The following is a 72,089-nucleotide window of genomic DNA, read 5'->3' on the forward strand; positions in this document are numbered from 1 at the left end:
ATTAGGATTCAATCCAAGCTCCTTGATGAAGTTTACCTTTTCAATGTCATCTCAAGCAGACTCGTTTCACTCCTTTCCCACTCCAGAATGGCATATAATGTCTCCCCTCTTATTTTGTGACACTACCAGTGGTTGATGCTCAATAGGTTGATCTCTTAATTCATTAGAGACTGCAAAATGGTGACATTCTATATAATTCTTTGTTTATTACATGGAATACTCTTACAAAGAAAAATTCCTCTCATCTATTTGGTCACTCAATGGTACAGTTTCTTTAGAAAACTTACCATTTATTAATTTTGGTTTTCATATTTTAGAGCCATAGACTTTTTTTTTTTTCACATCTCAACATTGTCATAAGCAATGTGTTATAATGCTTAATGGCTAAAACATCTCTGCCTGCAGGGACTGGCAGTAGGAGAAAAAAGAGACAGGGCTAGTGTAGACTTGAAATCTGCACGCCAAGACCCAAGGCGTATATGTCTTCAGCTTTAACCGTGTTTCTCTCTTTTTCCTGCGTAACATGTAAGGTTCTTCTTACAAAAGAAAAAAATAATCCATCAGATCTAAGGACCTTGAAAAGTTTTTGTTTTCTTTGAGGAATTTAATATAAAACATCAATGAATAGTTTGTGTTTTCCCCTTTTGCATTGTGCCCAGTAAGTTGAAAGGCAAAATTTGTTTAATTTTGGAATAATCAGAATTCCTCATCTGCATATCTTCATCTTCCGTACCTGTTCCTGCCTTTTATTCAATTTTACATTTCCATTTGACTATAGACTATATATATTCTAAGCTGGTTAAAATTTTCTACTAGCAAAAAAGGAGTTGATCGAACAAATCATTTGCATAGCCATCAGTTTTCTATGAATGTACCTTTTCCTTGGCACTCTACACACTGCCGTGTGTTATTTGAAAAATCTTTACTAATTAGCTAGAAATAGTTTCTAGTTGGGGTTTCAATTTGTATTTCTAAGATTATTGGTGAGCCTGTTTGTTTGTTTGGGACGTGGCTTATAAAGGGAGTAATTCAGCCAATCTAATTAGGAGACAAATGAAACCCAGAAATGTCTTATTCTTACATTTAAGCTTTGACTCCGCCCCCGGGTCCCCGTCTCCTCTCCCAACCGATCCTTTTGTGTGTGTCAACCGTCAGGGAATGGGATCTTAGTCTGCAAAGGTGGCAGAACACTGTACTGCGCCCAAATGTGTGTATTATGGGCAAATCTTGCGTCTGACAGCAATGTTTATGGGAAAGCGCTCCAGGATCCTAACCTGCCTGCAGTACCAGGAGTCCTTCTGCAGGCGTGGCCTCTCTCGCTCGGCCTTCGATTGGCCCGCCTGGCCCCACTGCGGTTGATGCGAGCGATGAGTGGCTGCTTCTGCCTTTCTCTCCCCCCACTTTTTTTTTTTTAGCCATAGCTATGGTTACCACGTCTCTCTCCGCCTCCCTTCACCTACCAAGAAGACGACCGGCCATTGGCTGGTTGGCCAAGGCGATCAGTCATTGGCCTCTGGTGGGACCGGGCGCTCCCCCTTCCCCTGTCTCCCGGGTCTCTTGAGGAGCCCAGGAAGGAGACTCCGCTGGTGCCGCCGGGTCAGAGACTCCCGGGACCGGGCTGCGGCAGTCGTTAGCTGGTCATGTCGGCTGCACAGGGCTGGGACAGGAACCGCCGGAGGGGCGGAGGCGCCGCCGGCGGTGGTGGTGGAGGTAGCGGGGCCAGCGGGGGCAGTGGGGGCAGCGGGGGTCGGGGGACTGGCCAGCTCAACCGCTTCGTGCAACTCTCCGGGCGGCCGCACCTGCCAGGTGAGTTGTGGGACTGGACACTGACAGCTTTGCGGGCACGGCTTGCCTTTTCTCCCTGCCTTTCTTTTCCTTTGGAGAAGGAAAGGCAGGCCCCAGGCATAGCAGAAAGACTGGGGATCAGAGAAAAGGGAAGGTGTCTTTGAGGTCAGGAAGGAGGGGAACAGGAGCATCACGAAGAAAAGTAATTTTGCTCTGTTGAAAGCTCTGTGCTGAGAGTTGTGTTTTCTTTTCAAAGGAAAGGCTGTTGTCTCTTTGACATTCCCAAATGTTTCGCTTACTCGGTTCCCAAATCTCTTCCCCTTCCTCAGTTTGGTCTTGTAAAAGAAAGACATTGACGCCTACATGTGGGAAATTGTTTCAAAAAGGACGCCAAATTAAGGAGAGAAGAGGGAAGCACATTCCAAGGAGTGATTTTGTAAAATCCACCCCGAGTGTGTAAGAGTTAGGCATTCTGAAACGGGAGGGGGGGGGATGTGTTGACTGGGGAGTGTGTGGGCAAGAGAACCAAGAGGATTAGGGAAAATTAGTTGAATTATTAATATTTTGGAATGTCCAGAGACAGAATGGATAATGGTGTCTAGATTTTAAGGGGAGAAAAAAGAAGAGAAAGAATATACTCAGTGACAAAATTATTGTGTGTCCACCATATAAAAGCAAACAAGGATTGGGAGAATGTACCCAATACAATTGTTTCACATTTTGGCCTACAATACCCTATCCTTGAGTTCAGACGCCTTAAGAAACAAAATCAAATCGAGTCGATATGTATGTGTAGACAATTTTAAAGAGATACATTTGTGTGTAAATATTCAGTTTAGTAAAAGGAAGGTAGGGGGTTAAATAATGCACAGAATGTCAAATGTTATATTGGGCAAGCTGATTTTTACTAAGAAGAGAACTGTCAGGAATGATGTGTTAATGATTCACCATGTTTTTTGTGAATAATGTTGAAGTTGACTTTATCAGTGATATATTTGTTTAGCTGATGAGTTTTGAGAACATGATGAATTGTTTTTTTGATTCGTGTTTATGATGGTGCCTTGTACTTCTAAGTGGTCAAAAATTATTATTATTTGATTAATTTGGAAGTAACAAAGGGAATTTAGCAAATCAGTGAGGCAATTGCTTTAGTTTGTGGTGAGGTTATTGATGTGTGCTAGGAATATACATTAACCTATTTATATGCGCCATTAAAATTAAATTGAGGCATTTGTAAGTAGTCAAATATATAATATACCAAGAGTTGGGTTTGAGATAATATCAGACTGGCCATCCTAGAAATATTTTTAACATGAAGAAGACACAAGGAGAAATCTTTTTTCTTACCCCAAATTAATAACAGAAAGATTTTAGTGTATTGACAGCTTAGAAGATAAATCTCTTAGCAAGGACTATCACCAATTTTTCCTCTGCTACCACAATCTTTAGGTCTTTGATCATGGATTAATTATTATACCATGGGCTCCATGTAGGCATTTTCAGGCTCCTAGAACCTGGGTGGTGCACTTCCCCACTGCTACCACATGATGGCAGTGGAAGCCATGATTTCTGATGAGGGGCTTCGGTGTGGCGTTATCTCTGCATTCCCTTAGCACAAGGCCAAGAGCAGGCATTTGTCCGGAGGTAAAGATAAACGTGTCTAAACTGGGAAAATATTTGAAGTGGGGTCATGAGCCTCTCTTTTCTACTCTCTTTTCCTCTTGACTAATATTTCATACCTTCTTCCCTATGTAGGCATCTCTTTTCCTCACTCTCAAAATTGGGAAACATCTGATATCTCAATATATACTTTGAAATTCTGTCATACCAATTCTTTATTCTTCCAGGTATTGCCTTTTAAGCACTCCTCCTCCCCACCTTTTCTCTCTTGTATTTTGAGAGGTTTAAAAAGATTTTAGGTAATGGAGAGGAATAGGAATGTCTAGTCCCTTTTTATGGCTAACCGTGGAAGTAAAACAATTTTTTTTTTAGTATAAGATGGTTAACTTTTTCTGTCCTTTGACCTCTAATGCCATTTTCCATCTTTCTCTACCAAGACTTCCAGATACTGAGTACCCAGAACTCTTTCTTAGTTTTTGCATCTCTACCCTCCATCCAGCCCCAGATGAAACAAAACAACCTGGTCTTCCTGGAGTGTTCTCTCTCTCATTCAATGATAGCATTATCTTTGTCCATCCAGTTATGCGAACCTGAAATTTGAGCATCCTCCTTAACATTTTTCTCTCCCTTGCACTTTGTGTGTAATCAGTCACCATAAATAAATCAGTATTTGTTTTACTTCTTCCATAACTCTGATCCATGCTACCATCATTCCTCACTTAGGTCTCCTTCAGTAGCTTTCTAAGCACTATTCCTGCTACTCTTTACCTTCCAATTTATATAGCACACTAATCTCTTTTGCAAGCACAGCTCCATTCTCAGCCTTGCTTACAACCCTCAGCTGGCTTTCCATTGCTCTTAGGGTAAGGCAAAAATCCTTCATATGGCCAGGCGCCGTGGCTCATGCCTGTGATCCTAGCACTCTGGGAGGCCGAGACCGGCAGATCCTTTGAGCTCAGGAGTTCCAGACCTGACTGAGCAATAGCAAGACCCCGTCTCTACTAAAAAAAATAGAAAGAAATTAGCTGGAAAACTAGAAAAAAATATATATATATATAATTAGCCAGGCATGGTGGCACGTGCCTATAGTCCCAGCTACTCAGGAGGCTGAGGCAGTAGAATTGCTTGAGCCCAGGAGTTTGAGGTTTCTGTGAGCTAGGCTGACACCACAACACTCTATCCCAAGCAACAGAGTGAGACTCTGTCTCAAAAAAAAAAAAAAAATCCTTAATATGACCTAAAAGGGACCACATGGTTGGTGTCTCTCTAACAGTTAGTCCTGTATTATGTTCTTTTGCTTTTTGATCTTTTCCTACCTCCTTGAATATGTGACATGTCATGCCTCCTCCTGCCCCAGGGTCATTATACATGCTATTCCATCATCCAAGAGCCCTCATACTCTTCGCTCCATTCTCTTAACTCCTCTTCCATTGCATCTCAGCTTGATCACAGTTCAAGCTCAGTTCAGGGAATCCTTCCTTGACCCTTCTGACTATTAAGTCTCTTCTCCCTATACACATCCATAGCATCTTGTGGTTCTCCTTGGGCATACTTATTTGTGTGTGATTCTTTGATATGCATGATTTGATAATCTTGGGATAAATATATATTATATATAGTATATTTACATATATGCGTACGTATACCACACATATACATATCTATTTTAAAATTCTAAATTAATACATTGGCATTATGTGTAAAGACGTTAGTGTCTAGTGCATTTGATTAGTGTGGTTCAATCCCCTTTAGTCCCACTCACTCTGGACAAATAGATAAAATCAAAATCTTAAACATGTAAAGCAGTGAAGTAGACTCTGCTTTCATTGTGACAGCACAAATGATATTTTGTGAAACCTTGTTTGAGCAGCTTGCCTTTCTGCCGTTTTCTACAATATAGTAGTGATTATATGTTTGCCTTGTAGGCCAAGAAATTGGTAGATAGCTTCTTACTCTTGAATTTTTTTACTAACTCATAATCTCTGTACACCCACTAAAGAACAGGGAACTGTTCTTTTTGTAGAATAAGTACACAGAGATAGAGCTCAGGAGCAAGGGAGGCGTGGAGGTAGTGGAATTCAAATTACTGTTGTGATTTAACTGTGTGTATTTGGTTAAATACAATGTATTAGCTGGGAAAATAGCTAAACATTGTTGCGAACATAAGAACATGAACACAAACATAGGAACTGAAAAACTGACAAAGAGGAGGAAAAATGTAACAATCAGTAAAGCTCAGTAAAGGTAATCCTGAAGTCTTAACTTAAAATTTTTAAATAAGTAATATGTGTAAAAATCCAAATGGTACAAAAGAACATATGGTAAAAGGCAATTTTCCTTCTATCTGTGACCCCAACTAATTAGCTTCCTTCCCTAGAAGCAACCAATGATAAATTTCTTGTGTATTTTTTCCAGGCGTGTGGGAGTTGGAGTATTGCTTTGTTTGAATGAGAATTTAAAATGTTTACAGTCTTGCTAATACAGTGATACAATGAATATCCTTATACATATATAATTCGCATATGAGAATGAGCCTGTCTTTAGGATTAATCCCTAGAAGTATAATTTCTGAGTCAAAGGATATATGAGATTTAAACTTTGATAGATACTGTCAAATTGCCCTCTGTAGATGTTGTACCAGTTTATGTTGCACTGTCAGTTTTTATAGTGCTAGCTTCCTTGTTCCCTTGGTAACAGAGTGGGTTATCAACCTTTTTTTAAATTGTCAATTTAATAGGAATATTTTTCTTAAGCATCTTTTCAATAGGTATGAGAGCCATGTTTGCTTCCTTTATCTGTGGTATATTTATGCTTTTTGTTCATTTTTCTTATTTAACTAATTAATTAATGAATTATTTTAGACATGAGCATCTCACTTATTGCCCAGGCTAGCCTTGAACTCCTTGGCTGGGGAGAGCCGCCTCCCTCAGCATCCCGAATATCTGGGACTACAGGCATGCACCACTGCACTGGGCTTGTTCATTTTTGTATTGGGACGATTCATACTATTTATAGGAACTCTGTGCTTTAATGAAATTAGTTTTTAGCCTTTGACATGTTATGGATTTATTTTACACAATTTTTCACTTGTCTTTTGACCTTGTTTAATTTTTTCAGCAGAAATTAAAAATGTTTCGTAATTAAATTTGTCAATCTTTTTCAGAGCTTAGGTTTTGTGTCATAAGAAAGACCTTTCCTATTTCAATTATTTCTAATGAAAATTAAAATAATTATTCTTATTTTTTCACCTGGTAATTTTAAGAATTATATTTTTAAGTTAAAGGCACTTATCCATACAAAATATAAATTGAGTAAAGTATTGAGATGGGAATCCGACTTCTCTTCCAGGTGGTTACCCAGTTATCATAGTATCCTTTATTAAGTAGTCCAACTTTTCCCTACTGATTTGAAATATTGACTATAGGTGTACTTAGTTCCTACATATAATTTGGGGTTATTACTGGACTTTTTATTGTTTCATTGACCAGATTACCTATTATACCTAATAACCCCATTCTTTGGTTATTCTCTTCCCTCATTCTCCTTCCCAGTTTTCCTGGGAAATGTTCCTTGTTTATTTTCCCATAAAACTTAGAATTAGCTAATCAAGCTCCCCCTCCTCCATCCTGTTGGTATTTTTATTGGTGCTGCATTATATTTATAGATTGATTTAGTGATAATTGACATCTTTTTGAGGTTTAAGAACAGGATCTTTATTCATTTCTTCTGTTTAAGAACAGGATATATATTTATATATTGTTCTTCCAGTCTTCTTTTGCATCTCTCAATAACATTGCAAAGTTTTTTTCCATGTAGGCTTTCACATTTCTTGTTATATTTATTCCTTGTTATTATATCTTTTCTGTTGCTATTATAAATGGGGTTTCTACTTCTATTTTTTATCTGGTTGTTTGTGGGAATGCTATTCATTTTTTAGAATTAATTTTGTACCTAGCCACCTTTGGAATTCTAATGTTATCTGTAATAGTTTCTCAGTTATTTTTCCAGAGAATAGAAGTTACAGTTAAATAATATTACCAAATATTAATAATTTTGTCTTCTTTCCATTTTTAATACTTATTTCTTTCTTTTGTTAAATTGATTTGGCTAGTACTTTCCAAAAATATTAAGCAGTAAGATAGTATTGGATCTCTGTTTTATTCCTGACTTCCATAGGACGTTTTTAATGCTTTCCTGTTAAGATTAGATCTGGCTTTAGATTAAAATATGCATATTTTATCATGTTAAAGTGTCCAGCTGTTATCATTTAAAAATTTGTTTTTAATCAATGGAAATAAATTTTGCCAATGCCTTTTCAGCATCTGTGGGAATTATTATGTAATTTTTCTTCTTTGATCTACTATTGTGGTGAATTGTGCTAATAGATTTATTGTTACTGAACCATCCTCTGGGCTGCCGAATCAACTTGCTTTGTCTTTGTGTGTTATTTAAATGTGCTGCTGGGTTCTATTTACTAAACTTTGCTTAGAAATTTTTGTGTCACTTCTCATAAGCATTAAGGTTTCTTTTCTGTGTGTTATTTTTGTTGGATTATGCCAGCTTTCATTATTTCAAAGCTTGTTTGCGTTTTCTGTGCATTCCCACCCCCCTTCCCCCCACACCTTTCTGGTTAAATGACATTGAAGTTAAAGATTTAGTTGTATTTTCTATGAACTCATTTGGTCCTCACGTTTTTTTGGGGGGGGTAGCTCTTGGACAGTTATATCTACTTCTGTGATAATTTGGCTGCTTATAATTTGTATCTTTTGAGGGGAGCTTTGGTAATTTATATATCCTAGAAAATCATCCATTTCACCTAAATTTTCAAAATTATTTGTATGAATTGAGCAAGGTATTCTTTTATGATTAGAAAGAATAATTTCCTGTGTCTGAGACTATTTACTCCATTATCATGTCTCATTTTGTATATGCGAGGTCTTGCATTATTTTCTCATTTAGAACCAGCTCTTGGATTTTTAAATATTAGTTCTATTGTTTTCTCTTTTCTTATTTATTAATTTATTAGTTTCATTGTTTTAAATCCTTTCCTTAGCTTTCCATAGCTTTATTTTTTGGTGGTTTTTCCATCTTACACTGAATGCTTAATGTTTTCATTCTTCCCCTGTGCTTAAATAAGATTTCTTCTGAGCACTGCTTTAGTTGTATTCTATAGGTTATAGGTTTCTCATTGTTATTTTCTAAATATTTTGTCATTCCTTTTTTTTTTTTGGAGACAGAGTCTTGCTCTGTTGCCTGGGTTAGAGTGCCATAGTGTCAGCCTAGCTCACAGCAACCTCAAACTCCCGGGCTCAAGCAATCTTTCTGCCTCAGCCTCTGGAGTAGTTGGGACTACAGGCATGTGCCACCATGCCCGGCTAATTTTTTTTTTTTTTTGTATATATTTTTAGTTGTGCAGTTAATGTCTTTCTATTTTTAGTTGAGAGGGGGTTTTCACTCTTGCTCATACTGGTCTTGAACTCCTGACCTTGAGCAATCCTCCCACCAGTACTGTATGAGGGTTCTGATTTCTCCACATCCCTGCCAACACTTATCTGAGTTTTTTATTCTAACCATCCTAGTGGCTGTGAAGTAGCCTTTCATTGTGGTTTTTAATTTGTATTTCCCTGATGACTAATGATGTCAAACTTCTTTTCATGTGCTTTTTTTTTCCAGAATATTATGGAGGTACAAACATTTTGGTTACATGTTATGACTTTGCCACACAAAAACCATGATTTTTGACCATTTGTATGTGTTGGCCATTTTCTCTTTGGAGAAATGCCTATTCAGATCCTTTGCCCTATTTTTAATTGGGTTATTTGTCATTACATCATTGTTATAAAATTTGTATATATATTCTGGATACAAATTCCTTCTCAAATACATGATTAGCAGATATTTTCTCCCATTCTGTAGTTGTCTTTTCATTTTCTTGATTGTGTCCTTCGAAGTACAAAAGTTTTTGGTCTTGATGAAGTCTAATTTATCTATTTTTTTCTTGTTGCTTATGTTTTTGGTGTGATATCTAAGAATCTTTTGCCAAATCTAAGGTCATGAAGACTTATTCCTGTTTTTCTCTAAGAGTTTTATAGTTTTGCTCTTACATTTATGTCTTTGATCCATTTTGAGTTAGCTTTTGTATTTGGTGTGCAGTAAGGGTTATCTCAACTGCCTATCCAGTTGTCCCAGCACCATTTGTCGAAAAGACTGTTCTTTCCCCATTGAATGGTCATGGCACCCTTGTTGAAAATCAGTTGACCATATATTATGTGTTTATTTCTGGACCCTCATTTCTATTCCATTGATCTGTATGCCTGTTCATGTGCTATTACCACACTGCCTTAGTTATTGTTGCTTTGTAGTAAGTTTTGAAATCAGGAAGTGTGACTCCGCTTATTTTATTCTTCTTTTTTAGGATTAATTTGGCTATTCTGGGACCCCTGCAATTCCATGTAAATTTGAGAATTAACCTGTCAGTTTATACAAAGAAGTCAGCTGGGGTACTAATAGAGATTGGGTTGAATCTGTAGGTCATTTTGGAGATTATTGCCGTTTTGATAATGTTAAGTCTTCTAATACATGAACATGAAATGTTTTTCCATTTATTTAGATCTTTAATTTCTTTCAACAATGCTTTGTGGTTTTCAGAGTCCATTTATATGTTGCTTGTCTTTCTTAGTCCTGTCATCCATGTTCTTTACTATGTTTTCAGCTGTGTCTATATTCCTTTGTACTACTTCTAAGGAAGATTTCATTTCTGTTTTGGTTTTATTTTTCCCATCCATTTCTTTTCTGCTCACTGCTTATATTTCATTTCTTTCTGTTTTCTGTTTTTCTTGAGGTAGAATCTATTTTAAGTATCTTATACATTTGAGACATTACAAATTTTGGTAAAGCCTATTGTTTTCTATCTCCTACTACCACCACTATAAAAGGAATACAAGCTTATTTTTCAAGTTTGGAAAATACAGAAAAATTGAAACAAGGGGAAAATCATCCATAGTATTTCACTTAAAGACAACTATATCAACATTTTTGGTATTTTACTTTCCTTTTAGTTCTTTATCAGTGAATTGTGTTTTATTTAATATTATGTAAATAATTATTACATATCACCAGTAGGAACTTGGGATTCTCTTAAAAGTGTTCTGTATTTAAATGTTTTAGTCACAAGCCTTATTTATGTTTCTATTATTTTATCAGGAGGTGTAATCTGTTTCTCAGTTGACCGTATGTATTACCTATTAGGTTTTTCTTCTAGCTGGTGGCCTATTTTACTTCTCTCTTTCACTGCCAAGCTTTCAGAAAGAATGGACTCTGTTGTTTATTCTGATTTCTCTCTTCAATCTATTGCAGTGTTACTTCTGCCTCCATCTTCTACTCAAGTGTTCTTGCTAAGGTAATAACTTCCTAATTGCTATATCCAGTAGATATCTCTTAGTCTTCATCCTACCCAACTTCTCTAGAATTTTATTTTAACTACCTCCTATGCTAGACCATGGAAATACATAATAATTAGACAAAGTTCCTATTCCTGAAGAGCTCTTAGTTATTTTATCTCTTGAACATCTCATTAGTTTTCCTTTATCTGCACTTTAATATTGGTATCAGGAGTATATCTTTTTTTGTTTGTTTTCTCTTTTTACTCTTTTATTTTCCCTGAGTAATATCATTAATATCCTGACAACATCCAAATCTGTCTCCAGCTTAGACCTCTCTTTCTGGCCTGTTTACCAGTGGCCACTAGATGTTTCTACCAAGTGGCTGGTAAGTAAGTACCTTAAATAGAACATGTCTGAAAACCAGTTTCATCGACTTTCCTGCCAAACTTGTTCTTTATCCTGTGCTCCTTATCTTGATTATTTTAATGGCTACATCATCATTGTAGTGAATCAAGCCAGAAACATGGGAATCACATTAGATGCCTTCCCTTTATTCACCCCTTATCCATTTGGTCACACAGTCTTGTCAATTCTTCCTCCTCACCCGAACTCTTCTGTTTGTCCCTTTCTGCCTCTCCAGCCTCACCATTTATGTCTTTCATTTTATATTTCAGGTATATAGAAATATTTTGAGTTAGTTGCCTTAAATGATTCTTGGAACAAGGTAGGTTGGGAAAGAGAGATTAAAAAAAAAAACAAAACTTGCAGTTTCTTGCATTACACTGTTTCATGATTCTGTACATACATACTATTTCTTCTTCCTAGAGTGACATTCTCAAAATTGTCTCTAAGACCCACCCAAGTATACTTTGATCTATACAGCACTTTTTCTATTTTCTCTTAATAAATAGCTTACATTTATTGAGTAGTTACTATGTGTCTGGCTCCATTCAGGGTGTTTGACAGTATTAACATATTTCATCCTTATAACCTTGGGTTGTAAGTAACTTTTTCATACTCTTTAGTGATGAGGAAACTAAGGCTTAGAGAGAAGCTACATAATTTACCTGAAGTTTATACAGTCTGTAAATGTCAGAGTTAGGATTCAGACCCAGTCTGTGAGACTTTAAAGCCCATGCTATTCTTCCTCTTCTTTGTGCTACCACTTTCATTAGTATATACAAAAGACCACAATACTGCACTTACACTGAATTGCAATTATCTGTTTTTGAACTTACCTGCTTACTAGCTATGGGCTCCTAAAAGGCAAAAATAATGTCTTATTTCCCTATCATCTTCTACAGAGACTGCAATACTGCTTGGCTCATTGTAGGCTTTTAGTAAATGTTTATTGAATGAGTTAGTAATTGTCATTGTGTACATATTTGTTCTTGCAGGAGGGTCAAGTTTAGGTTATTTTTCATTTCATAAATATATTTTATTTTTTACCTAGGAATTTAGCACATATAGTTTTTGAATGGCTTTTCTAAATATTTTTAAAATACAATTTAATGTTGAATATTATGGTTAATAGTTGTAGCATCCTTCCACTTGTGCCTTGATTCCATCTCCTACCTTTTCAGAAAACTGACATTATTCTTTCTTTTCTGTCCTATATATTCTGTCTCTTTCTCCCCATTGAATACTTGGTATGCTTTTGTTTTTGTTTTTTTTTGAGACAGAGTCTCATTCTGTTGCCTGGGCTAGAGTGGCATGGCATCAGCCTAGCTCACAGCAAGCTCAAACTCCTGGGCTCAAGCAATCCTTCTGCCTCAGCCTCCTGAGTAGCTGGGACTATAGGCATGCACCACCATGCCCAGCTAATTTTTTCTATTTTTGGTAGAGATGGGGTCTTGCTCTTGCTCAGGCTGGTATCAACCTCCTGAGCTCAGACGATCTGCACGCCTTGGCCTCCCAGAGTGCTAGGATTATAGACACGAGCCACTTTACCAGGCCGAACTTGCTTAAGTTTTATCTCTTTCAATCTCCCCCCCCCCCTTTTCTTTGAGACCCAGACTCCCTCTGTCGCCCCAGCTCACTGCAACCTCAAACTCCTGGGCTCAACTGATCCTCCTGCCTTAGCCTCTTGAGTAGCTGGGACTGCAGGTGCACACCACGGCGCCTGGCTGACTTTGTTTATTCTCCCTAAACTATTTTAAGCCAATTCCCCACTTTTTTTTTTTAAGTCTTTAGTGGTTTTGAACTCTCAATATCATTAGACTTTTATCAGTGTCTATACTGGGCAAGCTTATAGACCACATAAATGTTATGCTCAGTTAAATATGTTTAAGTGTGACTTCCTATTATTGAACTCATTCTGCTTTCCCCCAAAAAGTTTTTTTCATTACTTTTTTAAACTGAAAAATATTACATATAATGGTAAAATCAAGTAGTATGCAAAAGGGGAAAACTTTCCCTTCTATTCAAGATCCTAGTTTTCCAGTCTGTCTCCCCAGAGGTATCATCTGTTAGAGTTTCTGGTGTATCCTCCCAGAAACAGAATTTACATATATATGCATATATGTTCTCTTTATTTTTAAACAAATTAGAGTATAAAAACACCTGTCTTTTTTTTTTTTAACTTAAAAATACATTTTGGGGATTGTTCTGTTAGCACACTTAGATTCATCTTATGTTTCTTCATGGCTGAAAGTATTGTGTTAAAGAATGTGCTGTAATTTACCAACCACCGGATTGATGAGTATTTAGATTATTTCTGGTTTCTGTTATTTAAAAACATTGCAGTACATAATGATAAATATTACCAACTTGCCTTTTAATATCTGTGTTTTAAAATTTTTCTTCAAGTTATACAACTTGCAACTTCACAGTTATATTTATCCCTTTATTTTACTTAACTTTCCCATTCAGCTAATCTTTTAGGTCCTTATTATGTCTTATCCCCATAATAATGTTAGCTAGGCACTTATATAAACACTTACTCATAACCCAATGAGGGATAGAAACTATCATTGTCTCCTTTTTTATAGATAAGGAAGCTGAGGCACAGAGGATAAGACCTTGTCCAAGGACATATAGCTAGCAAGGGACAGAGCCAGGATTTGACCCAGGCAGTGTGATTCTAAAGTGTCCACACTTTTAACCCCTATGCTGCACTCTTCTCTGCCCTCTGCCCTTCCCAGGTTTTTTGTTACTACTACCATAATTCTGGCCTTCACTGCCTTAAACTGGATTACGCTAATAATGTTTTTTTTGCCATTCCCAGTCTTCCTTTCCTAATCCATCCTATATATTGAGATAAGATTAATCTTCTTTATGCACAACAATGGTTATATTGCTTCCTAGATCAAAATCTTTCAGTGGCTTCCTGCTGCATTTAAAATTCAGCCCAATCTCATCATGTTCTTCCCTTTTATATCAGATATACATTAGTGATTTTGCTCCACACTTTATCTGAGATGTGAGCATTGAATTGTCTGTAAGACTAGATAGTGAAATTAGAAGTATGATGACTAGCAAGAAAATGAGATAAATGATCTTTGAAGTTGAATGCTACTTTTTCTTTGTTTCTTTTTTTATCCATAGTAGCTCCTGCCATATGGTTTCATCAACAAACTGTCTACTCAATTAATTTGAATCAGATGTGTAATTGATCAAATGCTAACCACAAATATCTTGGTGTCACATAAAACAAATTCCTTAAAACACACATATAAACAAACCTAATGCAGAAATATGAAATTTCTAATGTGCACTCCAAACTCAATACTTTAAAATATATTTAGCTTGAAATACATGCATACATATAAAACAAAACATTGAAAACCATTCAGAGAGATAAATAACTTCTTAAAGCTACATCAAAATTTTTTCTGCTGTTATGATTTTAAGTCCTAAATTTGTCTATGCATTTATAGAAAAAAATACTTTAATGCAAGTATTATTGTGAAATGTTATCTTTTGAAATTCTTATTTTGGAGTAAAGAATAGCTGTTATTTTTGATTATAATATTTATGCAGATATCTTACTAGAAATTATGTGTACTTTGGCAGTAATCATATCTGACTTTTTTAGTTTTATATTTAAGATATTCTCATTGTCTCTCTACTTTTTTGCATAACAGGAGTCTCATCAATTATTCAAAATAGCTTGTTTTTAAGTATTATGCTTTTTAAAAGTTTTAAAAATATCAGATGTTAAAAATTTGCTATTTAGTAACTATTATTTGCTTTTTGCCAGGTTTAGTCCAGTGTAAACTTTTACTGCCTTTGGTCAAGTCTAGGTATTTTCTTGGAAGGCATTGCATTTGCCAATAGAAAATGGTAGCCTGAGAGAAGAGAAAATGAGTTCATAAAGAACTGTTGTGTCTTCACTTTCAAAATTGATTACTTTTCTGGTTTTAATCAAGGAACAGAATGAGTAGCAAAAGTAATAAATGACATATATGGATATACCACTTAACTATTGGAAATTTGCAGATTTTCTTCTGCTTAGTTCCTCAGTTTCACTTGAAGAAATAGTGAAGGCTCTGTAACTCTAAGGATCTATGCCTCTTTGGTGTTCTTTAAAGGAGGTAGGTTGCAAAATTTTGGTTCATCAGATATTGTCAAAATGTATTAATTTAAAAAATCTGTTTTTCTTAGTTTCTTTCATTTATACTCCCCTAGCCCATAATCTTTCTGTCTCTCAAGGATGTTTTTAGGTAGGCTTCTATGACTTGGGATATGAACAAAAAGAATGTTTGGGGGAGAATGGTTATTCTTTGTATGCTTAAATTAAGTTGCAATAAATCCAGAAGCCAGAAAAGACTAAATAATGTGTTCTGATCTTGAGTGGGTTATTACTGTAAATTTTTATTTCATTAAAATTAGGATGCAAATATTTAGTTCTTAGTAAAGAAACTGGGTTATTTTTAGGGCTGTAGGTTGTACTCTATATTCATTTTATTTTTTTAAATGAAATTTTGCTGGAGATAAAAAGGAAGGAGATGATATTGAATTAAGAGAAACAGATTCTCTGGCATAGTTAATATTTCAAGGCCAGGCATGATGGATCACTCTTATAATCCCAGCACTTTGGGAGCCTGAGATGGGAGAATTGCTTGAGGCCTGGAGTTTGAGACCAGCCTGAGCAACATCTTGAGACTCCCTCTCACAAAAATATTTAAAAATTAGCCCAGGCTGGGTGTAGTGGCTCACGCCTGTAATCCTAGCACTCTGGGAGGCTGAGACAGGAGGATTGCTCAAGATCAGAAGTTCAAAACCAGCCTGAGCAAGAGCGAGATCCCGTCTGTACTAAAAATAGAAAGAAATTAGTTGGCCAACTAAAAATATATAAAAATATTAGCTAGACATGGTGGCGCATGCCTGTAGTTTCAGCTACTCGGCAGGCTGATGCAGGAGGATTGCTTGAGCCCAGGAATTTGAGGTTGCTGTGAGCTAGGCTGACACCATGGCACTCTTGCCCCAGCAACAGAGTGAGACTGTGTCTTGAAAAAAAAAAAAAAATTAGCCCAGTGTGGTGATGCTTGCCTGTAGTGTCAACTGCTCAGGAGGCTGAGGTGAGAAGATCTCTTAAGCCCAGGGATTCTAGACTATGGGGAGCTATGAATCATACCACTGCGTTCTAGCCTGGGTGATATAACAAGACCCCATCTCTGAGAAAAAAAAAAAAAATTCAAGATAGGCACATTAACACAGATATGTAAAGAGTACAAATGCAGGCATTTTTTTTAAATCATACACAGAAAACTACCTGTAAACAGTAAAAATAAGTTTTAAAATGAACTTTTTTCCCCTTTTTCATTTTTTTCTCATCTAAAACTTCTTAGAATTATAAAATGTTAAAATAGACAAAGATCTTAGATGTCATCCTGCCCTATGTGGCAAACTTTTGTACAACAGGTCTAATCTTTTTTTTTTTAAAACCTCTGTTTTAAAGAGATCTACTTATTTCAACCTTTCAATATACTTAGAGTAATGCACTGCCCATTACTCTGTAGAAAGAGTCAGGTTATTTGTAGGCTCTAATTATTACAAAGGGCTGCCTTAATTTCAGCTTCAACTTCTATGAGTTTCTCTTAGTTGTATCTTCTGGAAGAATATGGAATAAATCTGTTCCTTCTTCAACTGAACTGCCCCTTTGAAAAACAATTATAGCATTCTGAACCTAAAATTTTTTTTTCTTTTAACTTGGGGTCCATTAATTCATGAGTCTGTGAATGGTCTTCAGGGAATTATAACATATATAAATTTTGAATATATGTACATTTTTCTGAGAAGAAGACCAATCATTTTTATTTATTTATTTATTTTTTTAGTTTCAGTAGAATCCAATTTCCCTTCCCAAAGTTAATATGCCAGTCCTACTGGGGTGGGCCTGGTAATCTGCTTTTTGTGGGCATTTAAAAAATTATTATTATTTTTTAAAGGCAGTGTCTCACTATGTTGCCCAGGCCAGTCTCGAACTCCTGGCCTCAAGAGATCCTCCCACTTCAGCCTCCTAAAGTGCTGAGATCATAGGCGTGAGCCATTGTGCCTCGACTTATTTCAAAATCTTGGCAGCCATTCATTAACATTAAGAATTTAAATTAGAATGTTCCCAGGACTTTTATGTTTATTAGATTCAGATGTAATATTTTAATCTAATACAGGTTTATGAATTATAATACTTTTTGATTAATATTTGTGAATGTATAAAGTTTTAGCCTATTTTGTTTTTACTTTTCTAAAGGAGAGTCTAGCTGAGAATTCAGTCATAAATGAAGATGTATAGTTTAATATAACATCTCCCTTTGGAAAGTGTGAATCTGATACAACTCCTCCTGTGTTCCTTCTCTCCACCAAAGACAAAACTCCTCCACCAATGAGCCTGTTTGTTTCTTCAGTAAAGTGATACTTGAATAACTAGTAATGTGAACCAAAGTGACAAAGAGCATCTTAAGATCTGAAGATATCTCTCAATGTGCTATGATTGTTTCATTTTTATAGAAGGAAAGAAGTTCTATGATAGGTCCATCTTTTTCTAGGAAACCTGAGAGTAATGTCAGAGGAGATAACAGGATGAAGTGAAAGAAAACAGAAAAATGCAGCATGGGCAGGGGAAAGCAAACAGTGTAGATCGGTCATGACGGTGAGGTTTTTAATGTACAACAGAGATATCAAGCAACAAGAGAATGTGAGAACCAGCAATTTTCATTCATTTATCATTTATTCCTCTCTTAGTGCCAAAAATATTTGAAGCGGCTTATAAGCAGAGATCTATATGATAACAGAATGTTTACAATAAATATCTATGGGGTATGGTTAAAGACAGAAGATATAACATATCTGATGTCTGAGGGCAAATAGTTGTCTTAGCCTCAATATTTGTAACTCCCTAAAGATGTATGTCCTGTGTGTATGTTAGGGAAATACAGCAGAAGTTAGGAGTAATCAACAATTGTTCATACCCTAGCTTGAAGGCCCTTAAAGGCATCAGAATGCATGTTGAAGGTACTACTATAACGCTCCTTAAACTTTTTTTTTTTTTTTTTTTTGGTCTTTTCTGGAGATAAGGTCTTGCTCTGTTGTCTAACATGGAATGCAGTGGCATCATCATAGCTCACTGCAACCTCAAACTCCTGGGCTCAAGTGATCCTCCAGCCTCAGTCAAGTAGCTGAGACTGCAGGCATGTGGCACCACACACCACCACACCTGGCTAATTTTTTAATAATTTTTTATAGAGACAAGGTCTCACTGTGTTGCCCAGGTTGGTCTTCAACTCTTGGCCTCACGTGATCCTCATGCCTTGGTCTTCGAAAGTGCTGGGATTACAGGCATAAGCCCCCTTACCTGGCCCCCTCTTAAATCAATTTTTAACTCCTAAAAATGTAAGAGGTGGGAAATATTAATTTATTAGTTACAATGATTTACTGTAGTTTTGATTCTTAATGAGGCAGTAATATTATAGTGATGAGGATAAACCATAATCTTGGGAGAAGAGGGCAATTTCTTTGGAGGGAAAGCACCCCATTTTTATTGAGAATCATTGCCCTAGTATTCATTCATTCCTTCAGTTAACAAGTATTTATTAAGTACCTTTCTGAGGCATTAAGTGCCAAATTGAATTGTGACCAAGAGCATTATTGTATAGTTATGAGGAGTGATTTGGGGCTGGGCATGGTAGCTCACACCTGTAATCCTAGCACTCTGGGAAGCTAAGGTAGGAGGATCACTTGAGGCCAGGAGTTTAAGACCAGCCTGAGCAAGAGTGAGACCCTGTTTCCACAAAAACAATAGAAAAATGAGCTGGGCATGGTGGTATGCACCTGTAGTTCCAGCTACTGGTGAAGCTGAGGAAGGAGGATCTCTGGAGTCCAGGAGTTAGAGGTTACAGTGAGCTGTAATGATGCCACTGTACTCTAGCCCGGGCAACAGAGTAAGACCCTGTCTTAAAAAAAAAAGGTGATTTGGGTCTAAAATGTATGGGCTTGAAATCCAGATTTTTCCCTTGCTAGCTAAGTGAACATGTGCAAATTACTTAATCTCTCTGTGCCTTTGTTTTCTCATCTGCAAATTGTGAATCTTAACAGTATTATATCTTAAAAAGTTGTGGAAAGGATTATATGAGTTTTTTGTTTTTGAGGCAGGGTCTTATACAGCAGCAAATGGAACTTAGATATGGTTTCAGATTTTCTTGTTTTGAAAGGCAAAAAGCAGAAATTTAAAAATGAGTATGTATAATTGCTAAGTTTAGAGTAGATAATATATATTGGTTCTCCTAAATTAAATTTAACAAGTGACTCACTGTTAGTCCAAAGTACATTGTGAAATTTTAAAAAGATGCTTCTTTCAGGAAGACATAGTCCCATCGATACACTGGGGAGTAGAGTAAGGGTTGGATTTTAGCCCCTACTTAGATATTTGGCCTGGAGCTCTTGTGCAGTAAGCAATCTGTACAACAGTGCAGTGATTCCGAATCACTATACCACATGTCATAGCCACAAATTTTTTTTAAGAGACTGGATCTTGCTCTGTCACTCAGACTGGAATGCAGGTTCATGATCATAGCTCACTGTTACCTTGAACTCCTGGGCTCAAGCGATCCTCCTGCTTCAGCCTCCCGAGTAGTGGGACTCTAGGTGTGTGCCACTATGCCTGGCTAATTAAGAAAAGATTTTTTTGTAGAGATGAGGTCTCACTATGTTGCCCAGACTGGTCTTGAACTCTTGGCCTCGAGCAATCCTCCTTCCTTGGCCTCCCAAAGTGCTGGAATTACAGGCATGAGCCCTGTGGCTGGCCAAATCAGAATTTTTAGATCTTGTTCTTTATCAATAGTTCTAATTATTAAAATATTCATAATTATTTTACATATGTCATTTTTTAATGTACTCCATATCAGCATCATCATTTTTTTCATTTTGTTTTTTATTTAATTTTTATACTTTTAACTTTGAGAATTGTAGATTCACATGCAGTGTTAAGAAATAATAGTGAGAGATCCGTATACCTTTCATCCAACTTCCTGGAATGACATCTTGTTACTATTGTACAGTAACACAACTGGGAAATTGACATTGATACAATCTTCTGACCTTACTCAGATTTCATCAGTTTTACATCCACTCTTTTGTGTGTGTATTGAGTTCTGTACAATTTTATTATTAATACATGTGTAGATTCACATGACCACCACAGTCAAGGTATAAAACACTCCCTTTACAAGGCTCCCTTGTGTTACCCTTTTACAGCCACAGGTACCTTACCTGGCCTACCCCTGTGACCACTAATCTATTCTGTCTCTAAATTTTTGTCATTTCAAGAATGTTATATAAATAAAATCATATAACGTGTAACCTTCTGCCATTGGCATTTTTCATTTAGCATGATTACTTTGAGTCATCCAAGTTGGTACATGTATCTACTAGATCATGAAAGTTTTTTTTTTTTTTTTGAGACAGAGTCTCACTTTGTTGCCCAGGCTAGAGTGAGTGTCGTGGCATCAGCCTAGCTCACGGCAACCTCAACTCCTGGGCTCAAGCAATCCTGCTGCCTCAGCCTCCCAAGTAGCTGGGACTACAGGCATGCACCACTATGCCTGGCTAATTTTTTCTATATATATTAATTGGCCAATTAATTTCTTTCTATTTATAGTGGAGACGGGGTCTCGTTCTTGCTCAGGCTGGTTTCGAACTCCTAACCTCGAGCAATCCGCCCACCTCAGCCTCTCAGAGTGCTAGGATTACAGGCGTGAGCCACTGCGCCCAGCCTACTAGATCATGAAAGTACCATAATTGTTTAACCATTCATTCACTGACAGACATTTGGGTTGTTTCCATGTTTTGGCTATTATGAATAAACCTGTTAGGAACATTTGTGTACAGGTTTTGTGTGAATGTAAGTTTTCATTTCTCTGGGATAAATGCCCCAAGAATGTAGTTGTTAGAATTATATGGTAAGCAAATGTTTAATACTACAATACTACGGAGAGCCATCTGTACTCTCTTCCAGGGCAGCTATACTATTTTACATTCCTATCAGCAAAGTATAAGGGATCCAGTTTCTCTGCATCCTTGCCAACATTTGGTGTTATCACTGTTTTTAATTTTACGCATTCTGATAGGTACAGAGAGCATAATCAGGGCTTATTTGATAAAACTCAAATCTAGGGATTTTTTGGACAACAAGTTTAACTAGTCTTTCTCATTGTAAGAAAATCAGAACTGACTTCTTACATGTGTCTTCAGGTTCTCATAGAATGAGACCTTTGGTGACATATCAATTTGACTTAACAATTGGCCCCAAATAGTATTAGCCTTTTGAATATTAGCATCAATACTATTCACAAACCAGAGCCATCTTCATGTTATATTTCCAAAGGCACTGTTTTGTTTTGCACATAATAAGTACCCAATCTATGTTTGTAGAATGAATATATATTGAAGAATATATGGGCTCATCTGTGAACATAGACAGAAATTGTTGTAAGGATATCATTATAAAGTTCAACTATGTAGGAAGGATGGTTAGAGTCAACTAGAGGCTGAGAGAATGGGCCTTATAAGGCAAAAAGAGATTGATCTTTTTCCCTCTCTCTTTTTTTTTTTTTTTTTGAGACAGAGTCTCACTTTGTTGTCCAGGCTAGAGTGAGTGCCGTGGCGTCAGCCTAGCTCACAGCAACCTCAAACTCCTGGGCTCCAGCAATCCTTCTGCCTCAGCCTCCCGAGTAGCTGGGACTACAGGCACGCACCACCATGCCTGGCTAATTTTTTAAATATATATCAGTTGGCCAATTAATTTCTTTCTATTTGTAGTAGAGATGGGGTCTCGCTCTTGCTCAGGCTGGTTTTGAACTCCTGACCTTGAGCAATCCGCCCGCCTCGGCCTCCCAGAGAGCTAGGATTACAGGCGTGAGCCACCGCGCCCGGCCCTTTCCCTCTCTCTTGAGAGGAAATTTAGGTCTTTAAAGTTTCTCTGAACAGGTTTTGTAATTTTCAGCATAGAGGTCTTAAGCATTATTTGTTAGATTTATTCCTAGGTATTATATGATACTTTTTACTATTTGATGACTTTTGGTGGTATTGTATATGGCATGTTAAAATTTTAATTTAATAATTGTAGATAGTTTAGAGCAGTACAATTTTTTGTATATTGTTGTATTTAACACCCTTGATAAATTTACTTCTTAGTTCTAAATGTAGATTCTTTTGGATTTTCTACTTATGCAATTGTGTCATCAGTAGAGTTTTACTTTCTCCTTTCCAATCTGTCATTCTTTTATTTTCCTTTTCTTGCCTTATTACCCTAGCTTGAACTTCTAGTACAGTTTTGAGAAAAGTGGAGATAATGGGCCATCCTTGTCTCATTTTTGATCTCCAGGGAGAAGTGTTCAATATTTTCCTTTATGATGTTAACTGTTTATTAAAGATATCTCTTTAATAAGAAAAAAAGAAGTTTCTTTTTTTCCTAGTTTACTTGGTATTGAATTTTATCCCATGCTTTTTCTGCATTTATTGATATGATCATATGGTTTTTCTCATTATTCTGTTAATGCAGTGAATTATACTGATTTTTGAATGTTAAATCAGCCTTAATTTCTTGGAATAAATGTTACTTGGTTATGATATATCCTCTTCATATAACTTTGATTTGATTTACTAATATTTTATTTAGAATTTTGTGCCTGTGTTTATAAGGGATGTTAATCTATAATTATTTTTAATGTCCTTATCAAGATTATATTATACTAGTTTCTATAAATGAGTTTCTTTCTTCTCTGAAAGTGTTTGCGTAAGATAGGTATTATCTCTTTCTTAAATGTTTGGAGGAATTTACCAGTGAAACTGTCTAGTATTTTTACGTTTTTTTACACAATACTGAAATTTATATTTTTCTATCCATATCTATATTAATTACTTTCTTTATCCTTCTTCTGAACAAGACAGACTTTAACCTTCTTCTGCTTTTCCTTCTCCCAACCCCATTTCCTACCTAATCAACAATTATTCCTGTTGATATCAATATAGTTTTGAATGTTAGTGAGGTTTTGTGTTTTTTTTCTTCCCAGTTAGTGCTGATTTAGACTTAAAGGTTTTACTGGTTTTTCTTTTTCTGCTTATTCTTTTCTCGTGCTTTATTTGTTATTCTTGGATTAAATTTTATTTCAGATATATATCTTTGAGTAATTCTTGAGAAGTCTGAGGGAAACAAACTTTTTGGATCCTTGCACATCCAAGGATCTTGTTCACTCTCCTTCTTGGACAAGAGTTTGAGTAGGTATAAAATTCTATATTTAAAAGTATATCTAGTTGTCCCAGGACTATTTGTTGAAAAGACTGTTTATTCCCTACTGAATAGTCTTGTTACCCTTCTCAAAAATCAATAGACCGTAGATGTTTTTGGGTTTACTTCTGGACTCTGTATTCATTCCATTGATCTGCATGTCCTTCCTTATGCCAATACCACACTATTTTGAATACTGTATCTTTTTAGTAAGTTTTGAAATCAGGAAGTATGAGTCTTCCAACTTACACTTCTTTTTTAAGATTGTTTTGGTATTCTTGGTTCCTTGCATTTCTGTATGACGTTTAGGATTAAACTTGACCATTTCTGAAAAACAAACAAGATATTTGAAATTTTGATAGAGATTGCTTAATTCTCTTTTGGATCTCAGCTTTTTAAAAATATATGCTTTTTCCAACTGGCCACCGTGTAATAATGTTTAAAAAAAATGTAAAAAAAATAATATATATGCTTTTCTACTTTTTAATATTTGGGTCTTGATTTTATGCTCATTCGTGTTTATTTGAGTGTCCTCGTTAGCCTTCCTGTGAGTGTTACATCTATTTATTGCCGAGGGTCTCCACTGATTGCGGGTAGGGATGAAATGTGCACTGAGATGAAGTGTAGCAGTCGCTATTCTTCAGTGTGACTGTTCCCTCTTCTGTCTGAGTGTTAATATCCACATAGGTCTTTGTGCTGTCTCTCTGATACAACTGTTCATACTTATTGTTGCTAGGTGGAGAGTATTTGTTGCTACTGTTCCCATCTGGGAGCAAATACCTCTATTCTACAATGATTGACTTAGAGAGGGTGGGAGGAGTTGACCTTTGTAACTGTTGTGCTACCCGCCAATCAATCATGCTGTAAATTTTGTAAATTGTTTCATTTCTTCCAGCTGTATTCCACCTCTGGGCTTAGTTTACCCTGAGAGCTACTCTCACCATCTGCCCTAGTCCTCTACTCTTGGTGTATAGGACTGTGGTTTCCTCCTTTAGTCTGATTCTATCAGTTTATTATCTTTCAGTGATTCCTTATAGTGCTAGTCCACTAAGGGCATTTCTTGCTTTCTTTTGATTATGGATTTTTTTTTAATGGCTTTTGTGTCATTTGGGAGATTTGGGGGGAAGGTGAGCTTGCTTGCTGTGTGCTTAGCCTACCATGTTGATTCAGTTAACGACCATATTATATTTATAGTGAAGTAAACTTAGTAAAAAGGAAAACAAATTTAAAAACCTAGCAAAAAAATAAAATATTGATGAAACCATTGAAGAAATTATGGTTTTTGTTTTGAAGGATAGAAGCAATCACTAATGAAGATTGGCAGTTTGCATATATAAAAATTAAAACTTCAGTAAACAAAAGTTCAGACCAGGAATATACTTATATGAAATTGGAAAGGCATATATTTCTTTAAAAATAAAAATATAATAAAAACCATTTTTCTTGGTGTTACACTACTATATTGCTGGTTTCTCTTTTTTCCTGCTCTTTGAGTAAAAGAATGAAATGTGGGTTCTGAGGTCAGTGCCTACCTTGCTTGAAAAACCTGCATAGAGTCAACATTAGCCTCTGCCTGTATTGGTTGCTGAGAGAAAAACATGCCAAAGATGTTTCACAAAAGCTCTGAGAAAACATAAAAAAGGATTTCAGATTACAACTTTGGTTCAGTAATTTTTAATGCTACTCACTCAGTGTTATCAGTGTTATCTAAAGTAGTTTTATATTTTTGCATTATAATATGTCTTAGAATTTTTGGATAATGTAGAAGGGGTACTAACCCCAGCCCCAATCATAACCACTGTTAACACTGGTATGTTTCTTTCCATTTTTTCTTACTATTTTTTAAAATTAAAGTAATATGGTATTGTTTTCCTTCCAGCCTGAAATTAATACCTATTCAGAGAGCTTGGAAAATAAAGATCAGCATAAAGGGGAAAAAACAAAAATCACTCATAATGACCATCCAAAGATAATAACCATAATTAAAATTTGATATATATCTTTCATGTATTTTTCATGAATATATAAACACTTTTTTCTTTACTAAAATGGTATCATAATTTAATATTATTTTGTACCTTGCATTTTTCATTTGTAATATATTGTGAATGTTTTGTCATGTTAATAGTTTTGTATATACTTTTAGTGGTATGTAGAATATGAACATATTTAAGTATGTTTATTTAGCATACTTACTTAACCATCTCCTTGTCATTGGACATCGAAAGTGTTTCTCATTGTTTACCATTATAACTAATACCATAGTTAATATCTTTGTCCATACGTCTTTCTATGCATCTATGATTGTTTCTTTAGGAATAGATTCCTAGAAGTGGAATAGCTGGGTCAAAGGGTATGTACATTTTAATGCTTTTGATACAATAAAAATGTCAAATTTTAAGCTAATTACTTGTTATATTCTGTCTGGTATTGTTACCTAATTGTTTCATGTGTCTGTCTTGTCTTCCTAATTAGAATATAAGCTTCTTGAGGGCAAGGGAAGTTTCTTATACATCTTATGTATCCTTTGACAGTGTGGTTTACAGTGTTGAACTTGGAGTCATCAACACATACTATATTGATTTAAAGCAGTAGTTCTCCAGGCTTTTGAATGTCATAAACCTGTAAATTAAAAAAAAATGTACATATATATATATATATTTGGATAGATGCAGGCTTACAAATTTTCTATTTTTCCAAGAAAGGATATTAAAAAACAAAATCATTTCCTCATCACCATCATTTCATAAATTAAAGAATACTTAACAACAAAAAGGTTCTAATCTCTGAAAAAAGGATAGGCCTTTAAATAGAACATTTTAGCTTTTTGAAAAACTCAACTGCCTTGTCCATATTTTTCTCATTTTGTGTTTGACTGGTGAATCTTCACCTTAGCCTAGCCATGGACTGCAGACCAACATTTGGGAACCACTGATTTAAGAGACTTAGAGTATTAAAAGATAAACCTTTTTGCAAAATAAATAATTCTTCCCCTTGTTCATGAGTCTGTCTTCTCTACAATACTAAGTAAATGTGCCATACATTCTGTGTAATGCCATTTCATTACACATAATTTGTATGTCTCTATATACAGATTCTGTAGTAAGCAAACTAGACCTTGCTGATGAACATCTGAATATATTTTCAATTGCCAAAAATAAAAACCATTCTCTTTCTAGGGATTCTGAGACAGGGTAAGTGTGGTATAATGGAACAAGAGCAGGTTTTACAGTCAGAGGCCTGGGCTTGAATCCTGGCTCTGGTGTTAAAATCACTTAATTTTCCTTTAGTTTCCTTATTTATAAAATTATGATGATAATATCTTCTTCAGAGTGTTTTTATAGCCCCTGTTATAGCAGTTACTGCACTGTAATGTAATTATTAAGTAAGATATTTGCATATCTGCCTTCCTCATAAGACCATGGGCTCTTAAGAGTAGGAGTCATATCCTTCTTTTGCAACCCTAGGTTGCCTAGGACTCCACACATAGCAGATGCTTAATAAAATGACTGTTAAATCAATACAAGATTGTTGCGAGAGTTATATGAGGTAATATATGTGGAAGCTCTTTGTAAACTTTAAGCATTATACAAATGTTAATTGTTTTTATTGTCAGTAAGAGCTATTTTTGGTAGCTATCAAAACTTTAAGAAAAGAGAAAATTATCACATTTAACAGTTCCATAAATGCATTGAATTTTTCTATTTATAAGAAAACAGTTTTAGTTGGGGTTAACATGGAGCTTCCTGGGAAGGTAGATGAACTCTCCTCTCTTACTCCATGGAAGTGCCAAGATAGTAAATGTTTGTTTTATTTGGTTACTATCATGAAATTTAATTATAGTAGGATCACCTTATTTTATATTTAAAGAATGCTGCCCATTGCTTTATCTTCTTAACTATATAATTAATAAAAGAAGGATACCAAACCTTGAAGAGAACAGGAGCCTATGTTATGCCCAATTAGTTTTGGTCAGATCCCTTTTTTGACATAACTGACTTAAAAAAATGTCATTGTTTTTAATCTATTCGTAAAGCTCCTGGTAATTTTTGCCTACAAGATGGCATTGGTGATTACCGAGTGCACATACTATTGAACCACACTTCTGAAAAAAGGTGCACACAATTGTTTGTATTTATTTGGGGGTAAGAGTTAAAAACTTTTGTCACAGCTTATATATTAATATAATTTTGACTTCTAAAACAGGGTTAAATGCTACTTTACATCACTCTCTTTCTGCATTCAAGTATTGTTTTGTTTTCTGTTTTTCTGTCTTAATAACTACAGTAACTGTGTATTATTTGCCATGTGTTGTATGTGTCTGACTTATTGCTGATGATTGTGGTAACAGGTAAGAAGAAAATACGATGGGACCCAGTTAGGAGGCGCTTCATTCAGTCCTGTCCCATCATAAGGATCCCTAACAGGTTTTTGAGAGGTGGGTGATAACTAGCAAGAGATCTGTGCTTCATATGGTTTAAAAGGAACTTTGAATGAATTTTCTAAATTCAAAACTCTGGTTTTTAAAAATTGTCTAAATAGCCAATGAAACAATTGGAGTAAGAAAGATGTAGAGCTTAATTTTAAACCCATGTTTCATGTAGGCCACTGTTGGGACTGTAATTATAAGTTTTGGGGAGTTAGAATTACTTAATGTATGTTAGATGGTAGAAATAAATTATGCCACTGATATCAGTGGTGTTCTGCTATAACCACACTAGAAGGAACTTTGAGTGGATAATTTATAAAATATAGGTATGAGAAAGCATTTTCTAAATATGATTCTAAGGAAGAAATAAAAGATTAATTTATTTGATGATAGAAAATAAAAAACTCTTATGTCAAATATCATAAATAAAAAGATAAATAACAAGGGAGAAATATTTGTAACAAATGGGTTATATTATGAATATATAAAGAGTTCTTATAAATCAATAGGTTAAAAGCAGATGTCCACTAGAAAAATAGGTTAAAAGATATGAATAATCAATTTGTAAAAAAGAAATGTCAATAATTATGAACAAATATTTATTTTCACTATTATTATAAACATGACAATTAAAACAATAAAACATTTTCACTTATTAGGTTGACAAAGGCTAAAAATAAGAATACCCAGTGTTGGCAAGGGTATCGGAAAATGAAGCTCATATGTTGAAGGAAGTATAAAAGTTATATAGCCTTTCTGGATCCAATTTGGCCATATGTATCAAAAACCTTAAAAATGTTCATACCCTTTGACCTAGCAATTCTTACTTTTAGAAATGTTGCATTTCATTCCTTCTATTTTTTATTTTTTCCACTAAAACATACTCCATACTGAATAAAGAAAATCTCAAGAAGGTTGAAAATTCTGGTTCACACTGTTTTTCTAGATATAACAAATTGTCAGACAAGCATACTTAATGCTGTAATTTAGACTTTATTAAATTATTTATAAGCCAGTGTATCTAATTTTAACCTAAGAGATTTTAAAAATAACCTAGGAAAAAATCCTACAGCTGCATAGATGTTTCTATATCTAGTCCCTAACCGATTTTTAGCAGCCAAGCACTAGAGCAGGAAAAGGATAAAATCAAGCCTAAATGGGTGAAGATAAGATACTTAAGATAATGTGCTACCTTTTATCATAAATAACTTTATTGATAAAAATTAAAAGGTAATTTTAGTATTATGTGACAAAAAAAACCATTGTGCATATACACGTTGGCCAAGCAGGCATGTCTAATTCTATAACATTTTTTCTTTTTTCTATTTATAAATTAGAATGCTAATTTATTGATTTACAATGAGAACTCTAACTTGGGCTGAATAAATCATAAATTAAGCCTCATTATTTAATTATATTACTATTATTTTATTATATAAACATAATTAAGAAATTGTTTAATTGGTATATAGAATTCAGTATAATAATTATATAAAAATATAAACATAAAAACAAAGGATATGATAACATAACTGGTTATATCTATATGGTGGGATTTTATTTTCTTTTGTATATTTTCTGTTTGTCAAGTTTTTAATCATAAAAAAAGGATTGCACAGGTAAGTTTCATACCATTGGTTATTTGTAAGCTCTCAATTGCCTGAAACAATGGCTGAGAAAGATGATCTCTGACCGTGTTGAGAAGTGAGGTGGTAGTTAACTCAACATTAACAATATCAAGATCACTGGTGGCCTTATCTTAGTTCTCACCTTCTTTGACCTGTTTGTAGTATTTGATACTGTTGACTACCTGCCCTTTCTTAAATTTTTATCTTCTTTTGGGTTGCTTTACTGTACAATCCTAGATGTTTTCTTCCTGCCTCTTTGATTGTTCATTCTGTTTCCTTCGCTAGCTTCTTTCTTCTAACCCTCTAAAGGTGGGTTTTGCTCCAGTGTTCTATCCTTCTCTCCATTATCTCCTTTGGTTGTCTCATCAACTTTCATAGGCTTAACTATCTTCGTTTGTTCGTTCGTTCGTTCTTTCAGTATTTGATTGCTTCCTATGTACCAGGCACTGTGCTAGCTTGAGGATCTAGATAATAGAGAATCAGGCAAACAGATAATTACAGAATAATTTGAGTATAATTCTTTGTGGTGAGTATCCTGATAAGGTAGTATGGAATGGGAGCACACAGAAGAGGTATATGACTCAGCTTTGGGGGAGGAGGCTGAGAGAGGAGTGGCCATAGGATGACTTTTAGAAGGGATGTGCTTAAAGGCTGAGTACGTGTCAGCAAGGGAGGGTTAGAACCTCTCAACTCAAGAGGACCAAGCAGCTTGAGTAAAGGCACTTAGGCAAAACAGGACGTGGTGCTTTCAGAGCTGTGGAGGATATTCAGCATTGGGCGGGGGGGGGGGGGGGGGAATGGTGGACAGACGAAGCTGGAGAAGGCGCTGATCAAGTGGGGCATCACCCAAGTAGAGTTTTCAGGATGAAATTTGGTTTTTTAATGGGTGAAGAGATTTAATTAAAAGACCAGTTATGAGATTATTACAGTTACCAAGATGAGAAATGATGGATATAGATATTAAAGTAATTATAGTAGGAATGGAGAATAGGAATTGATTTGAAATATAAAGAAGTGGAATTAGATAAGACTTGATGGCTAATTAAAGAGGAGGAAGTGCTCTTCGTCAGCTGTTACATAGGTATATGGAGGGGCAGGTTTTAGGGAAAAGATGATAAATTCAGTTTAATCTCTCCAAACCAGTAATAGCATATCCTTTAAGACTCAATCTGAGAGTTATTCCAGGGAAACTTCCTTGGCAAGCCTGTCCCCTCTTTGTTCTGATGGCACCCTTTGTGAACCTGTTTGTATCCTAGCACTTACTGCATGGAATTGTAGTCGTTTGTTTACTTGTCTGTGCCTCCCATTAGACTGTAAGCTCTATAAGGGCAGGGACAGTAGGTTGGTGCCTTTCATTTCTTTATCTTCAATTTGTAGCACAGTGCATGTAGTAGGTTTATCATATGTATATGAGTCGAACTGAATTATTTAACCAGCTGCTGTCAGGAAGGAGGAGGAGACTAAAATTTTAATATGTTCTCAACTTCTTTCTGGTGGTGGTGACAATGAACTAATGAATTGTTGAGAACATGAAAATGCTATTGTTTAATAGCTCATTAGTTGTTGTTTTTTTTAACTTATCTATACTTTTGAAATAGTCACTTCCAAGCCTCTCATTTTGGGAATCCTTTGCATTACCTCTTTTGATTGTGATTGTAGACAGTTTCATGGGGCCCGTTTCTTGTCACTAGATTCCTTCACTAGATCCTGCATCTTCTCTAACAGATACCAATTAAAAAAATGTGTAGGCTGGGCACGGTGGCTCATGAGCGCCTGTAATCCTAGCACTCTGGGAGGCCAAGGCAGGTGAATGGTTTGAACTCAGGAGCTTGAGACCAGCCTGAGCAAGAGCGAGACCCTGTCTCTACCAAAAATGAAAGAAGTTAATTGGACAGCTAAAAATATATATAAAAAATTAGCCGGGCATGGTGGTGCATGCCTATAGTCCCAGCTACTTGGGAGGCTGAGGCAGGAGGATCACTTGAGCCCAGGAGTTTGAGGTTGCTGTGAGCTAGGCTGATGCCATGGCACTCTAGCCCAGGCAACAGAGTGAGACTGTCCAAACAAACAACAAAAAAAGTGTGGTATAATGAAAACAATACCTGTGTGGTGGAAACAGTGGGTTTCAATTATAAGATGATGGACTAAACATACCCATTTACCTTCCCCTGCTTCTCAGATATCATTGAAAATGACAAAACAGACATAAAACAGAGAATAAATCATCATTGTAAATAAAAAAACAGAAAAGGGAGACTTTGAAGCTAAATTACATGTGTCTGAATCCAGGCTCTGCCATTTACTGTTTGACCTTGGGCAAGTTGCTTATTCTTTTCTTGCCTCAGTTACCTCATCTGTAAAGTTAGGATGATGATAATAACCCTAGAGTTATTGTGAAGATCAAGAGAGACAATATGTGCAAAACACTTAGGAAAATTTTTTACATATGGCAAATGTTGAATTAATTTTAGGTGCTGTTATTTATTTATTTATTTATTTATTTTTGAGACAGAGTCTCGCTTTGTTGCCCAGGCTAGAGTGAGTGCCATGGCGTCAGCCTAGCTCACAGCAACCTCAAACTCCTGGGCTCAAGCGATCCTGCTGCCTCAGCCTTTCAAGTAGCTGGGACTACAGGCATGCGCCACCATGCCCGGCTAATTTTTTCTATATATATTAGTTGGTCAATTAATTTGTTTCTATTTATAGTAGAGATGGGGTCTCGCTCTTGCTCAGGCTGGTTTCGAACTCCTGACCTCGAGCAATCCGCCCACCTCGGCCTCCCAGAGTGCTAAGATTACAGGCGTGAGCCATCGCCCCCCGGCCTCGGTGCTGTTATTATTATTGTTATAATGCCAGAAATTTTAGGGTAATAGAAGGCAATTGGAATTATATTGATTTAAGAACCAGCACAGAATAAAATGCAACCCCAAATAGGTGCTCCTGCTGCATGACAGAAATTAGAGAATTTAATTTCTTAGTAGAGCTCTTTCCAGAAACTCTTAAGTTTAGAGACAGCAAGTATAAGAAGAGGGAGCAGGTTTTGGGAAAGTTGGAACATCAGAACAAAGAAAGAAATACTTTCAAAAGTTACTTTCCCTACTCCTTCTCTCCCTCCTTTCACATAAAGAGCTCTAGCAATGGCATTCATTCCCTGGATAAAGCCATGAATTCTTCAAGCAAAGTAGGGGATTTGCTTTCGTTAAGTTATTGTGAGCATGCACTGGGATTGGAGAGAGTGCACAAAGCAGAGCCTTAGGTAATGGACCTCCACAATAGACTGGATGAGGACGGTGGAGTGAGGGGAAGAAAAGAAAAGGAGCTCCATCAAGGATTGATGTACATTAAAAGATCATACCATCGAAATATAGCTTGCCTTGTTTTGGCAATAAGGTAAAACTTCTTTTTCCCCACTTCTAAAGGGAAACATGTCTATCACTTTACCACTTACTTGCAGAGACCTCCAGTCAGACAGACCTCCCATTTGGAGGTTTTAGAGATTGATTAATACAACTGTTGAGTAGACACATATTTCTTACCATAACTAACCAATGTGTTCATTTATTGGAATAATATGAATAGGTGATCAAGATTCACCAGACATTTGAGGGAAACTAGACTTAAAGAGGGTGGCTAAGATGAACAAATAAAACAGCTGCCCATGGTGGGAACAGAGATAATGAGAAAGCAGAATGGGATTTAGGAAGTTCAAATCACAGGAGGTAGCCTCACAGAGCCAAAAGTGAATTGGATCCATAAATAAAAAGCCAGCTGCCATCAATAAAAAGTAATAATTAACAAATTAGTTCTATGTTGAAGAATTGATTGCTGAAATAAAAACTAGTTGGAGGGCTAAATAATAGGCTTACAACCAGTTACTTTTCATGAAAATAAAGTAGAGGAAATATGCAGACCATAAAGTAAGGAGACCTACAGATAGAAAGTACATCAAGAAAATTTATATTGTGAGGACAGATCTAAATGATCCAGTATCCATTTCACAGGAGTCAGAGGAGGAAAGAAAGAGGAGACAATGGAAGGGAAAAATTAAAGAATATTTCCCTATACTGAAGAAAGACTCTTAGTTTTCAAGTATGAACAGTGCACCAAGGAGCAAGCAGGAAAAATGCAAAAACAAACCAACAAAAAGCACATTCCTATACATTGCTTAACGACTTATGATTCCAGAGGTAGCAAACGAGTTACATAGAAAGACTCAAGACTGAAAGTCAGACTGGCACACATGGAATTCTCAGTTGTAACATGGTTTGCTACAAGATAAGCAAGTGTTTTCAGTATTCTGAGGGGAAATTATTTTCAAGACAGAATTCTGTACGAAGCCTTCCTAATGTTTAAGTGAGGGGTCAAAATAAAAAAGATCTCCAATAGTTTATGACATACTCCCATTTTGAGAAAACTACTTGAAGAGGTACTCCCAGTAAAATGAAAAATCCAAAAATGAGGAGGATTTGGATACAAGAAGCAGTATTGTGCAAAGAACCCAGTAAAACTTGAAGTTGTATTTAAATAAAGGGACCATGAAGCTTAGTATAAATGTTGAGATTTCTAAAAATATAGAGAAACAAATATGTACATGTGTGTACAACTGCACACACAGTTGACCCTTGAACAACTCAAGGGTTAGTTAGGGACACTGACCCTCTGTGCAGTTATCTGCACATCACTTTTGACTCCCCCAGAACTTAACTACTAATGGCCTACTATTGACCAGAAGCCTTATTGATAACAAATAGTTCATTAACATATTTTTATATGTATTATTAAAATATATACTATATTCTTAAAGTAAGCTAGAGAAAAGAAGATATTAAGAAAATCATAAGGAAGGGAAAATATGTTGCTACTCATTAAGTAGAAGTGGATCATCATAAAAGTCTTCATCTTTGTCATCTTGACATTGAGTAGGCTGAGGAGGAAGAGGGGGAGTTGGTCTTCATGTCTCAGGGTGGCAGAGGCAGAAGAAAACCCTCATATAAGTAGACCCACTCACTGCAAACCTGTGTTGTTCAAGGGTCAACTATGTAACATTCAGTAACTAAAATTAAACAAATTTGGAGTAGTGCTTAACGTCCTATAATTTTTTGTTTTAAAATTTGCAGGTGTAATATCTACTTATTAAAAGAAAAATTAAAATAATATGGAAATATATAGGGTGAAAAGCGAAGGTCGTTATTGCAAGCATATATAACGAATTTGTAAAAATTGGTTAAAAGGTATCTCAATAAGAGTATGTATGAGAGTCTTGAACAGACATTTCCCAAAAGAAAAAATCCAAATGGCCCCTAGCACTCTGGTAGGCCGAGGCAGGTGGATTGCTCGAGGTCAGGAGTTCTAAACCAGCCTGAGCAAGAGCGAGACCCCGTCTCTACTATAAATAGAAACAAATTAATTGGCCAACTAATATATATAGAAAAAATTAGCTGGCCATGGTGGCGCATGCCTGTAGTCCCAGCTACTGAGGCAGTAGGATCGCTTGAACCCAGGAGTTTGAGGTTGCTGTGAGCTAGGCTGACGCCACAGCACTCACTCTAGCCTGGGCAACAAAGCAAGACTCTGTCTCAAAAAAAAAAAAAAATCCAAATGGCCAATAAACATGAAAAGGTGCTTAGCCTCATTAGTAATGAAAGAAATGCATATTCAAAACCACAAGATATGTCTATGAACACACAGGAATTTCTAAATTAAAAAGACTGATAATAGGTATTTAATAGAAGTGCTACCCAATTCCTGAAACAGAGCAATTAACACACTGACTACAATTTGAGTTGTCTTTAACTCAGGCTAGTTTTGAGCCTGGGGAATTGTGAAGCAAAACCCTACGGTTGGTTTGTGAAAATCTTACTTGTTGATATTCTTATTGTTACAATTAATATTGACAATTTAATTCTAAAAACGTGAATTGGATTGCATATAACTCATGCACAGAAAACAATAAAAAATAACAAATTAGAAAGGATCATTTTGTTTTAATAAAACACCATGGCCCCCGGGAAAAATTTTTTTCTAATGTGGCAGTCAATGTGGTAAAATAGGTTTACCAGTAATGATAATGGAATATTTAAAATATTAATCATTGATAAATAAAAACAGTTCAAAAAAATTTTTTTTTAAAAAAAAGAAGGCTGATAATGAGGCCAGGCACAGTGGCTCATTCATGCCTATAATCCTAGCACTTTGGGAGGCCAAGGTGGGAAGATCACTTGAGGCCAGGTGTTCAAGACCAGCCTGAGCAAGATGGCAAGATCCTGTCTCTACAAAAAAATAGAAAAATTAGCCTGGTGTTGTGGTATGCATCTATAGTCCCAGCTACTTGGGAGGCTGAGGCAAAAGGATCACTTGAGCTCAGGAGTTTGAGGTTGCTATGATGACACCACTGCACCTACCCAGGGTGACAGAGTGAGACCCTGTCTCAAAAAGAAAAGCAAAATTATTTGGCAATGGAAATGAACAGACCACCTTTACCAACAATAACATGGATGAATCTCAAAAACATAATTATGAATGAAAGAGCCCAGAAAGAATACATAGTATATCATTCTATTCAAATATACTTCAAAACTAGGCCAAAATAAACAATAAATACAAATAAAAACAAAAATAAAATATTGTTTAGGGATACATACCTAGTAAAGATATAAAAAGATATCAAATTTTATGATCACCATACAAATCAGGAAATAGGTTACCCCTAGAAGTGATGGGGGTGTGTGTTGGTGTGGTCAAGAAGAGCAGGCGGGGGCCTCTGGGTGCTGGCAATCTTCTGTTTCTTGACCTGGATGATGGCTCTTTGTTTCCTTTTAAATAATTTGTTAAACTCTTATTTTTATGTAATATTCTGTCTCTTGACCTGGATGATGGTTATATGTTTTCTTTTTAATAATTTGTTAAATTCTACATTTATATCTATGTACATTCCTATACATATGTTATATTTCACAATAAAAGGAGTTAAAATCAAAGATCCTGCTTCACATCTTCACTCAAATTATTCCGCTTTCCAGAGATAACCACCACATTCCACAGATAAAGCCCATTTGATCTTGATTTCTTATTTAGATTTAACCCTACCATCTTACATATTTTTACCATTCTTTTGTTTAATTTTAGTTTACTACTTTAGTAGGTTGAAGGGAAAAGAGTGTTTTTCCTGGCATCAAAAAATGCATTTAATAAAATTTGGTACTCTGTGTTCATTTTGTTAAAATGTATCCAGCTGCACCCTTATGACATATGTGCTTTTCTGTATGTTACATTTCAATGCAAACTTTATTTTTTTAAAAAAATCACATCCATTCCTGGTAATTAAAAAAATTCTTGAACAAAAAGAAATTCTTAGACATCCAGGGATAAAAGAAAATTTATTATTATTATTTATTGGTAGAATACAGGTATCTACAAGAAACCAATAGAAAACATAATATATAACGGTAAAACCTTACCATGTCCTCGTTAAAGTGAAATGAGACAAAGACGCCCATTATCCTCTCCATTATTCAGCCTTCTTCTGGAGGTTTCAGCCAATACAATTGAAGACCAGGAAAATAAAAAAGGTACACATTGGAAAGAAAGGGCTGAAAGTTGGAATTAATAGCAGATGATCTGATTGCCTATAAAATTCAAGATAATTAATGATATCTAATACTAGAGTTCAGAAAGCTGGCTGGATTACATTTAAACTTGCAAAAGTAAATCACTTTCCTACATATTAACAACAACTAATTAGAAAATAAAAGAGACATCTATTCACAATTATATGGAAATTTATAAAGTACTTTTTAAAAAACAAGAAAACAATGAAACTATATTGATGGACATCAAAAAAGACAGGAATAAATGGCTAGAGATTGTTACTTCATGGGTTGTCCCAAATAAAATCCCCAAGGGACTTTTAAAAAATTTAATCTTTATTTTGATATTATTTCAGACTTAACAGAACATTTCAAGAATAGTAAAAAATTCTTCTGGCTGAGTGGGGTGGCTCACACTTATAGTCCCAGCACTTTTGGAGGCCGAGGAAGGGGGATAGTTTGAGCCCAGGAGATTGAGACTAGCTTGGGCAACATAGTAAGACCCTGTCTTTACAAAATTTTTTTAAAAAAATTAGCCAAGCATGGTTGTGTGTGTCTTTAGTCCTAGCTACTTGGGAGGCTGAGGCAGGAGGATCGCTTGGGTCCAAGAGTGTGAGGTTACAATGAGCTATGATGATGCCACTGCACTCCAGACTGGGTGACAGAGTGATGCCCAGTCTCAAAAAAAGAAAAAAATCCTTCACCCAGATTCCCCAAATGTTAACATTGTATCTCATTTGTTTTGTCCTCCTCCCCCTCATCTCTCTTTCCCCTCAATGCATAATACATATATATGTAGATATATGTATATGCATATTGATTTTCTGTTTCAACCATTTGAGAGTAAGTTGCAGACATGATGGCTTTATGTCTGAAATACAAATACACCAATAACATGTGAACCAGTAAAATAAGGGAAATGCAAATTAACCTGACTCCAATTTGTACCCATCAGATTGGCACAAAAAAAAGGATAAAGACAGCATGAAGAAATAGAGACTTCCATACACAATTGCTGGGAGTATAAATTGGTCCATTCTTTTTGGAGAGCAATATGGTCCTTATAACACTAGTGTAACTATGACAATTTTAAATGCATATTCCTTTGACTCAGAAATTCTCCTTCCAGAAATACTCATGCCTTGCATATGAATATATGCGGAGGAAGCTTTGTTAACAGTATTATTTATAATAGTGAAAACATTGGGAACAACTTAATCATCTGTGACATTATCTCAGATATAGACACTTTTTCTGCCTTTGGGCTAGAAACTAAAACCCATTTCCCTGGTTTCTGTAAGCTCCTGCTTACTCCCTGAGGTAAAGAGCAAGTGCTTGTGGCATGGAAGAGAAGATGGGTCAGGCATCACAGGTACACATCCCTTAGCTGTATGTTCTCTTCTGGATATTATGAGAAATAACTTCTGCATACGTGTTCCGTTTTAATTTTTTACTTTTACATTCTCTAATAGAAGTTCCAGAATCAGGTAAACCAATTCTATGGAGATTTTATTAGCAGCAAGTAATTTTTAGGAAAATGGGATTTGCACATGGAGAATTTGGGGGAGGATTTAGAGAGCTACTTTATAGACTCTAAACCCAATTTCATTTTTGTCAAGGTTGAGGACCCTATAATGAAAGTTAATGCTTAGTCTCCATGGCATTAACAACTTCCCATAGTTATTCAAAATGAAATGGCTTTTTAATATTTAGTCACTCTTAGGCTATAAATATGAGAAAGAAATCTGTGGTTACCGACTAGAGAGAGGACTTGCCTCTTTACTTCCAGCTATAAGGATCCTTGACAGGATGTCTAATGTCTATCAAACATTGATTAGATGCTCTTTACCCAACAGTTTGATTTGCACAGATCTTTTTTTTTTTTTTTTCCTTTTGAGATAGGATTTCTCTCTGTTGCCCATGCTGGAGTACAATGGCATGATCATAGTTCACTGCAGCCTCAAACTCCTGGGCTCAAGTGATCCTTCCGAGTTGGCCTCCCAAAGTGCTGGGATTATAGGTGTGAGCCACTGTGCCCAGCAGATCTGGAAATTATTAACAGAAGCTCGTAATTAGGCTAGACCAGCAATGTCTGATAGAAATATTATGTGAGCCACAAAATTAAACATTCTCTATTACCCATGTTAAAAAAGTAAGAAAGGTGATATTAATTTTATTTTTATTTAACCCAGTATATAAAACATGTCATTTTAACATATAATCAATATAAAAACTAATAATTTTACATTCGTTTCGGGGTACTAAGTCTTTGAAATCCTGTGGGTATTTTACATTTAAAGCATGTATCAGTTTGGACCAGCCCTATTCACCTACTCAATGGCCATATGTTATGGCTAGTAGCCATCGTGTTGAACAGCGCAGAACTAGACTGCAAGCTACAGAAGACAGAGATAGTAATCGTCTTATCACTGTATCCCCAGCACCTACCACAGTACATGATACATATCTGGTGTCCAGTAAAGTTTTTGACTTAATGAATGATGTATAAACATAAAACCATCTTTTTACTGGCTCCTCGATGTATAATCTGTGTGAGTGAGTTATAATTGTCACAGAAATAGTTGGCAATAAACTTATAATGGAATACATTCTCTGCTGAACAGCCATTTAGAGAAAATCTAGAATATACTGCATTTCTTTTCATATTTTCCCAAAAGCAGCTTTAAAAATTATGTATTGGCTTCAGGTAATACAGCAAATGACATAGAATTCTTAGAGTTCCTATTTATTGACCATAGCAACTCCATTATGTTTTGTCTTTAAATTTGTCTCATTAATTCTTAGAGCATTTGTGTCTTGAGAAGACCATTGCATAATCTAATACCTGTCTCCTAAATCATATATCTCTTAAGCATAATAATATCAAAGTCCACTGAGGATTGGACACTGTTTTAATCATCCATGTCACTGTTTGCTTTGACCTGAAGCTAAAGTGAACAAAACTTGTAGTACCTGTTATGTATCTCCAATTGTTTTAGGTGTCATGGGTGATACAGGATAATTATTATACATGACCTTTGCCCTTAAGGAGCTTATGATCTGTTTGTATAAGAAAAATGAAGGACAAAATTAAATGCCAAATTAGCAGATTCCCAGCTGTTCAGTGTTTTCTTTGTGCCCTAGGTTTCATCATAGAAAGGTGAATACACATACATTCCTCTTCCCTCACCTCACAGCCTCCTAAAAGGATGCTATACAAACCAATAAACATCTTTTAACATAACACATGTAATCAATCTATGAGGTACGGTAATAACATCCCCACAGACAAATGAAGATGCTTAAACCTCAGTGAAAGTCAGTACCTTGCTCAAGGTAGCAGTTAGAAAGAACTTGGATTCCAATCTGGATTTCCATAGGAGGGAGCCCTTGCTCTTGTATCCATACCACACTTTCTGTGGTTTAGTACTAGAAAGAGAAATTGAGTTCTTCCTTTAAGATAAATCACAGCTCATTAGTAAATTTGCCAATTGATTATAGTTTGCCTAATATTTTTTTGGGTATTTACGTAGTTTTATTAATTGTACATGTATGCCCTAATATTTGAGTAGTATGGTACTGAACTAGGAGGCCCTAGGATTTGCCTGATGAGAAAGGGCTGCATGGGCTAGCCTTGGAGACATTTCCACAACTAGGGATTAAAGCATAGGGAGACCAGGCAAAGGTGTAAGAGAGGGAGTCTGTGCAGTAGTGAGCGTGAGAGAGAAGGCAGGACAAGGCTAGTGGGGGAGAGGCTCTAAAACTGCAGTCCTCAATATACTATGGTCCCCAATCCTTGGTCCGCAGACCAGTCTGTTAGGAACCAGGCTGCATCACCACCTAAGGTGTGCGCCACCCCCCTGCCAAAAATAATTGTCTTCCATGAAACTTAGGAACTGGATGCACAGCAGGAGGTGAGCAGCGGAGAGCAAGCCAGCAGATCTTCATCTGTATTTCCAGCTGCTCCCCATTGTTGGCATCACTGCCTGAGCTCTGCCTCCTCCCCATCCCCTACCCATGAAAAAATTATCTTCAGTGAAACCAGTCCCTGGTGCCAAAAAGATTGGGGACTGCTGCTCTAAAATGCAGGGCAGAGGACTTGGTACTTGAGGGTGAGGAACCATCAAAGATGCTCAAATAGGACTAACAGGTTGGACCTGACTGACTCAGTGATTCACTGATTTTTCTTTTGTTTTTTAATTGCTCTAGATATATGGAAAATTTCTTTTCAGTTCTTGTTTAAAAACCATGCCCTAGAAAGTGGAATTTTGACTTAAAAAAAAATAAGGCCTGTATTAGGTTGGTAATAATAAATGTTTATTTGTTTAACAGATGTTTATTAGGGGTCTAGCATTGTCCTAAAAATTAATGTTATATTATTAATAGTATCTATTACATATAAAAGTAGATGCATCTTTAGGGCAGTAAACAACTATAGTAGCTTCTTATTCCACCCAATATATATTTAAGCATTTTTGGTTCTGAAGCTATGTGAGGGTTTGCATACAGTATAAAAAATTATAAGGATAATATAATAGAACTAATAAAAAAATTTTGTTTTTACTCTAAAATAACCTTGAAATAATTTTTAGTGAACTAGTTGATGTAATTTAAACTTCAGAAAGCTTTCAAATATAAATTGTAGAAATAGCTTTTCTTAGTAAAACTCTTAATAGGATGAAAGATGTCCTCTGAGATAAATATAAGCATATTCTTTGTTAACCACCATGATATCTGGAATGGTATTTAAATTCTAAACTTTGCTATAACTCCTTGACAGCCAGTCTTCATTTTAAGTATATAATTATATCTTGTGGAAAAATCATAGGTTTTTTTGTGTGTATATTTTTATTTGTATATGACTCATTCACATTTGTGATTATATTTATGTAGTCCTCTAATATTCACAGTTTAATTCAGTTGGCCTGTGTTTTTTTCCTCCTCTAAGGACATAAGAAAATTTGTCCTGTTAGCTTTTGGATGATTATTTGAATCTTCTCTGATTCTCTTTTAAAGCTAAAATGGTTGTTACCTAATTTTGTTTGTGCTTTTAATCTGGTAGGCCACTGTGGGAAAATGTCCTTTTCTCTCCTAGGCCACAGACCTCCGCCAGCACGAAGTGGACATCGTTGTGTGGCAGACAATACCAATCTGTATGTGTTTGGAGGTTATAACCCAGATTATGATGAGTCGGGAGGGCCAGACAATGAAGACTACCCTCTCTTCAGGGAGCTCTGGAGGTACCATTTTGCTACAGGAGTGTGGCACCAGATGGGCACAGATGGCTACATGCCCCGGGAATTGGCATCTATGTCACGTGAGTGCAAGCATTTTTTAACTTCACTTTATGAAACATCTGAGAGGCCGGGTTCAATGTCACATGTTTCTTGTTAATAACTTCTAATACTATAATATGATTTAACCCTGTGGATGGATAAGCTTTTTACTATGATAATAATATAGCATGGTGATTCATAATCACTTGAGTCCTGAGTTTGAATCCAGCTGTATACCATTTAGTTGCCAGATGAGTTTTAGCTTTAATTTCCTTACCTGTAAAATGGGATCTTAGAGGGTTCACTATAAAGTATCATATATACTTGATCTTAGCCAAGAGGCCAAGAAGTAATATAAAGTATCATATATATGCTAGGCAAGATGTAGTAGAAAATCAACAAATGGGACTTATAACGATGATAATTAATAGCTATCAAGTGAAGTACAGGCATACCTCAGAGATATTGCAGGATCAGTTCCAGACCATTGCAAATAAAGCAAGTCACATAAATTTTTCTTTGGTCTCTCAGTACATATGAAAGTTATGTTTAGTTCGGGTGAGGTGACTCACGCCTGTAATCCTAGCACTCTGGGAGGCCGAGGTGGGAGGATTGCTTGAGCCCAGGAGTTTGAGGTTTCTGTGAGCTAGGCTGATGCCATGGCACTCTAGCCCGGGCAACAGAGTGAGACTCTGTCTCAAATAAATAAATAAATAAATAAAAATAAAAGTTACGTTTACACTGTACTTTGGTTGATTAAGTCTACAATAGCATTATGTTTTTTAAAAAAGTACATACCTTAATTAAAAATATTTTATTGCTAAAAAATTCTAATGGACATCTGAGCCTTCAGCAAGTCAGTCTTTTTACTGGTGTGGGGTCTTCCCTTGATGTTGATGGCAACTGACTGATCTGGGTAGTGGTTGCAGAAGATTGGAGTGGCTGTGGCCATTTCTTAAAGTAAGATAACATTGAAGTAGCAAACATTGATTGACTTTTCCTTCCATGAAAGATTTCTCTGTAGCACACAATGCTGTTTGATAGCATTTGACCCACAGTAGAACTTCTTTCAAAATTGGAGTGAGTCTTCTCAAATTCTCCCCCTGCTTTATCAACTCAGTTTATGTAATTTTCTAAATCCCTTGTCATTTCAACAATGTTCACAGCATTTTCACCAGGAGTAGATTGCATCTCAAGAAACTACTTTTTTTGCCTATCTGTAAGCAACAACTCCTTATCCATTCAAGATTGATTGTGAGATTGCAGCAATTCAGTCACATCTTCAGGCTTCATTTCTTTTTCTTTTTTTTTTTCTTCTTCTTTTTTTGGTTTGTTTTTGTGTTAGAGACAGAGTCTTGCTATATGGCCTGGGCTGGCCTCAAACTCCTGGGCTCAAGCGATCCTCTAGCCTCAGCCTCTCAAGTAGCTGGGACTACAGGCATGTGTCACTGTGCGCAGCTCAGGCTCCATTTCTGGTTCTAGTTCTCTTGCTATTTCCATCACATCCATAGTTAATTCCTCCACTGGAGTCTGAACGCTTCAAAGTCATCCATGAGAGTTGGAATCAGTTTCTTCCAAACTCCTGTTAATGTTAATATTTTGACCTCCCTGACTCACTAATGTTCTTCTTAATGGAATCTGGAATGGGGAATCCTTTCCAGAAGGTTTTCAATTTACTTTGTCCAGATCCATCAGAAAATCACTGTCTATGGCAGCTATAGTCTTACAAAATGTATTTCTTAAATAATAAGACTTGAAAATTGAAATTACTGTTTGTTACATGGGCTACAGAATGGATATTGTGTTAGCAGGCATGCAAACAATATTAATCTCCTTGTACATCTCCAAAGAGAGCTCTTGGGTGACCAGGTGCACTGTCAATGAGCTTCAGAATGGATCCATGGGCTACATAATTGATATTGTGTTAGCAGGCATGAAAACAATATTAATTTCCTTGTACATCTCCAAAGAGAGCTCTTGGGTGACCAGGTGCACTGTCAATGAGCAGTAATATTTTGAAAGGAATCTTTTTTTCCTGAGTACTAGGTCTCAACAGTGGGCTTAAAATATTCAGTAAACCTTACAGCTGTGCTGTTTTGCAGGTTTTATTATTCCACTTACACAGCACAGGCAGAGTAGATTTAGCATAATTCTTAAAGGTCCCAGGATTTTTGGAATGGTAAATGAATGCTGGCTTCCACTTAAAGTCACCAGCTGCACGGTTGCATTAGTGCTCCCTTTTGTGTTTCTTTGTTTTTTTTTTTTTTTTGAGACAGAGTCTCATTCTGTTGTCCAGGCTAGAGTGCCATGGTGTTGGCCTAGCTCACAGTAACCTCAAACTCCTGGACTCCAACGATCCTCCTGCCTCAGCCTCCCAAGTAGCTGGGACTACAGGCATGCGCCACCATGCCTGGCTAATTTTTTCTATTTTTAGTAGAGATGGGGTCTCGTTTTTGCTTAGGCTGGTCTTGAACTCCTGGCCTCAAGCAATCCATTATCTTAGTTAGATCTTCCAAATACCTTGCTACAGCTTCTATGTCAGCACTTGCTGCTTAACCTATAGAGACCGCTTCTTTCCTTAAACCTCATGGAACCAAATTCTGCTACCTTCCAACTTTTCTTCTGGAGCTTCCTCGCCTCTCTCAGCCTTCATAGAATTAAAGAGAGTCATGGCCTTGCTCTGGATTAGGCTTTGGCTTAAGGCTTGTGGCTGGTTTGATCTTCTGTCCAGACTACTGAAACTTTCTCCATATCAGCAATAAGGCTGTTTGCCTTTCTTACCATTTGTGTGTTCACCGGAATAGCACTTTTAATTTCCTTCAAGAACTTTTCCTTTACATTGACCACTGGCTAACTGTTTGGCACTAGAGTTCTAGGTTTTGGCCTATCTTGGCTTTAGACATGCCTTCCTCACTAAGCTTAATCATTTCTAGCTTTAAAGAGTCAATCTTGGCCGGGCGCAGTGGCTCACGCCTGTAATCCTAGCACTCTGGGAGGCCGAGGCGGGAGGATTGCTCAAGGTCAGGAGTTCGAAACCAGCCTGAGCAAGAGTGAGACCCCGTCTCTACTATAAATGGAAAGAAATTAATTGGCCAACAAATATATATAGAAAAAATTAGCCGGGCATGGTGGTGCATGCCTGTAGTCCCAGCTACTTGGGAGGCTGAGGCAGCAGGATTGCTTGAGCTCAGGAGTGTGAGGTTGCTGTGAGCGAGGCTGACGCCATGGCACTCACTCTAGCCTGGGCAACAAAGCGAGACTCTGTCTCAAAAAAAAAAAAATAAAAAAAAAAATAAAAAAAGGAGTCAATCTTATAGAAGTAAAAAGTAAGACAGAGGATACTAGAAGTTGGAAAGGGTAGGGCTAAGGGAGGGATAGGGAGAGAGAAAAAACGCAATATCTTGCAAAGTGTGATGAAGTAAATACAGTGAAGCAAAGCGCTATAAAACGAGGTAGGATTGTACTTCACACACAGTATCTACTGGATCTTGCGGCATCCCTGTGATGCAGGTACTGGAATGATTGCCACTGTACAAATGACAAAAGTGAGTCTTTAGAGAGGCCCTAAGGGTAATGGCTAAGAGTCCAGGCTCTGGAGCCAGACTGCCTGGGATGAATCCTAGATTGGCAAGGTTCTTTTTTTTTTTTTTTTTTTTTTTTTGAGACAGAGTCTCATTTTGTTGTCCAGGCTAGAGTGAGTGCCGTGGCGTCAGCCTAGCTCACAGCAACCTCAAACTCCTGGGCTTGAGTGATCCTTCTGCCTCAGCCTCCCGAGTAGCTGGGACTACAGGCATGCGCCACCATGCCCGGCTAATTTTTTATATATATATCAGTTGGCCAATTAATTTCTTTCTATTTATAGTAGAGACGGGGTCTCGCTCTTGCTCAGGCTGGTTTTGAACTCCTGACCTTGAGCAATCCGCCCGCCTCGGCCTCTCAAGAGCTAGGATTACAGGCGTGAGCCACAGCGCCCGGCCGGCAAGGTTCTTTTTAGGAAATCTTTAACAAGTTATTTATTTATTTTTTTGTAGAGATGTGGTCTTGCAATGTTGCCCAGGCTGGTCTTGAACCTCTGGGCTCAAGCCATCCCTCCACCCACCTTGGCCTCTCAAAGTGCTGGGTTTATAGGTATGAGCCACCGCTCCCAGCCAAACAAATTATTTAAATTGTTCTCTACCTCTGTTTTATCATTTATAAAAATTGAGAATATATTAATTGTTCCTACCTCGTAGCGTTATTATTGTAAAGATTCGTTTAGGGAGGTTAAATAAGTTTCCTGAGGTCACACTGTAATTTAAACCCAGCCCTTGCTGGCTCCAGAGCCCATGCTGTTGACTTCTGCACTGTATCAATTAAAGAAGTGGTTTAAAAAGAAAGCCACTGAAATAATACAAGAACACTATTTTGAGAGAGAGAGAAAGAGAGAGTGTGTGTGAGAGAGTAAGTGAATCAGTGTGTGCGTGTGCATGTGTGTAGTGGCAGGAACGTAAGAGATATAGAGAGGAAGAACACCAGAGTTGACTGTAGGATATTGGTGTGTTTCTTTTTATCTGGTAGAGGATTAAAATGACAGAAGTCATCATTTTATATGCAGAGATCATTTCCTGGCAAAAACAGAATGATCCTTTAATCCCTTCATCCTGAGTCCCACTGAGTCTTTGCTTCTTGGCTAAGGCAAAGATGATCTCTGCTTTGCGGCATACTTGAACTGTCTTGAGTAGCAGTGGTATAGTGTAGTTCACATAATTCAGTATTGTTATACATAGTATTGAGTGAATTCCACAAATATGTGTTGAGTACATGTCATACCTAATAGTGAACTATATTATACATTCTATATAGTGTGAATTAGACCTTTTTCTACATAACTTTATAGTACAGGTTATGTATCCCTCACCTGAAATGCCTGGGACCAGAAGTGTTTCACATTTCAGGTTTTTTTTGGACTTGGGGATATTTATATTATACTTAGCATCCCAAATCCAAGCATTTCCATTGAGCATGTCAGTGCTCAAAAAGTTTCAGATTTTGGTGCATTTTGAATTTCGGATTTTCAAATTTGGGATGCTCAACCTATAGTTAGGTGTTAGTGGTTCGGGCTATCTTATGAGAGCATTAAAGCAGATATTTCTGTGTTTCTCAGATATTCTGGGTTTATGCGGGAACACATTGCAGGTAGCCAGTATGTAAATGGAATTTGTGATTTTCCTTCCGCAGTTGTGCTGCATGGAAACAACCTGTTGGTGTTTGGAGGTACAGGCATCCCATTTGGTGAGAGCAACGGCAATGATGTCCATGTCTGTAATGTGAAGTACAAGAGATGGGCTTTGCTCAGCTGTCGAGGGAAGAAACCCAGTCGTATATATGGACAGGTACTAATTTGTGGCCAGATATGGTGGATTTATTTATTCATATTTTTCAAGTCTGAGGACGATGTCAGAATATTTATGTTGCTACCTTTTTTTTTTTAATGGAGAATGAGTTCCATGTGGTTAGTATTTGATTTTTCAGTTCTGATGTGAAATTATAATTTGTAAACCTAGTTGTTTGCCATTTCCTTTCCTTCCCCCTAGCCCCAACTGTTTGTTTCTAATTCAATTTAAGTTCATGACCTAGACCTGTATGGAAGTTTGTTTCAGTGTCAGAAACTTTCCTCCACCCTATGCCAAATGAGAAATTGGGTTCCACTATGGTCTGGGTCTTGTCATCTTTAGAGTGATAAGATTCTTTGAAAAGTTTTCTGATGTAAGTATTAGAGTAGATGATACTTGCACTTGGTCAAGAGACTTTTACATGGATCTGAGATAAAACATAAATTATGTAGAGATTAATTTAGGTTCCAGTGCTTTAAGCCTTAGGTCTGAAAAGTCATATCCAGAAAAGTGGGGAGCAACCCATTATACATCAGAAACTCTTTGAGAATAATTGGCTAAGTTCAAAACAACCTAGCTTTGGCTTCTTAACTAGCTAGCATAAGTACTGATAAACAGCTTTTAAGCTTTCACTTCAAAGTTATCCATATACTGGATAATTCTGCCTTCTACCATCGGAGGCATTTGAACTCTAAGAAGTGGCTGTAACAATAGCTGAACTTACATTGAAGAAGAGTCTGATGGAAAATATCAAGTTCCTTGGACTGCCAAATTTAGACTTCCTACTTAAGGCATTCTAATGACTTATTTTCATATCTCTTTCTTCTTCTTGAGAGCATTTTTCTTCAGACTGCTTATAAAGGGAAGCAGCTTTCAATGGAAATGCTCATACCCTAGGTCTATAAATTCTCTGATTGGCTAGGACTTAAGAGTCATCTTGCTTGTCTAGGTAGAACTTGCTTTCCGTTGAGTACAGCTTTACCTTTCTATAGATATTTTCCAGGTTCTAAAAATAATCTCTGTGTTCTCTAAAGTCTTTAGCCCTTTAAGGGTCTGATTTTTTTAAAGATTAAAAAGTAAAAGAGAATTTCATAAAACCTGATTTTGGGGTATTCTGGTAAGTTGACATTCTTTAATCATGTGTTAATAAGTCAGTCTTCTTCCCCTTTCCTTGTTGTCCAGGCCATGGCCATCATCAATGGATCCCTTTATGTCTTTGGAGGGACAACTGGCTATATTTACAGCACAGACCTGCACAAATTAGATCTCAATACCAGAGAGTGGACACAGCTGAAACCAAACAACCTGTCTTGTGATCTACCAGAAGAGAGGTGAGGTTCAAGAATTAAAACTTATTTATTCTTTCTTGCTAACATTTGACCTCTTTTAGAGTATTGGCAATATGAAGAAAACCCTTTGGCCCTAGTTAAAATAGCTAACTAGCTAGTAGATCCTGGTTCCGTAGTAAAGAAGGGTCTGTAGTACAGGCAGGTCTTCTGGTGAGGAAGTTGTATTTCCTTCTGAACTGTAGAATTTTTTTTTTTTTGTGGTTTTTCCTCCAGATTTATTGAGGTACACTTGACAAATAAAATTTACATATATTTAAGGTGTACAATGTGATTCTTGATATATGTATATAGTGTGAAATGATTCCCACAATCAAGCTGATGAACATATCCATCACCTCATATAGTTGCCATTGGAACTGTAGAATTTTTTCATGTCATTTCTTCTTATACTTTAGTCTTTCTGCATTAGGAAGATAGTAACACTTTGAAGAAGAAACCAGTGGTAGCAGTTGTAACTAAATTTCATATTATAGGCACAATAATTACTTTCCAGTTACTTTTTTATTTTCCTTCTTAACTTGTATATTAGAATTCTTTGACTCATTTGCTCACAGATATATCCCCAGTATAGGGCACAGTGCCAAGCCCACAGTGGTACCTAGTGAATGTTGATTGGATGGAAGAAAGGATAGATGGAAAGGTGGACAGATGGATAGATAGATGGAAAGGTCATCCATTTTAAGTGCTCTGTTAAAAACATTCAGATATCACATGGTTCTCTCTAGTTATATTTTCTAGTAATAGTTCTAGATCTTTCACTTTTCTTTCCAAATAACAATCACCTCTTCTTGGAATTAAACTCATTGAAACACTTGAAGAGATTTCCCCCCCCCCTCCAGTTTAAAAGCAAAGACAGTAAACAATTTTTTATTCACTCTATTTAGACTAATCCAATGTCTTTGTTGCATTTAAACAAAATGGCATATAGGTGCTAAGGAAGTACTTATCTTTATTTTAGTATGTGAGTGGGCTGATTCTTGCAAAACTACCATAAGAGGACTTGGGGAGATGGCCTGTTGCTAGAGTGATTTTAATATAATTTATTTCGTCAGCACCAGGGCTTTCAGGAAAAGGAAGAAATAGATGAAGTTTTCAAAGCATTTTCACATGGTTGCTTTCTTTGAGTCATTTTATGGACATATTATAAATTGTTTTAGCTTCTAGCTAGACTTCTGGATAAAAGTTCTGGTAGGTGTTTCATATTGTATTCACAGTTCTATGTAGTAGAATTTTCTGCTAAATAAGTATCTTAATTTGAAAACTCGTTGTCTGTAGTCTCTAATTAAATGTAGGCAGATCACTTTAACACTCTGTAATAATTTCCTCCCTTATACGAAGTTATCACAGAAGATTATAGAAAACACAAATAAGCAAAATGAAGAAAATAAAAAAACAATATCTATACTCAGAAGTAACCAGGGTTAACATTTTGGATTATATCCTTATAAAAGTCATTTTTCTGTGCATGTTTTGAGTATCTGTAAATTTTTAATGATACTATAACTTATCTGCTCTGATTTTTTCTTTTTTTAATTTTTATATTTTATTTTTCCTCTTTATTCTTTGTTTTTTCTTTTTTTTAGCATGCAGACCCAAAGTTACATCTGATTTTTTTACAATGACATGAAAAGAAGTTCTCAACATATTAACCATCGTATATGAATTATTATTATTGGTTGCATATTGATCCATTTTATACATATTCTATAATTCATGCAAACAATTCATTATTATTAAACACAGGTTGTTTCTAATGAATTTTTCTTTTTCTTTCTTTTTTTTGTTTTTTTTGAGAGAGTGTTTTGCTGTGTTACTCTAGGTAGAGTGCAATGGCATCATCGTAGCCCACTGCAACTTCAAACTCCTAGGCTCAAGCCATCCTCTTGCCTCAGTTTCCTGACTAGCTGAGACTACAGGCACACGCCACTGTGCCCTTCTGATTTTTCTATTTTCAGTAGAGATGGTCTCACTCTTGGTCAGGCTGGTCTCAAACTCCTGAGCTCAAGCAATCCTCCCACCTCGGCCTCCCAATGTACTAGGATTACAGGCAGGAGCCACCACGTCCAGTCTTCCAATGAATTGTTATTATATATAATGAGGCAATAAAAAACCTTGCAGTTAAATCTTAGGTAGAGAAATTTTTTAATTAATTATAAATATATTTTATTGTATGTTTTCAGATACAGACATGAAATCGCACATGATGGGCAGAGGATTTATATCTTGGGAGGTGGTACTTCCTGGACAGCTTATTCCTTAAATAAGGTATATAAAAAAAAGGGGGGGAGGAAGGAGTAGAATAAAGAGAGGCATGTATCATGCTAAGCAAGGCAATCCTGTTATTTTAGATATTTTAATATTTTAGCAAGTTCCTCATCAATACCTATTTTGTGTCAGAAGTTCTTTATATTATAGGGTCAAACTCTGTGCCCCTATCATGCTTTCTTGTCAACAGTTGCATTTATCACACACTAAAAATACTTTATGAAAATTATACCCTTATGCTGGATGAGGAAGGTGACTAAAAGGAAGACATAGTAGCTTAAATGGAACACCTAATTGGAATTGGAACTAGGGTTCTCAGAACGTCACATCCCTGTCATCGTCAATGCTGTGTAACTAAAAAGATGGGCTTGTTTTGGGCTGCACATCGCTAACTTTAGAAAGCTGAGCTCTGAAGGGCTGTAATTTATCCATCCCTGTGGCATTTCTAAAATGTCATAGTTACATATGCCAGAGAATATCTAGATTAGGCTGCAGAGCTCCTGGCCTGCCTTGGAACCTTAGTGATCCTTTTCAAGTTCTGTCAAAACTGTATTCCTGTGCTCCCTTACCAACTCTTGCTTTTCTCTGTTATTAAAAATGATTCATGTTCATTGTAGAAAATGTGGAAGTTGCAGAACAGCATACAGAAGAAAATCAGGAGTCATGCACACTTCTGTTTCTTATTCAAATATTTTTCCTTCATTTTTTTCTGTGAATTTTAAAAGTTAAAATCATATATGTGCTTAATTTTCAAACTGCCTCATTTAATGTTTTGCCTTATATTAAAATTAGGAAAGATCAGAAAAAAGCAAAAGAAGAAAAACTTTTCAACTAAGAACATATGTTTGCACAGACTGTTATTAAAAGTCCAGTTTTCTGTATAAAAAATTGCTGTACCTTTCTGCATAATTTTGCTGTGTACCTAAAACTACTCTAAAAATAAAGTCTATTTTTTAAAAATCTATTTTTAGGCTAGCTAAAATTACTTATTTATCTATGTATATGTTCTTTTTTTTCTCCAAGATCCACGCATACAACCTTGAAACAAATGCATGGGAGGAAATTGCAACAAAGCCCCATGAAAAAATAGGTAAATTAAATGGATTGATTCATTATCTTTAACAAACGTATATTATACTTTTACTTGTTTTGGAAGGGAAAAAGTAATTTTATTGAGTTACATGGCAAGTAAAATATCTGTTTAACTGGTATTAGAAAATACTTGTATTTCTTAACCCAATTATTATTCTTCCTTAGGAATTGAACAAAGTGACTTTTTGATAGGGTCTCACTCTGTTGCCTGGGCTAGAGTGCCGTGGCATCCTCATGGCACACTGTAACCTCAGACCCCTGGCCTCGAGTGATCCTTCCACCTTGGCTTACCAAAGTGCTAGGATTACAACCATGAGCCACTGAGCCTGGCTTAAGCAAAGTGCCTTTTAATGGGGATTGTTGAATTCTGTGGCAGAAGTGGTTGAAATATGGGTGGGATAAGAAGTAGGAGCTTAAATCAAGATCTGCCTGTCTCTTTGTGGGTAAAAGGGCTTGGAAAAGCCACTAGTAACCCCTGTGCCACTCCCCCACTGTTTCCCAGGCACCTTAGCATTGCACTATTGTGAGTAGACTTCTGATGGCTTTTGAAATATGGAAGGATTGGCAGGACTAATTAATGGTTTGCTTAATTCAACAAAGGGATTGTTTTGAGTTATTCATAGTATGCCTTTCACTATCTCATATCAACATTATTCCCAGTCTTTCTGTGAATGATAGAATTTCTGTATTTATGTGTTTGGCAGGTTTTCCTGCAGCCCGAAGATGTCACAGTTGTGTTCAGATAAAAAATGGTAAGGATTCTAAATAACATTTTGCTTCCATTTCTGTAATTGTATCTGCTAAAAATGTCTTATTTCCTAATGATAGCTCCTCAAAAGAGATACATAACTTTGGGTGGGGGGGGGAGGAGTCTGTTTCTTATGGTTTAAACTTAAAGGAAAGGGAAACCCATAGAGTTATGCGTCTCTTCTAGCAATTTTGATAAAGTAAACTAGTACAGTGTTTGGGTTCCCTCAGTTATAACAGAACTCAAAAATTTGTGATAAATAAGCTTGTATTGCACCACCTGATCTTTTAGCACCCCACCTTAGCAGATGTCTGCAATTATGGTAGGTAATACTAACAATCTTGAATGTTTATATAATAGAGACCTCAGTGAACATTGTATTAAAACTGTAATAACTCCCTCAGAGTGCTATTTCATGAAGTTGATTCTGTTCTGTCTGATGCCAAATAGAACTCTTAGCTCATTCTTTGGCCATATTACAACAAAGGCATCATGCGGCATCAGAAAGCAGCTGTAGCTGCTTTATCTAAATGTGATAAATGACTCTTTGAATCTATAAATGCCCTCTTTGAATAACCTTCCTGTCTTTTTATTTACAGCTTATTTTATAGTTTGAGATAGCTCCTTAAATTTTTCTGGGAGGAAAGTGTGTATAAATGAATTAGATAGCCTGTATTCTTTCAGCAGCTTAGTTCAGATTTAAACTAGGATTATTCTGCCTTCTCTAGTACAGAGGGAGTTTTTATTATGCTTCTGCTTTAGGGATAAGATTTATAGATAGTGGCATTGTTCAGCCTTTGTCTCTCTGAGAATGGAGCTGTAGTTTTCCTTGAATCCTAGCTATAAGAAGTTTCCAGTGCATTTTATAGTTTAATTAAATATTGGCTTAAAATTGATCTAGATCTGAATTAAGACATGTATTCATTTAATTCTTTGAGACCAAGCGCCATACAAATGGAATTCAGTCTTAGTTATGCACATTTAGTTTGAAGTTTAACATAGCCTTTGTTGCAATTTGTCTAATTGTCTAATTCAGGGGTCCTCATACTTTTTAAACAGAGGGCCAGTTCTCTGTCCCTCAGACCGTTGGAGAGTGCGCACTATGGGCACGGGACGAGTTGGCTGCTAAGCAGGACAGGCAGTGGTGGCAAAAACTCCCAGAGGGCTGGATAAATGTGCTAGGCAGCCTGCATAATTTGAGGACACCTGGTCTAATTAGTTACAAATAACTGATTTCACCCCCCAAAAAACACACAAAAATACTACCTTTCATTTTGGGAAAATTTTGTTCCTAGTAAAGAACTTATAGATCAAATGGAGTTTCATATTGTCCTCTTTTGGCTGAAGAAAGTTTGGAAGAACCTCTTTTATGCCCCCAAACTGAACATTGTAATGATTGTGTCTCCTGAAGTTAAATGTCTGCATAAAGGACATTTGTCTCTATGGGCAGATAGAGACAATATTCTTGTATATTCTTTCCAGGACATTATTTTAAAGAAGAATTTACAAATTGGTGGCCTGCACATGTGTTTTGTTTGGCTCATATGTGTATTAAAATTTTTTGAATTAGTGGCCATCACTTAAAAATCAAATGTTTCTCTTTTTTAAAAAAATCCATGTTTCCAACTTCTTTTGAAAAAATGGCAGATATAGCAATTGCCAACCTGACAAATATCAAATAGCTGGAGCATGCATAGCTATCACCTCTTTTAGAGCATAAGCACTCCGTTTGTTTTCCCTAGACTTCTATTTGTTTTCCCTGGATTCCCTTGCTGGTTCACTTTTTGTGCCTGGAACCTGTAGGTATTTGAAATTGAGAACTCTGTTGTGAAGCCTCCTTTGAGGCTTACATCCTTAGTCCCAGTAAAGAGCCTGACATAGTGTCCTGACTCTACTGAGGGATAAGACAATGGCATGAGAGACTGCATACATGAATTCTCTATGTTAGGGGCAATCCACTTAACTGGTCCCATGTCAGCTGGTCAGATGATCTGCTATAAAACATGCTATAGGCTGGGCGCGGTGGCTCACGCCTGTAATCCTAGCACTCTGGGAGGCTGAGGCCGGTGGATCATTTGAGCTCAGGAATTCGAGACCAGCCTGAGCAAGAGTGAGACCCTTGTCTCTACTAGAAATAAAAAGAAATTAATTGTCCAACTAAAAATATATAGACAAAAAATTATACCTGGGCATGGTGGCACATACCTGTAGTCCCAGCTACTCGGGAGGCTGAGGCAGGAGGATTGCTTGAGCCCAGGAGTTTGAGGTTGCTGTGAGCTAGGCTGACGCCATGGCACTCTAGCCTGGGCAACAGAGTGAGACTCTGTCTCAAAAACAAAAACAAGAAACAAAAAAACATGCTATAGCCTCTTTTCCTTTGTGTGATCTTAGCTTTCTCTCTTCTTGATAGATGTATTTATTTGTGGGGGCTATAATGGAGAAGTGATCCTGGGAGATATCTGGAAACTGAATCTGCAGACTTTTCAGTGGGTGAAGCTCCCAGCTACCATGCCAGAGCCAGTTTATTTTCACTGTGCAGCTGTTACACCAGTAAGTTTTTATTTTCATATCTTCCTTACGTTGTTGCAGATGATAAGGAAATCTTCTTAAAGATATTAGTAAGAAAAAAGGATCCTGATATCAGTATAAAAGGATTAAGAATGTTTTTGAGGCTGGGTACAGTGGCTCATGCCTGTAATCCTAGCATTCTGGGAGGCCAAGGCAAGAGGGTCACTTGAGGTCAGGAGTTCAAGACCAGTCTGGCAAGAGTGAGACCCTGTCTCTACTAAAAATAGAAAAATTAGCCGGGCATGGTGGCACATGCCTGTAGTCCCAGCTACTAGGAAGGCTGAGGTAGCAGGATTGCTTGAGCCCAGAAGTTTGAGGTTGCTGTGAGCTAGGCTGACACCATGGCACTCTAGCCTGGGCAACAGAGCAAGACTCTGTCTGAAAAAACAAACAAAAAAAAATGTGTTTTCGAAACTTCCTTCCAAAGCTAGCTCTTCCTCTGAGCAAAAGGGAGAAAAACCATCATACCCAAATTTAAAAGAACAACATAAATGTAAAAAAAATTCTACACCTGGCATTCAGGCCCCAGACTGTGATTCAAAGGTTTTCCTGGGAGGGCAGAATAGTTTTACTCCCATGATTCCATATTACTGAAGATCCTGCTAGTTTCTTGAAGGCAAAGGCCTTTGTTTTCATCTTTGTCTTCCCAGTATTTGGTACTTAAGATAATTAAAGTCTTAGTTTAATGTTAGTTAATAGAAAGTGATTTGTTGTTAAAGTAAAAAAGTAATCTGTAGTTTTGTCCTCAGTAACTCATTCATTATTTAAAACCTCTTGATATCTACATTATGTTGGGATCAGTGAGAAATTCTTTTTGTTTCACCTCATCTTGATTCAGCCTACTATGCTTTTTCTTTGTTGGCTGAATCTTCACCCTTGCTATCTGTTTCTCTCCCATTTGAGTTTGTCCTCTTCTGACTGCCATTTGTTCATAGGCTGGTTGCATGTACATTCATGGAGGAGTGGTGAACATCCACGAAAACAAACGGACTGGGTCCCTGTTTAAGATCTGGCTGGTGGTACCTAGCCTGCTGGAATTGGCGTGGGAGAAGCTCCTCGCGGCCTTCCCTAACCTAGCAAACCTCTCCCGAACGCAGCTTCTGCACCTTGGACTCACACAGGGACTCATCGAACGCTTGAAATGAGGATTTTTGGACTGTTCATTGATACTGGAAATGTTAATTTAAAGAGACTCCTTTATTTATGGGCAGTGTAGAATGTGCTACAAAGAGGATTGGTTACCCTGATCAAGGCCTTATTCAGAAAATACATCAGATGCCTTTCCATAAATTGGTTTTTAAGTTTATGGACATCTCACTTTCCCATGTGCTTCCCTGTTTGCTTCTCTCCCTCCTGTCCCAATACATATACACATACTCACATACTCCTTCTTCCTCGATGGAGTTGAAGGAAAGTCTGAAAGTACCTTATAAATGTTATGAATCAAGGTAAAGAAATTTTTTTAAAGGAATTCTGAACATATGACCATGTTAACCAGTATTCTACAAATTAAAACATCATTGATAAAAACAAAAATTAAATTAAAACTTTAAAAATTCCAGCAACAGAAACAACAAGAAGTTTAGAGGATAGAATGAGAAGGCTAACCTTGAGAATCTTGCAGGTTGTACTTTAACCTAGATATTTAACTCAGTGTTTTTAAGATGCATCTAATTTAAGAGCTGATCTAATGGCAGCAGTGATTGACATCTTGCTGCGTGGATATTCAAACCTGTCCTGTCTTTGAAGGAAAGAGAAGCAGCTCAGTATCTCTTGGTTAGTGATGTCTTTTCTCATCCTTATAGTGCCAGCAATGGTTAGAGTTGGCTTGTTGAAAGACTGCCATGTGTGTTGTGGCCGTGCTCTTTGATGTTGCTTTTAGAAATCATGGCACCAAGAATGTTTGATATTGAAAAGCTTGTGGTGATCAAATTTCTTCATTCTGAAAGTTTTAAAATTCTCCTATGTTTATTAATAGTTTTAAATATCTCTTTAACTTCTTCATGGGGAATTGTAGACATAAACACATGGGTGTGAGAGAGGCCAGGAAAGAGCTAGGCAGAGAGAGCCTGCACCCTCTGGGCTTATTAACTTGGCTTCTGCTCAGGCTATGGTCTTTGACAGTCATATTGGCCATTTTCTTTTCAGAATTTTCTTTTCTAATCTCTGGACCATGTACTTGCTGTTTTCTCAGGCGGTTTGTCCTTGAGTTTTCCCTTAGTTTCTTGCCTCCTTTTCTATCTGCTTTAATGTGCACAGTGCTCATTGTCTAGTAATTGGATAAAAGGTCTTGGGGGAAAAGCCACAAGTCATCCTTCCTGAAGAACCAAGTATCATTTAAAAACAAGCATGAGGAAGGAATTAAATTGAGGATCATTTGCTTTTTTGGTGTGAAATTTTAATTCTGGTTTTTTTGGTATAATTTATTTTAATTCTAGAAAGAGTAATGATTTAAATTTTCACTTGCTTTGCCATCAGGCTGCTAGAGGAACTGAGCAAGTGCTGGCCATGAGCATTCAGAAGTGCGTGGGTGCACTCTAAGTGCTGAAGGCATGCCAGAGGGCACAGTGCTGATCCCCTGCAGGCCACACTACAGCAGGCGACTCACTGGGGATTTGGGACACGTTTATCCTTTAAGTGCCTCTTTTTCACCTAGCTTTTAAAGTTATTCTTTTTTTTTCATGCCTGAGGGGATCTCTTTAGCCTATGTGTGGATTTAAAATCACCTTTGAGTTATGGCTAAAAAGTTACCATCTGGTGTTCAGTTCTGGAGAAGAGAAAACCGTGGCCTCTAGACTTGGTTTCCTAACTTCATCTTGGCCTTATTATCACATCCCGTACATGTTGGGTTGAGTTAATGGAGCCTGCATTCTGCAAAGTCTTGTAATAACCACCCATCTGTGAGTTTAGGTCCTTTTTAGGGAGTGAGGAATGTGGGAGAGAGCCAGGAAAAGGAGCAGCTCCTCTAGGGGGCCATCCGCCCACATCTTGCCCTTACCAGTCTGTGTGGCACTTAACCTTCTGACCTTCTGCCGCCCACGGTCAGGCTTGCTCCTTTGAGGAGCTCTCTCTGGAACAAGGCAGTCTGAGCAGCTCCACTCGTCCAAAACAGAGCTTTGCTGCTGACTCCAGCCTGGTCCCTGCATGTTAGGTGGAAAATATCCCAAATTAAACAAGTCAGGCCATCTAGGGTGGTGAGAGGATTTTCGTTACGGATTTATCTAGGGACCAAAGTCTCTAGCTCTGTTACACTAGGAAGCTGGAGAGAGATGTGGTCTGGTTCCATCCACACTTGCTAGATCCTTTGCTAAGCCTTCTGAGCACACTTGCCTTTGAAGTAGACTTCGGAGGCAGACCTGTGCATGACCATTTTATAAAAGTATACGTCCATGGTCTAAAGTGTCTTCTTTTAATATCACAGTAGTAAAAATGACGTGGTATGACCAGCACTGAGTGCTACAGAACCACACATGTGCACATGTTCTAGATGCCAAATGAGACTCTGTGATGACTGAAATGCAGATGACTGGAATTTTTCAAAAGGGGTCATCAGGCACTTCAGTTTACCTGTAACCAGCACTCAGAATTCCTGACACTGTTTCCTTGATTTAGGAAAGTTTATGCCTGCTGCTTCTCTGCCTCTTTGAGGTATTCCCAGCCATCTTACTACAGTCCTGTAATTTTAAGTGCAATATATAGAAACACATATGGATATATACAGATTCTATATAGGGTGTAACTATAAAGCAGCTAGACTGCTTTTTAAAAATATGTCTTAGGAAAGCCAGCTCATTACTTTAGAGTCAAATTATGCCAAGAATTTTAGATGTGATTGGCTGGCTTAAACCAACTCTTGGAAAAACTGGATTTTCAAATCCACGTTTTTAAACTCCAATTCTTAAGAGATTTATTGTCCCTTGGGTTTGTTAAGAGTTGAGGGTTTTTTTCCCAGTCATCTTTATACCATCTCATGTTCGCATGACTTCTTACATTTCTTTGCCCAAGCAGAAGGAAGTCCACCTGTAAAGAGTTTCCTAAATGGAAAATTAAAATCTAGTATTTAATCCTATCAGTTCTCCCCTGTATATACTAATTTACCTGTGGATGTAATACTTTATCAAATGAAGAAGATGATGCTTTCTTCATTTAATAAAGACTTTCCACATCCTGGAAAAGCTATAAACTGATATAGAAGAGATTGAAATTTTAACCATTCTTTGGGGGCTAAACAAAACCCTTTCCACTGTCAGAATCTTCTTTTTTCAGGGCCCTAATGACATGGCGTAAAAATTTGCTCTAAACAATTCATGCCCTTACATAGCTAGATTTAAAGGTATAATAATGAACATATTAACATTTTTAAGCCAAAGGTATGTTAACAGTGACCTTTGGTTATCCAGAGTAGCAAGAGTAAAGCACAGTTAATGAGATCTATAGATAATCAGTGTATCAACTTTTCTATCCAACAGTTGATTCATTTACATTTCTTTTTCCTCCCTCCTCCCATAAATTGAATGCTGAAATTAGGAACCACGGGTGGTAATCCTGAGTGTAGATGTTACTCTTCAGCATAATCTCCCACGCTGAGTTCTAGGCTGTCTCTCCTAACCACCAAAGAACTCTTAGCACCTATGGGAAGAAAAAGCTGTATGATGCAGGGGAAATCCCATTATTTGAACACATTTCTTTGGCTCTTAACATATACTTGCTTTTCCTCTAATCTTTAAAGAGCCTTGGTTCTTCCCTTGGATATGCCTTTTCCAGTCATATAGCTTGGCATATAGGAAAGGTTAAATTATCCTCTAAGAATGTGTTGGTCTTATTATTCTGTAAAACCAGTTTGTTTTTATGTGGTCTTACAGATGTTTAGAAAGTGGCACAGGTTACTGAATTGTCTACCTGCCTGCATTCTGATGTAGCACAAAAAGCTGTTTTCCTTATTTTTAAAAGAATTTTCTGACATTGAGCTCTACAGTGGATGAGGGTTTATGTCCTGTGATCATAAGCTTCACTCTAAAAACTGGTCACTGTTAGCTTCAATTGCTTTGGTTCCTCAGATACGTTGGAACTCTAGGAGCACTGGCAGGGCCTGAGGTAGGCTCAATGAAGTTCTATAACCTCCCTGCATGTCACCACCGGATCATGCCCAGCAAAGCGTTTCCCTTCTATGGTTGTTAGATTCAGTGGAAAGTGACCTCTTCCCTAGTCTGGTGTTATAGAAGTCCTGAGTCGTGCTTCAAAAGTGGTACCATCTTTTCAGTGTAATTTTCACGTTTTAAATTTTTTTTTTTAAGTTTTTTAAAGGCCCTGCTTAGTCAGTGTACAAGGTGAGTCAGAGGCAGTTTTCAGAGAAAAAAAAAAACAATTTCACCAAGCTGTAGTAATTGCTGTTTATTAGCTACACATTTAGAATACAAAGGAAGCATCAGAAAACACACTGACTTTCTCCAAAGTCACTTGCTTATACCAGAGTCTGCACAGGAAGAACACAGGCATCTCCCTGTAAAGGCACCTGCCGGTGACGAATTTACTGGAAGAACCTAGGCAAGAAAGGGAAGCCTCTTTCTGAGATGCAGTCTCTGAGGGGGAGCCCACGCTTTGCTCTTCCTACAGGGTATGCTTACGCCACACACAGTGCTTGCCTTATTTAAAGCTATTTGCCACAGTCCTGTTAAATAGTGTGGAAGTCCTTTTGCAGTCTGGTGTGCATGCCGTATGATCAGGACAACTTTTCCACCTTACCTGGTTTCCTACAAGCAAGTAGGAAATATAGTGAATTTACCCTAAAATGTCCAATCTGTATTAATGTATCTTGTCAGTGTTTTGCTGTTGGTTTTCTAAAACAATCTGATCAATAAATCGTATCCAAATCTATTTGTTGCAAGGCTACCTTGATTGTCTGACCATAATTTGTGTGTATGTGAGTTTACCTGTATGATGACATAAGCATCAGTCCCTGCCACCTCCACCACCCCCTTTAACACCCTTACCTGGGGCAGATTTTCTCTTCAAGTCACCCACCTTCCATACCCCACCCACACCCCTGCTGTGAGTTTGCCTATCTGCTCTGCTCACCATCTGGAACTCCTAGACACAATAGTTCCCTCCACAAGGACATTAGCCAGGGAGCAACTGGGGAGCAGGCCACATTTTACATCCCTGGTACTACCCTATTCCAGATTCCCCAAACCACAGCTATACAAGCTTATAAGGGTGTATCTAGACTTTTCTGAAGGGTTGGAGGAGTATGGCAAATTCGAAGGGAAAATGTGAACCGTACATTTAGAGTCATGTGATTGTCTTTATGATTCAAGGAAAAAAGCCCCAGGAGGAGCTGAGTCCTATGCAGGGGTCTTTTGGGGATGAAACCACAGTTCCTAGCTCTGGCCTTGGTCTTGCAGATTCTTCCTTCTCTAAAACCTCTGCTTTGTGATGCTTCAACCTCTAATCCTTCTCCACCAGTGCGTTTCCCTAAGACTATTAAGTCCAGAGTAGATAAGAATGCTCCAAGGCTGGTCACTTTTAAGGGCTGCCTTCCAGAACTGCATATGCACCTCTTATTTTTCAGTATTTGTGTTTGGTAACTATTGGATCAAAAATACCTTCCAAGGACAAATAATCTTAGATATTATAATATAAATCTACAAGGAAGAAGAGAAACAATTTCTACCCACCATTCACCTTACAGTTAGTCCTTTACATTTATTATGCAGAGCAGTCTTCTTTCCTTTATTTCTCTTACCTCCTCTAAAATATACTCCCCTCCAACCTATAAGGAATAAGAAATAGGCCCCATACCCTTTAGTCTTTAGACCAGCCAGAGCTTTGAAATGGACTCTTGATTGCATCTGATTTGGTTCTTAGATAAGGCATCTAGCCCCATCTTGGCCTAGGGGGAGGGGTTCCAGTGGCTGAGTAGGTTTGGGTGGTTTGTTCTTCCTGTTACATGTATAAAATTCTAGTTTATAAAAATGCTGTTACTAAGCTATTATAATGGAACAGTACAACCACATTCTCTTGCATTTAGTCTGTAGTAATTGCTTGAGGGAGAGGATATTGGTAAAACCATCTAGTTTCTATATTACCTTCAGATGAAAAGTCCAGGGTCTAGCCCAGTGCTAGACCAGTGGAGTTTTCTGCAATGATGGAAATGTTCTATACCAATACTTTCCATTATGGTGGTAGCCACTAGCTACATGTGGCTATTGAGCATTTCAAATGTAGTTATTGACTGAGGAACTGAATTTTAAATTTGATTTAATTTTCATTTATTTAAATGTAAATAGCCACATGTGGCTAGTGGCTACCTATTAGACAATGTAATTCTAGAAAGAGATAACCTGTGGGGTGGGAGACCAAGGTTCTGCTGTTGGTTCAGTCCATAATTGCTCTGTTCTGTATGCAACTCACATTTCTCTGGGTCTCAGTTTACCTATCTGTCAAATGAGGAGGTTGGCTAGATAATCCCTAAGTCCCTTTTCAGATCTAACCTTTGTATTTATGATATTTTGCCAAAGCCCTGGAGCAAAAGGGTACCATCTGTATATAGCACTAGGACTAGACTAGCGTTATCTCTTCACCTGGATCTTAAGATCATTGATCCCTCTATGTTGAGAGGTCTACTGCACAAGCCAGATAGTTCCTTAGTGAGTGCCACGGTCTAGATATGCACTTGCATGGTGCAGGTTCCAAGTAAGAGGTCTTACTTGAAAGTGGAGTAGGGAATAGAACAAGGCCAACTGCCAGGCCCACCTATACCCACTGGTTTCAAAGCCATGATGCATGCTCATTACACATACAGATTCCTGGGCCCAAATCCCAAAGATTAAGTTTTAGTAGGTGTGTTAGTTTAACAAACTCTCAGCTGATTCTGATTTAGCTAGTTTCAGACATTTGGGAATCCCTGTCCCACAGCTGAGCTAACTGGCCAGTGCTAGCCAAGATGAGAGACTCTGCTACCTTACTTGTTACTGTCATACTTAATTATACAGCAGTGGACTTTACCGCAAAGGCCAGAGTGAACATTTCCCAATCCTTGCCCTGTTTGCACTCAGTGTAAAGATGGCAGACTAACAACACAAGCTTCTCTCCTCTCCCTTTGGGAGAATCACCAACATAATAAAATGGCCCTAGTTTCCTTTTCCCTAAAATGGTGCTAATAATAGTAAAGTATCTCTTGGCTTAAATGAATAGATAAGTTAAAGTGTTCAGAACGATGCCTGCTCCTAGTAAGCATCATATAGGTATTGACTATTGCTCTCTATAGTTGATGGGACAAGAAATAAGAGTGAAGTATTTACTAAACATTACAAAATTAATTAATAAGGAAACTAAACATAAGAGGCTGAGGGAGGGTGGGGTGGTGATGGCAAGCGAGCTGAATTCCCCTATCCATGGCAGAAAAGTAGCATATAGAATGTCTCAAATTGAAACAGTAGCCAGGTAAGCCTATAAATTAGAGCTGTAAAGGCAGCTATCAGGAAAAGAAAAACAAAAAAACCCAAACCAACCACAGCCTGAAGACCCCCCAGTATTAAGACTAAGGAGGGAGGGAAGAAGAAGGGCTGCAGCAGGGATTGCAGGTTTTTAAGTATGTTCCTGGTCTTTTTGTTTGTTTTTTCTTATTTTCCCCTTTCTAAAGAATTTTTCACAGCTCTTTCAATTTAGCTCTTCAGAATACTGAGAGTCAGGGTCTCTCCTGACTAAATCAGGCTGTAAAGGATTGGCTGATTGAAAGGATGCAGCTGGAGTATTCATATTTTCAAGCTCCTCATTGATTTGGATGCAGCCTGACTTGTCCTTGGTAATCTTTGATTTAAAAGCCGATCCTTGAGGCTAGTAGAAGGAAAAAATGGAGGGGAGGGAGAGAATTTTTAAAAATATACACACTGTCAAGTTTGAAGTGTGGTTTTATCCTGTTGCCCAAAGCCTCTTCCTCACCATCCTGTCCATTCATAAAAGTCAAGCAAGAACATTGTTAAGGGGCAGAAGTTTTTTCTTTCATATACTCCACAGACAGTTGAGGAGGTGGAGGGCTTGTGAGTGACATGCAAGTGACATACAAAGCAGACCCAGCAAATCTGCTCGTCCTACACAAGCCTAGGGGCTGGGCTCGCAGTCTCAAATGCAAAATGAGCAATCAGACACGAAGATTCTCCAGCAGCCCACGCAAAAAGAAAGCCAAGCACGGCTCAGTCGTGGAGGGCAGGGACCACCCCAGTCCACCTCTAGGAAGAGAGAAGGACAGAGAGAGCTGGGAGTTCTGGCCACTTACTATTCTGGGACTTCACAGAGGCCAGGAACTTTAGAGCAGTACTGCAGATGGCATGCAGCCTGTGTCCCCTTAGAGGGGACAAACTGGTCAGTTTATCCTCCTTGAACCTTCCACCTAAAGCCCGCGCGGCTGTGAGTGTTGCAGAGGCGCTCACCAAGACTGCCAAGGATGTGTTCAAAATCTCCCCACCCCACTGTCAGGGAGCAAGCTTATTTACTCTACCAACCCCAGAGAAATACATCTAGGCCCTCCAGGCATGTGCTGCATCGGGTTCTCAAGTACTACCGAAACCCCCTGAAACACCCAAAATAAGATCCTGGTTCAGGATGTCAGCCTCTGCCCCTTGCTCACCCTGCACTGCCCAGACTTGCTCTTGCTGCCCACAAAGATGTGGGAGGTTGTTCAGAGCTGCGTGTGCACTAAGGGCGTCCAGGACGAGAACCCCAGCTTCACACCTGACGAACCTCCCTCCCACCCGCCGGCCTCTGCCTCCCTGCCCTGTCGGCCAGGCATTTTCACAGCTCCTTTTCTCCTCGGCAAACCTGTACTGGATCGTAGGCCTAGAAGTCTTCTCCCCATTTCACAGATCTGTAGGCCAAGGCAAGACTAATTAAGTGGTTTGCCACGGGAGTTACTCAGAGCCCCAAAGCCCAAGGAAGGGTGCCTGCAGTCCTGTGAGGTCTCCCTCATCAAAACGTTCATCCGCCCGGCCCGGCGGCGGGCAGTGAGCCGCAGCGGTTTCCGAGAAGACCCTCACGGGAGGGCTTGGGAGAGGCGAAGTGAGCCCGCTTCCCGGGCAGGTGGGGCGCCGGCCCGCGGGGAGGAAGAGGCGCGGTTTTCGCCTGCGGCAAGATGGCCTCGAGCTCGCGCCCAGGCAGCGCGGGGAAGCCGTCCGGCGGCCGCTCTGCCTCCCCCTAGCGGGGAGCGGGCCTGCGGCGCCCCGCCGGGAGGGGCCCCGCCTGGTGCCGTCCCGCGCCCGCTCGCCCCGCCGCCACGTGCCCCGCGCTGGGCGGCTGCTGGCCGGGGCCGAGCGCCCGGGCACGGCCGGCAAGCGGGGGCACCCACGAGGCCCACGGAGCAGAAAGTTAGGGAGAGCCTCTGCGACGACGACGGGAGCTAGGAAGTGGTGACAACGAATGTTACACCAGTGACCAGGCGAGGGCCCAGCTTCTGGTGTCTTCTGGAAGGGGAAGAAGCCATGTGGCAGGAGCCAGGGGAGCCTCGGGAAGAGGCAGGCCCGGCAGGTCACCAGGAGCTGGGACGAATCTTTCTTTGGCTTCTCCTCTAAGAGCAGCGAGAAGCTTTAAGCCAGAGAGCCCCCAAAGGACCCCTCCGGCCGCCGCGGGACCGTGCACGCAGCAGGAGGACGCGAAGCTGGTGGGAGACCGCAGCGGTGCGGACAGGGACGCAGGTGCACACGAGCGTGCACCAGGGCTCCATCACCCCCACCTCAGCAGGGCGCCCTTGCAGGGGGACAACCCGCAACCTGGGTCAGGGTCCTTGCCCCCCACCCCAAAAGGCTGTGCTGACACCGTGCACTGGCAGGGAGGGACACTGGGTGGAACCGAGGTCATTGCAGACTTCTCCATTAAAGCTGCCCCAGGGGCCCGGGCCCCCCTGCGCAGCCCACCGCGCCGCGCCGCGCCGGAGAGGCTTCCGGACCGGAGGGGGAGCGGCGCGGAACCGGATCGATCCGGTTTAGGGCGGGCAGACTCCCTCCTCGCGCTCCCCCGCCCGTGGTGCTCGCTCCTGCGACAGGCTGGTTTTTGCCGCAGTCCTCGACCAAGGTAAACAGAGAGGAAGGAAGAGGAAAGAATGTTCTGTTTCCATGGCAACCCAGAGGGCCGTCGCAGTGGCTCTCCAGGATGTGTGAGGGTGACTTCAGGGGGGAGAAAAGGCTCACTGGAGAAGCGACAAGGAGGAAGGACCCTTCCCATGCACACTGGGTGGGGGTCGTTCTGGAGCAGGATGTGGGCCTAGAGTGGGCAGGAGGGTGGAGAGGGTCAGGGCCCCTCAGTGGAGTGGCAGATGAGCAGAGGCCTGTGACACACCAAAATATGCAAGCATACACACTCTTCTGGCAAGTCTCAAACCCGGGAGCAGAAAACAGAGATGCCAGAGCTCTGACAGCTCCCCAAACCCAGACCTCGCTGGCCCTTTCTAGAAAACCCTTCCATGGGGCAGCTCAGCCAAGGGACAACCACAGGGATGGGCCCCAGGCACCCAGGCCCAGAGGCAGGTGGTGTCTGAAACAGGACCACTGTTCCCCAGCTGCTCCCCTGCTGTGCTCCCCTGAGGCCTCCAGGGTGCTCTGGTCCCTCCTTCAGACCTGTCCTCCCCAGGAAGGCAGACATGTGATGTGGATCATGACTGCTAGAAAGTCATCCTTTCGCTGAAGGTGTGAGTGTGATGGAACACGGAAATAACTCCTGCGTGGGATTCTAGGGGTGGGGGATACAGAGTGGTGTCCCCCCACCCCTCCTGGAGAACAAACACTGTCACCATATCACTGTGTCACTGGCTGCTGACTGAAGCCCTCGCTAACCAAAGCCTTCCACACAGTGGGGCTTCTCTAGAGCAATGCGAGGGGATCAGAAACCTTGTCCAGGTTCAAGGCTTTGTACCAGAATCGTCTCTGCCTTGTTCTTGATCGTTCTGTATTCCCCAGAGCCTGGCACATAGTAGGTGCTCAGTACACATGGATGGAGGGAGGGAGGGATAAATGGGGCCACAGGGTCAGTTATGTCCTTCACCCATTCCCTTCCAAACACTAGGCAGTGCCACAGCCTTAGAAGAGGCTAGCAAAGTGACATAACAGCTGCTGGTAAGGCACACAATGGGATGCACAAGGGTTACTATTAAAAAGAAAAAGTAGCCCGGGCACAGTGGCTCACGCCTGTAATCCTGGCACTCTGGGAGGCCGAGGTGGGAGGATCCCTTGAGCTTAAGGGTTCAAGACCAGCCTGAGTGAGACCCCATCTCTATTTTTTTTTTTTTTTGAGACAGACTCTCACTCTGTTGCCCAGGCTGGAGTGCCGTGGCGTCAGCCTAGCTCACAGCAACCTCAAACTCCTGGGCTCAAGCGATCCTTCTTCCTCAGCCTCCAGAGTAGCTGGGACTACAGGCATGTGCCACCATGCCCAGCTAATTTTTTCTATATATTTTTAGTTGGCCAATTAATTTCTATTTTCAGTAGAGACGGGGTCTCACTCTTGCTCAGGCTGATCTTGAACTCCTGAGCTCAAATGATCTGCCAGCCTCAGCCTCCCAGAATGCTAGGATTATAGGCGTGAGCCACCACGCCCAGCCTCCCATCTCTATTAAGATAGAAAAATTAGCCAGGCATGGTGGCGCATGCCTGTAGTCCCAGCTACTTGGGAGGCTGAGGCAGGAGGATTGCTTGAGCCCAGGAGTTTGAGGTTGCAGTGAGCTATGATGACGTCACTGATCTCCAGCCAGGGCAATAGAGCAAGCCTTTGCCTTGGAAATAAATAAGTAAAATAAAAAGAAAATCTAACTTGAAAAAATAGTGAACGTGGCTGTTGCTGCTTCCGCTAGGCTTGGTAGCTCCAGCTAGGCATTAAGTGGCCTATGCTACAGTGTCAATAGCACGATTGGAAAGACTAAAGTCATCCAGAGGCCCAGGACCCTGCCCACTATGTAAAGCAGGGTGGAGGGCAATATCCCAGGTGTGCTCCTGCCCCTACCCCATGCCAGGCACTTTTGGGCATTGTGAATCATCTGTGGCTGTGAGGCAGCTCTCTGTGGGCTCAGCCCAAGTGGAACATGTTGGAAGGCATCTGCCACACCGAGGGGCTCAGCCCAGCACACTGGGAGGAGATGCAGGGATGGGATGGGGAGAGAGGATAAGGTGGAAGGGACCCCCTCTTAGAACCACACTAGCTCCTCTGCAGCCAGAGGCTCCATGTGCCCCTCTGCTTCCTGTGGCTACTGCGGCTCCTCGCTGTATCTAACCGGCAACAACAGGTTCTAACAGTTCGATCAGTGTAAACCCCTGCTTGCACTGTGAGTCACCTTCAATTTCCTGCCTGCCTGCCTCTTTCCTGATTGACTTGATAAATTCAGGACAGCTTTTATTGCTTTAGGCAAAAAACTGCCTGTTAAGATTTACAGAGCCAAAAGCTGGTACAATGTAATCTTCAGAGTAATTTACACAGTGAGTTTCAGAAGATGAAAAGTTAGCATTTCGGAGGTAATTTCATAAAAGGATTATCAGATTAATCACTGTGTCAATTTAATAGTGGTGTCTAAAATAATTAATTAGCTCTCTGGAAGTCAGCAATGCAAAAAGGGACTCTAAAACGAATACAAATGGCTGTGTCAGACAGTAAGTATGTTTTGGGCAATAGATCTTGGGAGAATTCTTGTTGGAATTACCCGAGTGGAATGTCTGGCGTGGGTTTATTGGCACAGAGACAAAATAAGAAAGTTTTAAGCTCTTGGTGTGCTCAGGTCTCCCGGAGAGCCTTCTGTGACTGTGGAGGCTTGTCTGTACCTGCCCAGCAAAGGATGACCTGCCACGTGTTGAATTGTCCTGCGACACCTGGAAAATGTGTCTTAACCAAGCTGTGAGCGTTGGCAAGTTTCTCTGATGGGAGATCCAGGTGTGAATTGCAGCCTGCTGGTGAAATTACCTGTGAGTGCTTCGAGCTGGAATACAATCTACACCATCTGGGCTAGTTGTAAACCGCATTCTCACAGTCTGCACAGCACTGCCCCAGTCAGCTCCCACGTGGCAGGGCAGGGCTATATCCTTAGTGGGCGCTATGGGTGAATTGTGTCCCCCTCCTCCCCAAAAAAGGGGGAGAGCCAGGCGTGTTGGTGTGTGCCTGTATTCCCAGCTACTGGGGAGGCCGAGGTGGGAGGATCACTGGAGGCTCAGAGTTCAAGGCTGCAGTGTGCTATAATTGTGCCTGTGAATAGCCACTGCACTCCAGCCTGGGTGATGTAGGTGAGACCTCGCCTCTAAAAAAAAAAAAGAAGATACATTGAAGTCCTAACCTATACACTTTATTTAGAAATAGGGTCTCTACAGAGGTAATCAAATTACAAGGTCATGAGGATAGGCCCTAATCTAATATGACTGGTATTAAAAGCACACACGTGCATGGAAAATACCACGTGAAGATGAAGGCAGAGCTCGGGGCGATCCCTCTGTAAGTCGAGGGACACCAAGACCGCCAGCAAAGCGCCAGAGCTAGGAGAGAGCCGACACGCATCCTCCCCACAGCCCTCAGAGGGAACCAGCCCTGCCACACCTCATCTCCGTGGCCAGCCTCCACAACGGTGAACGAATGCAGCCCCTCCGTGTGTGGTACTTTGTTCTTGCAGCCCTAGGGAACGAGCACGGCACAGCCTCGTCAAGACTTTGGTGTCTTTGTTCTTCATGTCCCTGAATTTTTTTTATTTTAAAAAACCATTTTTTATATTACAGAACATGTTCTTACAAAAAAAAAAAAACCATTTTTTAAAAAGCACAGGCTCAGGACAGAATGTAAAGGTATGACAAATCTGGGTAGTAGGTACGAGAGTATTCTCTATTATTCACTAAACTTTATCTTAAAGAAATAAAAGAAGAAAGACTCTGGTTCTTTCTACGGGGCTCGCTGAGCTGGAGCTTCGGGCTGAGGCCTCGGCTGGGAAGAGGCTGGGAAGAGCAGGCCGAGCGGGTTCCGACATGTGCGCCAGGATCTGGCCGGGGTTTTAGTACACGAGCCCTGCAGGAAAACCGGCTTTTCCTTTTGGGCTTGAAACAATACCTGAGTGTGGGTCTCCGCAATTCTGCTTAGAAATGTGATCTGATGGGCTTTGCCTTCCTCACCTCTGGAATGAGAGCAGCCACCCTCAACAGGTCGTGCAGATCAAGCACAAGAATAAAATCAGGGTGGCCAGGAAAGTGCCAGACTACGGTAGCTTGGCAGGTGTCTGGTTAGATGCCCCTGGGGGCGTTGATGCCACATTTAACAGCCACCTGAGCAGCACCACCCACCCAGGCGCCCCCAGCCCTTGCTGACCTCGGTGGGGGTCACCCCCCCACCCGGCTCACCCTCCAGGGAGGGTGCACTTCCCTCCCCACCACCTCTTGCCCCTTAGTTTGGCCTCCCTGCCTGTGTGGGCTGAGTGCTCCCTGGGAGGGTGACAGCCAGTTGCTGCAGCACGGGCACCAGTGACCCACCCAGTACCAAGGGGTGACACTTCCATAGCCTGTGGAGGGGGAGTCTGAGGGGGGCAGCAGGGTGAGGGGGAGCCAGCCAGTGGCTCCAGGCTGCAGGTGTATCCTTGGGTGGGGAGAGTCGCCTCCAACTGCAGCTTCCTCCACAGCCCTCCTGTGCCTTCGTCCCCCGGGGCGGTGCAGATGGGGCAGGCGCTATTCCACCGCTGCCGGACAGGGTGTGTGGGCATCTTCCACCGAGGGCTGCCCTCCCCAGTCTAGAAACTTAGCTGCCCCTCAGAGCTTCTTGAGAAAGGGAAGGCCAGCGTGAACCACCGAGGCTCTGCCCCTGTCTCCTCAACTGTCACCTGTGGGGTGGCGTGCCTCTTCTCTCCTTCCTAGACTGAGGCTTAGGCTCTCGCCCATGAGAGCAAAGTGGCTCCAGGAAGAGGGGTGGTAAATCCTAGACTTGAGCTTGGAGGAAGAATAGGCCAATTTGCTTGTCTCTTCGACCAATGTCATTTATTTCCTGCTAGACTTTCCCACATTTCTTCTGGGGGCCTCCTGTGGGGCCTTGACCTGTCAGCTGAAGATGCCACATTGGAATGTTTGGCTGGGACTGGGAACAGAGGAGGGCTGGCTTGGGGCAGGGCCACGGGATGCAGGAAGCAAATGATACTTTAGATCTAAGCCATTTAGGGCCATAACTTTTCTTTATTTAGGAAGTCATGTTTTTTGTAAACTTGGATCTTAAAATGGTGTAATCACTCATCTTCCCTGGGAGGGAAGTCAGGCCCAGATGGTGTGATCCATTTCCCA

The 72,089-nt window shown here is 38.8% G+C and overlaps 1 protein-coding gene across 2 annotated transcripts; it reads left to right on the forward strand.

Moving 5' to 3' along the window:
* The first annotated feature begins 1,521 nt into the window (after positions 1-1,521).
* On the forward strand, positions 1,522-57,114 carry KLHDC10 (kelch domain containing 10). 2 transcript variants are annotated; one of them, XM_012789210.3, is made up of 10 exons: positions 1,522-1,806; positions 27,863-27,949; positions 42,250-42,471; positions 47,648-47,802; positions 48,985-49,133; positions 51,332-51,416; positions 52,440-52,506; positions 53,213-53,260; positions 55,667-55,806; positions 56,760-57,114. In XM_012789210.3, the coding sequence occupies exons 1-10, from the start codon at positions 1,641-1,643 to the stop codon at positions 56,967-56,969; spliced, it is 1,329 nt and encodes a 442-aa protein (XP_012644664.1). In that variant the 5' UTR covers positions 1,522-1,640; the 3' UTR covers positions 56,970-57,114. The 2 variants fall into 2 exon arrangements, with proteins under 2 accessions (XP_012644664.1, XP_012644665.1); XM_012789211.3 differs by lacking the exon at positions 27,863-27,949 and having other exon boundaries at positions 1,523-1,806.
* Positions 57,115-72,089: the final 14,975 nt, after the last annotated feature.

This window comes from Microcebus murinus, chromosome 9 (assembly GCF_040939455.1).
Source record: "Microcebus murinus isolate Inina chromosome 9, M.murinus_Inina_mat1.0, whole genome shotgun sequence".
NCBI classification, from domain to species: Eukaryota; Metazoa; Chordata; class Mammalia; order Primates; family Cheirogaleidae; genus Microcebus; species Microcebus murinus.

Excerpts from the sequence above, each read along its gene's own strand:
- KLHDC10 (XM_012789210.3), top strand. The coding sequence starts at position 1,641 with ATGTCGGCTGCACAGGGCTGGGACAGGAACCGCCGGAGGGGCGGAGGC. Across the intron at positions 47,803-48,984 it reads CCAGTCGTATATATGGACAG|GCCATGGCCATCATCAATGG; the intron begins GTACTAATTTGT and ends CTTGTTGTCCAG. Across the intron at positions 53,261-55,666 it reads TTGTGTTCAGATAAAAAATG|ATGTATTTATTTGTGGGGGC; the intron begins GTAAGGATTCTA and ends TCTTCTTGATAG.